Source organism: Acanthisitta chloris, unplaced genomic scaffold, assembly GCF_000695815.1.
Source record: "Acanthisitta chloris isolate BGI_N310 unplaced genomic scaffold, ASM69581v1 scaffold8575, whole genome shotgun sequence".
Classification (NCBI taxonomy): Eukaryota; Metazoa; Chordata; class Aves; order Passeriformes; family Acanthisittidae; genus Acanthisitta; species Acanthisitta chloris.
In genome coordinates, this window is record NW_008673172.1 from 1 (window position 1) to 63,171 (window position 63,171).

The 63,171-nt window shown below is 37.6% G+C and overlaps 1 protein-coding gene across 1 annotated transcript; it reads right to left on the minus strand.

The window, feature by feature from the left end:
* Positions 1 to 10,782: 10,782 nt before the first annotated feature.
* On the minus strand, positions 10,783 to 34,376 carry LOC103802367 (plexin domain-containing protein 2-like). The gene is made up of 6 exons (XM_009074831.1): positions 33,879 to 34,376; positions 32,490 to 32,655; positions 29,588 to 29,706; positions 20,666 to 20,765; positions 11,775 to 11,870; positions 10,783 to 10,868 (listed from the first exon to the last, which is right to left on the minus strand). Exons 1-6 carry the CDS (start codon positions 34,374 to 34,376, stop codon positions 10,783 to 10,785), a joined length of 1,065 nt encoding a protein of 354 aa, XP_009073079.1.
* Between the last annotated feature and the right edge of the window lie 28,795 nt (positions 34,377 to 63,171).

The window sequence follows — 63,171 nt, forward strand, 5'->3', positions numbered from 1 at the left end:
TAAATAATGCTGGAAGCCTTGAACTTTGTGTCTGCCCAACTGAAATATAACCCAAATCACAGAGTGATTTTTGGAAGAAAAAATGGTTTATCTTTGTGCTTGGTTCGGTTTTGCTTCGCTGTACCATTGAACAGGCTCCAATTTGGTTCCTTCATCCTTCAAGTATCACTTTCTTGTCACACTGTGCTGGGAAAAGACTGTATTTTCCACCCTGTGTTATTTTCCACTTTCAAATGTGGAACTTTATCAGATCTCAAAGCACTTGTGAAGCTCATGTGAAGTGTACTGTGAGTGACTGTGGGATTCATTTGTAAGGTATTCAAATGGTGTTTGTGCTTATCATGGAGCTCAATACATCCAATCATACATCTGAATTCAATCATAAATGTGTCTCTGTATTTATCCTTTGCTTAAACGTTGCTTAATTTAACTGTCCTTCAGAAGAGGATGACTATTTGATTAGTCAGAAGAGGATTTGCTCCCACCTTGCTGTTGTAGGGTAAGAATAACTAAGATGACTTGCTTAATACAAGAATTTTAAACATATGGCACTACAAACAGCCCATACTGTTCTGATGTTTAGGAAAAATTCTAATATAATTACTAAGGCATAGTTAATACTTGCTGCAGTGTAACTGTCTGCAGCACTGAATTCCATCACTGTCTTAACATTATGTGCTTCTCAAAATTTAAAACATTCAGCTGCTAAGCAGTATCAGTGTGGCATAAATTTCAACAGGCAATTTTCAACCTGATGATGCTTACATAATTTAATGGGATGGAAATTTTGGAAAAATACAGCTACATGTTCTGCTAAGTACTCCTGTGATATCATGTGAACAGAGAAGTGAAAGATGTTAAAAAACAAGCTGTTATTTCAGAGAAAAATACTGAACATAAGCCTCAATATTTGTGACTCTGACACTATATATGAATCGGTAGTAGGAAATGAGGACTCCCATGGGGAATTCTTTCTGTTGAAAGAGACTAAGAATAAAAGTGGGCTAAAAGAAGTAAGTTTTATTTCCAATTCAACTAGAAAGAAAGGACAAAACTGTGTTAAAGTGAGACTTGGCAGAGTTCTGATCAAAGAAGAATAGGAGGGTATTTTCTGTAATCTTAATGTGAGTTATAACATTAAAGGAAACATGCTGAAAAGCAGGAAAAGAATAATAAAAAAAAGCTTTTGCTAAAGGCTCTGCTTTGAATAGCTAGAAGGAACAAGAAAGTTTAAGAGGTGGGCCCAAGAGTCAAATTTCTGATATTATGGTATCAGGATTTCCAACAGAATCAGCAGAAAATAATAACAATCAAATGTGTTCCCTGGGAAGGAGCCACACTGAGAATAGTCTCTGATACCAGATTACATTCTCCACTGCCTTTGTGCATTTGTACCTGCACAAAGTGGCTATAAAGAGCTAACAGCCGCAGAAGTTAGCAGAGAATTCTGATCTGTTGGCACTGCAACCTGTTTTACACACAAGCATTTTCTTAGAGGCCAAGGCAAATAGCTCTGAAGCACAACTGGGTATACTTCACACTCTGGTTAGTAATATTAACTAGCACAACTAACCCCTCCTTTCTTACTTTTATATGATTGTCTGAACTATTTTCTGTCTTTGAATATCCTCCTGACACTGACAACCTTGGAAGTACAGTTAGTGTCACATACAAGTTGCTTTTGTCCCATTTAAAAAATAAAAATAAGAAGGTCACCTTTGGAGAAAAATGTTTTCTTTTCTATGTTAGAGATGAGGAAACAGACTGAGAAAATACATATATTATAAAGAAACAGTAGACTACATTGTGAAATGGAACAGTTTGCCTTAGTAGGACTTCATTTCAGATAATCTAAAATTTATGAAGAAACAAGAATTTCAGATTTGTTGAAATACAAATTTCTGGCAATATTACATAGGAATACGTGTATAACAATATGTAAAATTTAAAATATGCTAACATAAAGGAACTTTTGATTTATGGCCTTCCTTAAAGAGTGATATTTAGGAGACTATGAAGCAAATGTGATTTCAATGACCCTCAAGCAATATTGAGGAATACAGCCATAAGAGGTTAGTACTTCTGCAAAGCAGTTAAGACTATTGTGATCATTCTGTCTATCCTAGCACAATAAACATGCCCAGAAATGTTCTTTGGCACTGAAGACTGCTGGCACAAAATGGCCAATGCCTGAACAAGCAAACTCTCCCAACCTTGAAAAGAAGGAGCTCCACATGAATTGCCAGCTGGGAATAATCCCTGGAACAGTTCAACTCCTGCACTGTGCTGGGAACTGCTCTGGGCTGTGCTCCTGGGCATGGACTGAAACCACACCAGGAAACATCCTAACTTTTTTAATGGCACAGACAATTATTTTACGATGCCCAGGAAGCTTCCCAGGCTGTGTTTAATTTGCAGTACTATGCTGAAAGATATTTGGTATGGGAAGATGAACTACAGCTGTGCAAGTGACTGGTCTGTATGACTGCTGAACTGACCATTAAACAAATCTGACCCATGGCACCATTCTATATTATATTCCAATGAAATAGAAAAAGTAGAGAAAAAGAAAATTTGATAAGGAGCAAAACCTTTCCACTAAAAAGTTAACCCCATCTGATTCCATTAAAATTATTCCAGTTTTTCTATTAAACCCCACAAATTTCAGAGGTGTGAAAAAGAGGTAAGCTGGGACTTGACACACACAAGAAGGCTTTTTTCATCAAACAATACCATCACTGGGCCCATTCTGGTTTGAGAAAATGCTTTGTTCATTAAACACTTTTGTGCCACTTTCTTTTCTTGCTTTACTCCCATCAGGCTTGCCATGCATACAAAATTCTCAATTATTGAATGCTAATTTCCTAACAGTTTCTTGCAGTCCATGAGTGCAAATTGGCTTGTCAAATTAAGAGCAAGCAGCTTGGGAAGGATTTGAAGAAGCTGGTGTGGAGCAATTTTCTGCTCAATAAGGTGTAGATCAAGGTATTGTATTGCTCCTATCAGTAATGTATCAGGGCTGACAAACTTACACATTCATTCCTGATCCATTTGTTGCACTTGATTAGAAAGATCAATTGCTGTCTCAACTCAACTTTTAAAACAGAAGAAAAATACACTGCACCTTAATCAGAGCAAAGTCTAACAAAAGGCCATAATTTCTAATTCTCAGGTTTGCAATATAATTTCCTCATAATTGGCAAAGAAACAGTATAGAGGTTAGAAAAACAGTACTGACAAAACTTTTCATTTATCACAGGGTAAATTTGACCTAATTTAACAATCTGATTGTGAAGATCCAGGTCTTAGGACTCAGCCATGTTTTCACATAAATCCACTCCAGCATAAGGAACTGCTGTAATGGAACACAGACAGGCAAACTCAGCCTGTTTGCTTTGCCTGAAGCAGCAGTAGGATCAGCAAATTCATGAAGTAAGACACATTGACAGAACAGAATGTATTTTATTGAATGCACTATATTTGAAACCTCTAGCCCTTCTGAAACATTTAAAATGAGATTTTCCTTGTCATTTGTATATGAAACTATTAAATTGATTGGATTATATATGCTCCCTCTGGTGGTTTCCTTAATCCATACAAATGCCTCATCTGTTTTTTCAGTTTGTAATTCAATGGCTAAGATACTGTGGCCAATTTTGTGATCGTGCACTACTGTCACTTAAATAGTGTTTGGAGAAAAAAAGTCTGAATATAAATCAGTGAGTCTTCCTCTCATTTTTAAATCGGAACTGAACTATGAAATACCTCTAAAGCAATCAAAGAAAGATAATTAAAACCTCAACTAGTTAAAATGAGGAAGTCTTTAAAAGTGAGCATTTTGAATCAACCTAGTGGCCTTCTATGCTGGAGTGATAACATTGGTGGCAAGGGAAGGTCTATGGATGTCACCTGTCTGGAATTCTGTAAGACCTCTGAAACAGTCCCCATAGCATCCTTCACTCCACATTGGAGAGATGTACATTGGGTGGGTGGTTTATACAATGAGGAATTTGTTAGATATTTGTATCTGTAATGGTCCAAGGATCAATGTCACGATGGACATCGGTGACGAGTGGTGACCCTCAGGGGTCATTATTAGGACAAGTGCTGTTTAATATCTTCATCAATGACACTGACAGTGGGGCTGGGTGGATTGAGTGCACCCTCAGCAAGTTCACAGGTGACACCAAGCTGAATGTTGTGGTTTGCCACATCACTGCCCTTCCCTGCTCTCTGGTGAAATCTACAACTTTCATTGTGTTGTCAAAGAAAAGATGGGGGAAATGTAGACGCTAAACAGTAAGCAATGTGTGGAGCAGGATCCTCTGTGTTTCTTCTTTGGATTTAAATATTTTCTTTTGTAAATCAGGAGGTTTATGTAGTCAGATAGAAAGATATTTATTTTTGTGTGCTTTTGTTTGTGATTCTGCATGGATGGTGCTTTGCTCAGCTGATAAATATTTGATATTATATAAGACTGCTACTTATACTACAATATTGAGTCAACATAGTTTTTATGAAAATAGGTCTTGTCATCTGGGACATACAGAACAACAAACAAAAACCCCTAACCCTTTTCTTTTTCCTGATATTAAAAGTTTCCAGACATAAACTCATATTTGAAAGTTAACATGTTTCCAATTTCCTTCTAAAGGAAGAATAAACAAACAAAACAGTTCAAACTTGCCTAGAAGTTCAGAAGACAAGTAATAGGCATTCATTTTTTATCTCAATAACCATAAAGGGACCATGGAAAACTGTCAGTTTATATTTCAACTGTAACATTTTTTAAAAAAACTGCAGGTGCCTAAAGATTCACTCTTCCCTGCTCTCCAGCTAATCAGCATGGTATGCAAAAACACTTGTTTCTTTATTACCTGCTCAGATAGTGAATATCATAATAAAATATTTGAAGTATCAAAACTCACGGTACATTATTGCCACTATTACCAGACACATTTCTGGCTTTACACTTTGCTCAGAATACATTCCACAAACCCCAAACATAACCTTTTCATGTACACAACTAATGCTGTTGTTGGCCCATGGGATTAAGTATTGAAATGAAATGTATCACAAATGGGATTATTAAATTTTATTTTTTTTAGCTCAGGATTGCTCTAAGAGTATAAGAAGCTTTGGGAGCTGTGCACACCCACATGGGCAGGATGACTCTGCCTAGAGTGCAGGGAGTGTCCTGGCTCATCACTACACATAGAAAGTCTAGGAATTTGTACAGTGTTTCAGGGCACTTTTCAAACTGGGGGTTTGCACTCTGTGGGTCAATACCACAAACCTGTATGATTTCAAACCAGATTATTCAATGCATACTCTGGAACACAGTGACTCTTAAGGATAAGAGTGCCTTTAAACACTTAACATGAGCAAGATCTTCTTGTGAACTGGGACTCACAAAGCCAAATCTCACTTGCCTTGTAGATCCAGGAAACCCCCAGCAGGGCTGCCTGGACAGCACTGCCAGGAGCTAACCCCCTGTCTCCAGACAGCCAGTGCTGAGGGGAGCAGAGCTGAGCTGAGCTGAAGTTTCAGTGCTCAGGCTTAAGCACCTCCACAACCAGTGGGCCATTCTTCAGAGGGGAGTTGTTTTGGTGAAGAGATCCTTTTAGTACTGCCCTCCTATTCTGCATAACTTCCCTTGAAAGCCTAAGTGCATCTGCCTGCAAAACACCCTTCTGGATCTAGCTGTTAGGATTTTGGGTGCTCTTGGCATACAGCAGTGAGTTCTGAGGATTAAAAATTTGAATTTATGTATCAACAGTAATAGCTGAATAAAACTATTATCTAAACTGTTTGCAGCTCTTTGCCTTAGCACTCCAGTTCCCTGTCTTCAGTGATGGCTTGATGATACTACACTAAAACTGAGTGATCTTGTGAGGATCAGGAGATGCTTTTGTCCTGTATTAATGAAGTATGAGATATTCAAAACCTGAGTTCCCAGATACACAGACTGCAAGAGTGTGTTCTTTGCTTATTTCTGAACACTCTGAAATATGAGTTTCATTTCAATGCCCAAATCTGAGACTTTCCTGAAGTTCAGCAAAATAAAACCATGAATATCTAGAGAATCTTTACTTATTGGACAATTAACTTCAAATATTTCTGAGGGAACTCAGTATTTCAGTATATGCAAGCAAATTCTACAAATTGACCCTATCATATAACAGCAAGGTTGTCTTAAAGCCTCCAAAAACTTTCCTAGAAAATGACATCTATAACATGCAAACTATACCAAGTGCCTGGAGCATATAAACATTTTCAGAAGGATAAAAAGATGATATAAACAAATCTAACAGTAATGAATTCGCCCAATTTTTACACATCAGGAAGTCAGAGATAATGAAGAGCAAATGAGCCAAGTTTCAGCCACAGGTGACTACTATGGGACAGACACTAAAGTGTTTCTGTCATTTTTTAGACATAGATCCTTGTGTTGGAGAATGTTATCTTACACATTTATAGTTAATCTCTTTTTGAACAATTTTACTTATGAAACAGTTATGAAATATACATAGTTCTATAAAACATTAGCTCCTAGGGGGATCCTCCATCTGCTGATGCCAAAAGAAAGTGATATGCCTTTGCTTCAGTCATGATAAAATTGTATGACACACATCATATTGGATTTCAGAGTGGGTAGTTTGATGACCCCTTATGAAAAGGCTAACTGTGATTTAAGGTTGTAAAGAGTGCAAGAATGGAGGATTTTGCCCAGAATCATGACCAGATGAACCTGCCCCTCCAACCATTGCAGGGTTTGCACAGCAGCTGGGCTGAAGGGACATTTCTGAAACAATCCCCTCCTGTAGAATAAAGCCATTTTCACTGCAACACAGATTACCCACATGGGGGAGTACAGTTATTTGGCAGTGGTTCTGCTGGTCAATTTTCCATGTGCAGTTACAGGTCTTCTATAAAGTTTTTTACCAAAAACTGTACTTTGTTGTGTGAATGATTTAATACGTAGATTAAATTTTATGCAAGAAAAAAATCCCAATAAAATGGTGTTCCTGGTAGTAATGCTACTCTGGCTAAATGGGGAAATAAGCTCCTGAGAAAAACATATTTGTAGAATTGGTATAGAGTTTTGTTTCCCAATGGATATGTATTTACTTGCTACCCACATGAAGGTCTGTCTGCTCTGGGACATCTCACTTTAGAGCACCAAAGTCCTAGTGTGGCACCACAGAAGGAGCATCACTGAGTGTTCCAGCCATGTCTGACCTTCATTACTGCGTGACAGCAGCCTCAGCAGCAAACAGGCATTCACCCTCTGCAGAAATCAGAGTGCTAGATCAGTCAGTAGATTATTGCTAAACTGAAAACAAGTCACTGTCAGCTCAAAGCCTTCTTCAGGCTTTAGCATCAAAGGCTAATTGGCTTGCCCACCCTGGTCTTGCCTACAGTAAGAGAGAGAGCTTTTGGTTCCTCACTTTCTGGACCACTGTTTCCAGTCAGCTTTGCAACTGAGAAATATTTTTCCAGGCATTACTCCTAAGTATTATTCCTACTTCAAAAACCCCTATGAGCACTCATTTGAAAGTGAACTGTAAATTTTTAATTTTCTTTGTACTCTAGGCACTTCACAAATGTCTAAGTTGATGTTTCATGTAATGCTTTGCCCTCGTTTTTTCAAGATTTTATTCTACTGTAGCAGAGCAATGTATATCATAATAGGAGATAAAAGTCTCCATTGATTTACAAAGCTTGTGACTGAAGAGCAGTGACACACAGAAAACGATGGAGCGCTGTGATGAAGGAATTCACAGTTCTCAATCCTTTGTGATTTTTAACCAGGACATTAGATTTTCTTGTTGAGCAATTGCTTCTTTATCACATGCAAAAAGAACATTTTAACACAGAAAATTTATTTTTGAGGGGAACAAAGTCACAATGTGGTACTGAAATACATGATTCTGAATACTCTCCTGTAACCCAGCATCTCCACTGAGAATGGAATGAGATTTTTATTTTGTATCTCCCTAACATGAATATACATGCTGAGGAACAGCAAGGTAAAAGAAGAGAGGCACTAGACTAGAAGACCAGAGAGAGTATCCAGAACTGGTAGGGAGCAGAAAATTTCCAAAGCTGAGACAGGAATGAGCCCTCATCACAGTGATCCTGCAATGTAACTAAATAAATGTTCAATCTTCACAGTTTGGAAAGCAAGTTCCCTCTTTTCAAGAAATATGTATCCACTTATTATTTCAGATCTGTTTCTCTGTACAGCTGAAATAGTTGAAAGAAACTGCTCGTTTCAGAAGTTGTAGGAAAGTGGCCAAGAAAGGTAATGAGGCCTGAGGCAGATACCACCACCAAAGCCAAGTTTCTGGAGAAAATAACAAGTTAAAATATAAGGTGTAATATCTTGTATAAGATTAAGATGTTCTGGAGACTGGACCACAGCCTCAGCGGACAAGTTCCAGATGAATAAAGACACAAAAAACCCGGTCTGATCTCACAGCTGGCCCTGCTTTGAGCAGGAGGTTAGTCTAGATGACCTTTAGAAAATCCTCCCATTCAGAACTATTTTATGACATTACACACAATTCTCCATTTGCTAAAACCTGACTGAATATTCTTCATCTTAACACATGCAAATTGGATGGTTCCCATTCAGAATTTTTTTATGACATACACACAATTCTCCATTTGCTAAAATCTGACTGAATATTGTTCATCTTAACACATGCAAATTGGATGGTATGACTCTTCTTAAACTACTGAAATTCCCACGTAGAGGCATATTCTTAGTTTGTTTTTCTGGAATCATCCTTTTTTTTTAAGGAATCCTCCCCAGTTCCTGCTTTAGCTGGTAGTCAAAAAATGTCCAAAGACAGCCTGTATGAAATGATGATCATTGACTGTCTGTAATGGGCCAACTGGTAACAATAAAACTGTCCAGTCTATCTGCTGTAGCTTGTCAAAGGCATGACCACGTTGCAGTGTGGAGCCAGACAGTTTTGGGAAACAGTGCAGGACTGCCTCACAAGTAGGTTCATCTTTGATTGCAGTGTGATCTTCACAGGCAAAACAAAAAGCAAGCTTTTCTTCATTCAAAATTTAATAGAACAGAAATAGATGTGTTAAGACTGGGTATTTTTTCGGCAGTAAATCATACCTTGCCAGTTGTGAGGTGGTGGCCACAAATTCCCCTAAATACATGGAAGGAAACACAGTGCAACTACATGCCTGGTGTTACTCCTGGTAAAGGTGAAGGATAAAACTTAGCTCTTCAAAGTGAATTTGTGCCTCAGTAAGCGAAACAGATTTTCCAGCAATACCATAGCTCAGGAAACTCAGTTCTTCAGAAACTACAGAAAACCACTAAGGATTTCAAGGTTTGCCTGTTCCTCATAAGAGGCCTGAACTTTACAGTGTAATTGAGAACGTTGGCCACAAAGCAACTGACCTTGCTCAACCCAAAGCTAACAGAAACTCAGTGCTATGACATTTTTTGATAGAAGGAGAATCAAGCAATGCTGAAAGCAAAGAATCAGCTACAGCAACCAAGAACTCTTCATGCTTGCTTGGAACAGTTTTCTAGAAGTATTCTTATTCTTGAAGATGTTTGATATGTTATCTGTTACTTGACTTCACTTTGCTCTAATTCCACTAAAAAGTTTTTGCAAGACCAATGGGGAACAGAGCTACTTTTCAAGTGACTTACTACCAGAGAGATCAATGGGGAACAGATCTACTTTTCAAGTGACTTACTACCAGAGTTGAAACTTAAGAAAACATTATAAAAGTGACCCCAGGTTCCTAATTCTACACCATGTTCATCAGCCATTTATCAGTTCTTCAACATGGTGTCAAATTATTGCACTATTTTAGAATGTGAATAGCCTTTTCTCATTTTGTTATGCATCCATTTTTACATAATTTCTGAACCTAAACACTAGGTTTGAAAAGCACAACAATAAATATCAATTATGATACCGTATTTTGTTTAAGAGAACCAGTCTTAAATAAATTCTTGCTAAGAAGGCAAATGAAGGTCAGCGAGTGAAGAACTTTTTGAAAGCTACAGCTGCAGAGTTTCCATTTTGTTGGCTGTGCTCCAGCTGTTCCACAGAGTCTAAACCATTCCTATGGACCTGACTCTCCTCATCAATGGGGCAGTGAGAAGCTGAGGAGACCCAACCAATGTATCCAACTAAGTATAATGACAGGTTACAAGAGAAGATCATAGAATCAACTGGGTTGGAAGAGACCTCAAAGATCACTGAGTCCAACCCTACTGTGGTTACTAGACCATGGCACTAAGTGCCACATCCAGTCTCATCTCTGACTCTTTAGATGTGTTGGTCTCCCTACTGTTAAGAGAACAAATATGTCTTTATAGTTACATTTCTACCCTGCATCTCCATGTGGTTAAATTATTTTTAATGAAGCCAGGTATATAGGGGGAAAATATGGATTTTATTATGATTTTTGCTAGCTATTCTTCAAAAGTATTTAAAAGTATGACTGATGAAATAGGAACAAGAGCTTAACTCCTGAAACAACTGACTATTCTCACCTAACTGCTCAAGTGAAATGGGACAGTGATGTGTTGCCAGTGATAGCAATTGAGGTTTCTGTTCATGTGAATGCATATATGTGACCCAAATGTAACAACTTATAATGCTGAATAACCTATAGGCAATGTTTATGGATATCCTTAGAGCACAGCTGCATAACCAACCAAACAAAACCCCAAAAACCCCCAACCCCAAACAACAACAAAACCTAGCAAACCAAAAAACCCAAACTCCTTTACCTTTGGAGTTTATTGCACCAGCTGCAGTTGAAACCAATCTGGGCAGTGACACAGGGACCACAGCTGGTAAACTGGAGACAAGCTGGGATGTAGATAAACAAATACAAATTATCACATTAGTCTCACAAACAGTTCACATAGAAAGAACAAAAGAAAAATACATCTTCTGACAATATATGTTTAGGGACTCAAGAGGTTCACACATGTCCAAGTAAGACCCTGAACCCAGGCTGTTACAATGCATTGCAGAGCTATTGCACAAATCTGTCAGATTACATTTCTAAATGTATTGCCACTTCCACATTTGTTCATTTAACTTCAGTGCTAAAATGTTATCTTTTTTTCACTCAATATTAAGTATTTCCTTAAATCTCTTTGTTCCCTGGCTCCTGTTTCTTGGTGGTGGTAACATTCTGACATAAGCAGATAATAAGACTGGCATGAAAGTGTGCAAGAACTATAAATGGATTAAAAAAAAAAGACAAATAGATGTTTCTATTCCTTTCACAGTAGTACAGCTGGTATTTTAAACCCAGAGATTTCTAAACAATGTAGTTTTACCTTGGACAAAAGAGGCAGATAAACTGCAAAATACGTTTGCGGATATTCCTTTGTGATATGATGCACAGTACACAGCAGAATTTATGTTTGTCTTGCAAGCATGAAAACTGTTCCCTTTTTTTTCTTGAAGAAACAAATTTAAAGGCAATATAATCATTCTTCTGAAAAAATGATTTGGCACAAATTTCATTCAAAACCTACTGGGAACTATATACCTATAAACTAACTGGATATACATGAGGATGTAGTGGGTAATGCATCATCCATAAGGGAATCTGAGAGAGGATAAATGAATCTGTTCATGCTTCTAAGTCCACAGATGAAACAATATATTTAAACAAAATATTTAAAACTGCATACACGTTGCTGGGAGGGAGAGGGAAGGGCTTCCTAGATCTGGCTCCTGCTTATGTTATGCTTTACTTACTTGGAAGAGGTATCATTTCAACAGCTGAGAGATTGGTAATCTTTGACATCTGTAGCTCCACCCTGTGGTATTCATAAATTGTTCTTCTACGGACATCTATCAGGAAAGAAAAAAGTAAAAATTACTAATTTGCAATCTGTATATTGTGAAAAATAGTGGATGTAATGACTGCACACTGTTACTTAGGTGCACACATGCTACCAATTTTCCTCAAGAATATATTTTTAACTTTAGATATCATGAAAGAATATGTAAAGATTGAGAGTTTTTCACTGGAGAAACTCTCAGAGCTGACAGAACAGGTACCTATTCCAGGCAAAGAATTATGCAATGCTGAGTGTGATTTCAAGCATCTTAGTCACTGATTTAGGCAGAAATTCTAGAGAGTACACTGTCAGATATATCAGGGTGTATTACAGATGCTTGCTTTCCTAAGACATTTCTCAGCTTACAGACTTGAGAGAAATGCTTTATATGCTCACTTTGTCAGTTCTTGCCAACACGTGCAAACAAAACCCATTTCATTGCTTAATCAAATTTGTTAGCTACAAGCTGGCTCACATCTAAATGCACTAGAATATTTTTTCCTATTATAACATTGTAGTAAAGAAGACAAGTCTTCCTAAACAGATAGTGTTATGCATAATCTTTGCACAAGCTGACTGCACCTGAGTTTCTCAAAGCAGAAATTCAATATAGTCAATGCAGGGTTCTCATGGGCTTTGAACTCACAGGTGACTGTAAGCCCCAAGCACAAGATAAATGTGAAAAAATCACATATCGTTTCCCAGATCAATATCCTAGCATCAGTTCTGAATATTCCAGATTTTCAGTGCAGAGTTGCAATGCAGACTGACGAGCTCACGTATCTTCAGATTAAAAGTATATTCTATATACCACCAATCTGACACAATAATGACAATTTTCTGGTGCATTTGATTCAAATTGTGTCCTTTTTGAAGGTCTCCTAAACTAATTGAAATCAAAGCTAAATACAATCACTGACCCTGTGGAAGCAAACCAGAGAGGAATAAAGGCTTACATACAAAGGATTAACAGGTTGCTCTGGTCACTGTCTACATGCAAGAGAAGAAAAGGGACTTCTAGACTACCACAAACTCAGGTAGCCTTTTGTGCTACCAGTCCTGTATGGATTAGGGCACACCTTGCTGCTTGGGGAAGAAGTTTCTCTGCCCACTCTTATGACATTAGCTCCCATGCAGTGTCCAGCTTTCAGACAAGAATTTCTCCAAATCAGCACCTTTTCCAAGCACTTCCTCTTGCAATTTATTCGGAGTTTTACTATGACTTGACCCCTCATGATAGCAGATTTCTCACTCAGTGTGAAATTAACCTATAACTGGCCTAGTTTTATGTTTTACCTACAAAATCATTCTGACTAGTTAAAAGACCAGATTGAAGACATGAACATGTGCCAAAGTTTACCCCAATAAATGCCTTAGTGATGTCTTGCAAGCTCACTGGATGGGAAGTGCTTTCAAACCAAAGATAATCGTGTGCTGGGGTAGGGAGAATCTCTTGCCAGCAGCAGGAGGTTTATGCTCACAGGATGGTCAGTCACATGAAAGCACCCACCAATTCAGAGTGATCAGAAAAATGGCTTTGAAATGAGCTCCTGCCAATGCTGAAGGCTGCAATTTGTTTCCACAGAAATCTTTATCCTTCTGTCCAATAAATAAGCAAGTGAATACACACATTCAAATGGTGAGTGCTGACACTTTAATTGAACTCCATCCCATCAGTAGTGGTACAGACTGGTATGCTATAATCCTATTAATACTGAATCTTTCCTAACAGACTCCTCACAGGGCTTACAAGAAATAAGGAGCTTCTGGCTTTGCAAAACCTCAGTAAGAATCAGTGACTCAGGGCACAGGCACTTTTACCTCAGTGCATGAAATTTCTGAAAAACACTGCTTTTAAGAGTATTAAGTGTGTTATAAAAAAAAATCAAATTCTAATCATGCATATTTCAGCATGACTGTTGATCCCATTAAATCTCACTCCCTGGCAGACTCGAGTTTGATGGTTTTCTTCAGAAAGGTGGTTGTGCCAAGCACAGGTGGTGAGTTTGCACAGGAGGAATCTAGCTGCTGTAAGAAGCACAGAGAGGTATTTCCATAGCCACCTTCTAACAGCTTTGTATATACTTGCAGGTAGGTGGTTAGAAATGTGAGCATTCAAATTTACCTGCCTGGCCAGGCTGTAAAAACATGCAGGTACAGATCCTTTTGAAAGTCTGACTTAAACACACCATGTTTAGCTCCTCAAAATGCACTTTTCTCTCACTATTTAGAGTTCTGAGTCTGTATTCCCCTAACAAAACAAGCTAAAAATGCTAAACTCAACAGGCTAACCAGCAAAATGAATACTCTCCCCTCTCCCTCGATGCTTTTCCCCTCAACCTCTTCACACAATCCTGTTGCAACTCAGGGCACACATTGCCTTTCACTCAGGTGGAACTTGTTCTTTGTCTTATGCTATTTAGCTCTTTCACAAACAAGTACAAGTGCAGAATCACAAAGAGCTTATGAGCCCACGTACCTCAGTACACACCCCAACGACACAAGAACTAGGGAAAAAATTTGATGCAGAAACAGCTAAATATTTATGTATCATGTGCAGGTATTTTGCTGTAAAGATTTGTTACATCAAGTCTAGCAGGGAAGGGAGGAAAGGAAAAGGACTTTTTGCATGTATTTATATTTTAAAGTACCATTCCTAGTTCTGAATTTCAGAAAATATGTATCTATTCTCCTAGTCATGAAAATATTTTACATTTCTGTAAGTGTGAATTTCTCAGATATGCTTTTTAACTGAATCGTACAACTTGCAATATATTTTTCAATAACAGATTGGGGATTTTTTTTTTTTTTTTGTTTTGTTTCTTCTTTTTTACATTTGGTTTAATTTATAGCATGGCTCAAATTGTTCTTTGGTTTGTTTCTGTGGCATGTACATGTGCTGTCTTAGAACACAAGGTGACCAAAGGTACAGTCCCAGCTGAAAAACCTGAAAAAAACCCCAGCTACGTGAGGTAAGAACATTCCTCAGTGACCCAGAGAGATAACGTGGTGGGTCAGAAGGCCAACTGAAAGAATCCTTTCAAGGGATTAAGCAAGGGATCAGTAAATTGTAGATGTGGAAGATTCTGGTGTGACAAAACATTTTATAGATTAAGCAAGGGATCAGTAAATTGTTGATGTGCAAGATTCTGGTGTGACAAAACATTTTATCACATTATAATGGCATATAAGAATTCTATGGAACAGAACTGCTAGAGTTGACTTAATGTACTAGACAGGGAGAGTGCTCTGGAGATGGAGCAGGGCCAGGAGAGCACCAATTACTTCTTAACATATCTGGAGGGTCAATAGCTTGTAACAAACCATTCCAAATATGTGCCTGACAGATGCAGAATCCCTCTGTATCTTTTCTGTTACATGAACATTTTCCTCAAACACCATTCCTCAGCTAAAACCTGCAATGCAGTGAAATATGAAAACACCAGAGAAGTCATTTTGAGTTTTTAAATACTGTGTTCACACCAATAAAAGCCTTGGTCATTGAAAGATTTCTAGGGAATTGGGATTGGCCATATACACAGCAAAAACTGCTAAACCAGGCCATATGTGTTCACACAGCCACACTTCCACTTTTAAGCCTTGCTGATAGAGGAAACACAAATGGTAAGAAGGCACATTTGATGATGCAGAAGTCAACTTGAAGTAAACAATTTATGATACATATCCAGCTTACACTGCAAGCAATTTGTGAAAAATAAAATGCATACAGAGGGGTGGGCAGAGCTGCTGTGCTATGCAGCCACTGACTTTGCTTGACAGGGACCTTGATCAGCATCTCCAGCTGAATAAAACCTTCAGGCAAGTATATATTTTGCCAGCCTGGTATGTCTGGTTGCCATCATGAAAAAAAGGTAAGGCAATCAGAATGTCAAAGCAATCTGTCCTTTGTTTTTAACAGCTTCGTATTGCTAAACTTATCAATATTAACTAATTAATTTTGGGACTGTAATCCAACAACTACCACAACTGCTCTTGATCGCTGACTATGACACATCTGAATCTAAATAAAAATTAAGATTCCCTAATTGTATTAATTTTATCATTCTCTTAAAAGTTAGCTAAAAATGCTTTTAAACCTGTAAACTGCACTCCAAAGACATATAATCTGTGAAGAAGTAGGCTCAGAAAATACCTTCTTTATGAGCAATATAGAAAAACAGTTCTGCCCCAAACCTCTATTGCCTAACACGTCATTTACTGTGAAACTCTCTACATCCTTTCATATCTACCCCAATTCCTGATCCAGCTGAGCAGCTCTTAGTGCAGGACCTAGATGGGAAAAACTTGCTTTATTCCCTTAACCCACCACACTCCAAACTGCCTCATCCTGAGGCTGGTCTGTGGACAGTTCTGAGAACATTTTAAACTTTGAACACCTTGTACCAGTCCCTGAAGTGCTGTTATACCACCAAAGATCAGCAGCATGCCCATTTCTTTCCTTCACTGCTTCCAAATCTGAGATCTCGTGCAAGGAACCAGCTGCTCAGCTAAGCCTTTTCAGATCAAGAGACAATTATGCAGGGCTGGAGGAGCTGGTACTCTGTGGGATTAGTTACACTAGTGAAAAGCAGGAATAAATACTGTGAATTTAGAGTGGTAACTTTGAGGCTCACTTTGCACAGAGGTAAAGCACAACATTGCCAGTAAGGCAGCAGCAAATTAAACTTTGCAATTTCCCAAGTGGTGCTGCACCTTACTATAATAAATGTCACAACAAAAATGGCTAGTTGTCTTTTACCCTTCAGGAAGTTAATGCTAAGGTTCTTTCAGGAGCCTCACTGCTGTAAACAAACTGGAGAGACATCTTCAGCAAACAGTTATAACATGCAGAGTTGTCAATTATATGCTTGAGTTATGCTACACATTGAGTGACATTAATTGCACTGAAACTGGAATATTCCTAACACATAGCTCAGCTATAGTTTCATTTCTGTACACAGCATCGTCGAATAACTTCAGGGTGATTAAACATTGAGTTGTCAAGGTATGGATTTCCTAAAAGTGCTGTACCTAAAACTGTAGAGGGCAAGATCACAGAGAAGTGTGTCTCATTGTGGAGAAAAAGCTACGAGACATTATTTCTAAGTGCAAGACTTGTAATTCACTGTGTAGATCCCCTGAATCTGACACTCATTTTACCAGTGTGTTTCATGCTTTTGTGGAAAACAAAGCACAGTTTGGTAAGGCCCACTGGTGGGGTCATTTATTGCTAAAATACAAAAGTGAGTTGCAGAAAATGCTTTTTCATTTCTTCTTCTTGCACAACAAAGAGCTAATTGAAAGACAATAGGGAAGAGAGCACTGAAACAAATGAGAGAAATGTAGGCACTGTGAAGGAAAGGAAAAATAGTGGGGAAGATGGCCATGGAATTAGAGAGGACTTGGGAGTCCACAGAAGGGAGAGCAAAGGACACCACAGGTTGCTGGAAGAAGAGTAAGAACAAAATGTCAAAGATGGTTGAGAAAAAAAACGAGAAATGAAAGGGAATAGGGAAGAGAAGGTGGCTGCAATGGGAATGGGACAAGGCTCCTGAAATAGTGAATGTGTTGGAAAAAGGATGGTTGAGAAAAAAAAACGAGAAATGAAAGGGAACAGGGAAGAGAAGGTGATTGCAATGGGAATGGGACAAGGTTCCTGAAATAGTGAATGTGTTGGAAAAATGCGAGGAGAGAAGACAGACATATGCATACCTATATCTATATATAAAATATAAAATAGTGGCCAAGCGAGGAGAGAAGACAGGCACATGCATACCTATACCTATATATAAAATATAAAATAGTGGCCAATCTGCATCAATATAAGAGTGTCACATATAGGCTTGAAAATAAAGACATTGTCTATATTCAAGCAGTTGTGCCAGATCAAGGAAAAAAATGAAACAGAAAACAGGCAGAAAGCTGCCTGCCAAAAATCTCCTGTCTCCATACACTAACTCTTAAAAGGTAAGGCAAAAAAATGTAGGTGCCTTATTCTTTTAGGGGCAGATGAAAGGGGTATTACTGCAAAGCCTTTATGTGTAGGAATATATTAACTAAAATAGGTATGAAATACTCAAGGTCCTCCATTAAAAAAAGGTCAGGAAATCCTTCCTTTTTGCTCTTGTCACTTTAAGAGGATCCTTTTCAGCACTCATTAAAATGCAATTTTGAAATTAAATGGCTGATCAAAAAGCATGTTTTTTTCTCCTCAGAGTGAAATAGGTTTGCCTGGCTTTAGAACTCACCTTTCAGAAGTATTAAAGAAGCTATTACCAATGTTTCAGACAGTACATCAGAAAAACATTTGATAAATAGTTATAAATCTTCTGAAATTACTTCAGCAAAACTAGGAGTGTTATACTGAAATTTTAGTAGGCTGAGCATTCAGAAGACATGAAAGACATTCAGCATTTTTGAAAACTGAGAGGATGTTTTTGTTCAAATAGGCTTGTGTTGCACTTGTGTCTCTTTTCAAATACACAATACATACAAAAATAACTGTCAAAGCTCAAACATGAAGCAGTAGAGTTTGGGATTTTTTTGCATCTGCTTTTTTGGCTTTTTTGTTGCTGTTTGTTGGTTTTTGGTTTTTTTATAACTAGCCATGAACATAAAGGGAGACTGGGTTCTTTTGGTGGAAAAATCTTTGCTGAAGTGGTAAGCTAGAAGTAGTAGCTATATTTCTTTGCCTTCTTTTGGGACAAACAAACAGCAATTTGTATTTTTCCTTGTCTTAAGGAGCTACCAAATAAAGCAAAACAACAATTCTATTATATCACTTTTTCAGTAATTGCCCAGAGCCATGGTTGATTTAACACCTCTGAAAAAATGAGAATCCAAGAACATGCATATTTTAAGAGCAGCTGATACTACAGGCTAACATTATTTACCAGTTCTATCAGGGTGCTATTATATTGCCTGTATGGATCAGTATAGACCTGTTTCACTGAAAACAGAATTCAGCTTCAGGAAAATAGACTGTGAAATGATGGTTTCCTTGATTAATATGAGCTCTAGTGTAAGCTACAAACTAGCAAAAATAATCATGAATCATTACCATACCCAGAACCAGAACTTAGGGAGAAAAGCAATGCATTGCAAGCAGTAATACATTAAAAGTGCTATCCAAACTGTTGCAGCAGTGGCACGTTTTATACTCTTTACCCACATTATATTCTCACTTCACTTAGCAGAAAGTGCCATCTGACAAAAAAAACCCCAACTTTACAGGCATCCTAAAACCAGACAACCAGTAAGTAATTCTGTATTCATCAAACCCAACATGTTCTAGTGGTAATAAAGCAAGGTGCATGTCTGAAATGCTGTTACAGAAACACCCAGTCTAGAATAAAGACTCAGGTATATCATATATTTTCCATATAAAATATGTAAATCTAAAATAAGTCCTTTGTTGCTGTTTGATTATGGAGGTCTGATGCCAAAAGATCTGCATGCTGCTTGCATCTCTGACATTGAATTTCTCTGTGACTATTCTCAAAACCATTTGCACAAGTCAATCAACCTAATTTCCACCTGAATCCATTTTTTTGGAGCTCTTACAAGCTGAAGACTGACATAAATATTCAGAATATTCAGTTGCAAACATCACTCACATTGCTGAAATCAGTTGCCTAGATTCATTAGTTCTTAAACACTCAAAAGCAATCCATGTGACCATAGGAACATTACGACTACCTATCATACTTCATAAACAAATTTCTGATCTCTTAAGTGAAATCTGGGCATGCCAACCTTTTTCACACTACTCTGAGCTCACAACAAGTAACAGATGGTACTGTAATTTCCCATATTCCCTGTGGAGGACATGTAAGACATACGATTAAGCTACCTCCTATCAAAGACTGATTCTATGTTTCTATGTGATGAGGGGATGGGATGAGCTGAGAGGCAGCAGCACTTGTGACTTCACTGTCAGCCCCATTTGCAGCCTCTCTTAAAGATGGGCTGGATTGGGTCAGTTCTCATGAGCTCCATCTGTGCCACAGCTCTATCAGCATTCACTTCAGGACAATATGCCTGAACTCAGCCCTAGGAGGTTGGTTGAAGCACAGCCCCTTCTATCCATGCCATGCTATTAGGGGATTGTCAAAAACTGAACTTGGTAAATTTTCTCCAAATACGTAAATAAAACCAGCAGACTTGGAAATTATGTATTATCTAATGGCTAAACAGCCTCAAAGTGTTCTGCACACAGTATGTCTAAACAAAGCACTGAGGAAATGACACTTGATTTCCTGCTATTCAGTTTCAGTTGAGCCATACAAAGCAAAATTAAAGCCAGAGAGAACTAAATGTCACCTGCAATACTGTTGCTGTGACTATGAGCCCAAGATCTTATCTAATAACTATATCTCCTCTTCTTTCCTCTCACTAAAATGTATATAGGAACTTGAAGTTCAGAATGTAAAATATCAAGAATTAACAATCTGGATATTTTTGGATACAGCTGTTTTTTTCTGAACAGACTGCTTCTTCCTTACTATGGATATGGAGAGTTATTCCCAATAAAGTATCTTATGGAATACCAAATTGTGCTGCTTGACAGTTTAATTTGACATTATTTGACTGGCCATTTACTTTTATTTACTTAATTTATCAGCTCAAAAGAAACAATGACAGGAAAAAGCCATATTGGGAATTATCAAGCAAATAAAATTACACTTGAATTAACAAGCTGAAATTAGCTAAGTGATTTGTTGTGCAGCTAATCATCCTTGATGAAATCAGCTTATACTAATTTCTCAGCCTCTAAATCATTAGCACCACTACAATTCTACATACTGGGAATTTGCTGGATCCTGTGCACGACCACAAATGCATCTGAAAGTCCTACTTTCACTGGATGGTTGGTTGAACTGATCTGTGTCACTGCCACAGGAATCTGTAAGACAAAATAGAAAGATATGCATGAAATATTGAACTTTGATAAGAATTACGATAGCAATGATGGGATTTAATTTGTGTTTTATCCCAGTTTGCTTTACTTCTTATGGAACAGTGTTCACATCAACACTTAGAGGTAAAAAAAAAATTAATGAAAAAGAAGAAAAAGGGTAAAAATTTCCAGTAATTTATTTCCCTCAGTGGAAGAAAAAGTGGGATGACGTGCTAGTAAAACACAAACAAGATGAGGCAATACCTCTTGTCTACTATAAAACACACAAACTCTGAAAGTTCATCTAGAAATGAGCATTTTAAAAACTTTGGGCTTAGTTAACTTGCACTGAAAACTGTGTGAAGAGCTATCTGTAGAGAATCTGGACCAGTGATATTAATATTTAATATGCCTTGAAATAGCAGAAAAACTACGGAAAATTTCAGATACTCACTTGCCCATAACTAGAAGAAGAAATAAAAAGATATAGATAGTCATAGACCAGTCCAGCTTTACATAACAGAGATATTGATGCTGGGCAGCACAGTTGCATGAGAACAGCTGTCAAGTTTGATTCCATTCTTGGGGCAAGATTGCAGCTTTGGATGATACTTGTATGAATCTAATCGGTTTAGAATTTTGTAAGATGTTTGATATAGTTACATGTAGCATTTATGCAATATTCATATAATTAACTAGACTGATCAAAACCAGCAGCCATCTCTAAAGAAGTAGCTCAGACTGACCAGATGTCTTTACAGCATATCTTGCTTCTCCAGAGATCAGACCTAATATTTAAAAGTTCTGCCAAAGACTAAGAAGGAAAAATGAATTTACTGCTTAGCAGTTTTCCACATGGCTCTGGCAGAGCAAAAATAAAGAAATGCCTTGATCAAGTAACAAGGTTAGACCTTGCAAAAATTGCAAAGATATAACACAGAAAAAAAGAGAGTGCAAGAGAGAGGTCTGGGGCCCATGGTCTAGAAAGCAGCAGTTCTGGAAGGAATCTCAGTCCTGCAGTGAATGAGTAGCTCCAGCAGTCAGAAGGGAAACTGCAGCAAGGAAACAGAATTGATGTGATATTTGGTTGCACACTGAAATATAGCCTAGGTGTGGAGTGACCATTTCACTTGCACCTGAACATTGGCTCATTAATGATACATTACACAGACACTTTTTCAGTTCTCAAATGCCATTACCAGAAGGGCTGAACAGGTCTATCCCTTTGACTTCTTAATGGGATAATGGAAAGTTGGCTAGATTCCATAAACAAGTATTGCCATGGGCAGAAATTAATCAGAAGCTAATGAGTATTTTAGCCTAGCACGGAAAGATATAACCAGAAGTTGGAAACTTCTGGTAAGTACCTTTGGAGTGGAATAAGCCACAGGTGTCTATGAATGAATGTTATCAACCACTGGAACAAACAACCAAGAGCAATTATGATTCTCTACCCATTGCTTCTCTCAGATCATAGTTGGGTATCTTATTTTTCAAAGTTGGCCATCAGTTAACCAGAAATTACTAGGCTGAAGACAGACAAAAATGGATCTAGAGTAAGAAACCGAGGCACAAGGTGTTAGTTCAGCTAAAAAGCCTTTTCTGACTTTACCTGTGTCAAAATTTACCTGTTACCAAAATTATACTGCTGGCCAGTCTTTCTCACAGAGCCCAAAGATGCCAAAGTAAAGAGCTGCCTACACACCCAGTGAATGAGGATTCAGTTCTGTCTACATTTCAGTTATTGGCATGACTAAGCACCAGTAGTTCTCCTTGTTTCCAAAATACCATTTACCTAGGCATTTTTCCTGATTACATTGGTAACTGTTCAGTAAAAGCTAAATTTGAGAATGGTAACATAAAAGGTAAGTTCTGGTGAATTAAACAGTGTCATAAATTTCCACTTCTGGTACTTAATTTAGTGACTGGTTTAGCTGGTTTATTTAGGGATTCTTGCATACATGATCTGCTGTGGTATAAAAAAGGCATGTGGCAAGTTGTTAAACCAACATGAAAAGCAGAATTGCCCTGGAAATACTCCTAGCAATAAATCAATTTAAATTTGGCTTATTTCAGCTTGGCTCTGATGCAGTTGTTTGAGAATATAACAGAAGGCAGCTGAAAACCATATTTTCAAATTCTTTAAAATAAAAGACTCATTAAGTTCAGAACTAAGTCTGTAAATTTTCTCCAGCATGAAAGTATAAACAAAGTAAGAAAATTATTCGCAGTCTCAGAACACTGGAAAGAAAAGTCTGTATTAACTATCAAATAAACTGTCTTAAAGGATTTTGAGGAGGATACTCTAGAGAAGCTATAGAAAATTAAGTTAGAAAAAGCACTGATAAGAAGGATGCAATGACTATTGCTCTTCCAAGTCATAGAGGAAACAGCAGCTGAAGAAAGGAATCACAGTTCTATGGACACAAAATGCTGTTGGAATCAGTGTTACAAGTAGGTGTGTGACAAAATATGCTGGCAAAATTGGCAGTGTGAGTGTAAATCAAGAGAAATTGCATAAGCTTCCTTTGTTTTAAGTCTAGTGCCTTATCACATGGTAACTGTGAATTTGTGAATTGAACAATTTGCATTTTTTCCTCAAAAATTATGAAAACAGCAAACTAATTTATCCTTTGTTTATTTATTTTGTTTTTTGCACCCTAGGAAGGAGCAATGAGTTCTTGCACAAGTGAGTTTGTTTTGTTTTGTTTTTTAAAATAAATTTATTTTCATTACAACTTGGACCTTGAAAGTTAATAAAATTATGAATGACTCAGTGACATGTGGTGCTAAAATAGGATGCAGTAGCCAAGTTGAACAGAAAATACAGGAGAAGCTAGAAAAATTTGGAGCAGAAATAACTCAGTAATTTTCCTGCAGTAATTTTCCAAAATTCCTGCAGGTGTCCACACTCTTGTGTTGGGCATTCTAGTGAGAGGAAGTAACTTGCAGAATCATTTTCTAAAACAAATAAGGAAGCCATAGTAGGGTTCAGACTTACAGAAGAAGCAGCCAAAAGTTTGGATATATGTTTAGAAAGAGGGTTTAGAAACTAGTGCTTTTGTAAGGTGAAAAAAAAGATAAAATAAAATTAGTAGAGCCAGCTCTTCAAACTGGAGGGCAGCCTGTGTCAAACAGTGACACAGACAGAAATGAGTCAAAGTAGAAGGGAATCCATAACACAGGAACACTCTTTATTCTCCTGAAAAACTACAGTGTCATTAAAGCTGTATTTGCAAAAACATATGTTTATTTTTAAGGTGAGGAAAAAGAAAACAGTGATGAGTGCACTGAATGCCATATTGTAGGTGAAATCTATTGCATGAGATGTCAAGATAAAATGGGTGTTTACCATACACTGGCCTATCAGGAAACATGCCCTTTTGATAGAGAGCTTGTAGTAGATATTAAAATAATTTATTGACAATTACAGCTAAACACAGGTAGCAAGTGAATAGCTGCTGCTATGAATTCCCCACCTGAATGGCAAGATATGCCATAACAGGATGATGTATAAAACATTTAAACAGCAAGCTAGGAATGTGCAAGTAGTTGCTAATGGGTGGCAGTGGTTTTAGGACATTACCTTCAGAGAATGGCTTTAGCTAGAAAATTGCCAAAGCATATCTCAGCTTTACCACAGACAATATGAATCTCATATTGTACAAGTCACCAGTTTATGAATAAACTTCTCAAATGCACACTAACACTGAGGCCATTAAAGTCTGTATTTTGGATTATATACTTCAACAGTAGGGTGAAACGCACTGAGAATTCATGCTGAATTCCATCTATAATTGGGATCAGAAATCTAGTCAGTATTTTTCATTAGGCTTCTCGAGTTTTATTCTTTTCAACTTTGAGGTCATTCCAGAATTTTATCCTCCAAGAAAAAAGAAAACAATGACCTCTGACCTTATTCTGAAGGAGATGGCAAGCAGGGTGCAATGAGTGCCCCACTTCAAAACTGAGTCAAACATGAGAGCCACAGTATGTTGCAAAACAATAATTAGCAACACAATAATAGTCCTTATATAGGGCTTTCATTGCCAGTTTCCTCAATAGCTATTAATTACTCTACAAGTCAAACTGCATGAAACAATCAGGAATTCCAAGTTGCATCAACTGCTCACTTCAAAAATCAAAGGTCTTGTTTCCATTTTAATATTTTGATAATAATAAAAGAGTCAAAGAAATGCCAGGCATGTATAATGAAGGCAGAATATCCATGAAGACATTTTATCTATCTATCTATCTATCTATCTATCTATCTATCTATCTATCTATCTATCTACCTATCTATGTATCTATCTATCTATCTAGTTAGTTAGATAGTTAGTTTTCAGGAAACAATAACAAGGTTTGGATTCTTGTTACTGAAAACAGAGTATTTGCCATCACACATAGCAGGGGGATCAATTTTATCTAAATGCTAGCACTTCATCAGTTCAATTAAATTTATCTCCTTTCACAACAGAAAGAAATTCTACTACAAGTCTCTTTTAGAATTATTTTCCAACTTCACATATTGGGCAGTTTGAACAAGCATTTCAACTTTAATAATGGTTTCTGGATGACTACATAAACAGGGAGTCATTACTATTTAAATGAACAAAGAAAGCCTTCAAGCCAATGAAATTAAGAAAAATATCCTAAACGATTAATAAGGCCTATGGTGCTTTTGCCTAATTTGTCCTGTATTAATCAAGGACAGAAAAAGAAACCAAATGTTACACTAAGGAACATTAGCTCTAAGCACTAATGGGAATAGACTATGTAGAATAGTTATTTTGTTTAATAAGAAGTAAAACTCTTGAGAATTGAATTTCAGTGAAATTTAGAACATAAGAAATGAATATTCATTACTAACACATAAAAACTATGTTGTTGCAGAAATTTTTCTTTATTACTGTGTTCTGTTGGCTAGTTTGCCCTGCAATATATTTCATATGCAGTAGAGGTGCAACAATAAAATTTTCATGCCAGCTAATGTTTCCTGACATATCAACCATTTGCCAGAATACTAACAGTTGGTATAAGCAAAGTGATATTTAAAATGGAAGGTGCATGCATTATAAAAAAAGTAAATTGCTCAAGAAATAAATATTTTACTTGCTATAGGACCTTGCTGTGTCTCAAACTGCTGTTGTGTTCTGAAAATTTGACTGTACAACTCCTTCTCCTACCAATTAACTTCTCTGAAAGATGTTCTAATGTCTTCATATTTCCCTGTCCTGGTGGTTCAGCTCCTTTTCTAAATGCTTATTTTTTCATAATCCAATCTGGACTTTGGATAACAATTGTGAATTTCAGATTCTTTCCTATTGGGAAAACAACAGAATGCAGAAGATTGGGCTGAAGAACTCCCTTGGTACTCAGTGATCCTGTCTTGGTGGTCAACACCAGGTTTATGAGGTAGCAAACCTAATGTAGGAGCAGGAAGGATGTGAAAAATGGAATCTCATATGGTTTGAATAAGTAAGAGATAACAGGTAAATTTTATCTAAAGTGCTTTCAACATAAAAGTCTCTAGTTGTACCTACCTTAAAGGTAAAATCATAGTTATTTTAAAGGTAGATTCTCCAAGATAGATGCCTGTATCAGTAGTACAGAGCCTGTGTGGATGCTTTACTAAGTTACTAGCAACCTACCTGTTGCATTTCTTACACAGCTCTTCAGCTTGGAGACTTTCAATGACAATGCCATGAAGATCTCACAGATTTGCCATATATCACTGCAACTTTTTATGAACTGGGGTGCTAAAATAAAATGGCACCAAAAAGACAATAGAAATCTTCTCGTGCAACTTTTAGTCATACTAGTGAGCAGTTACACAGGTAATCTTAGTGGACTTAATGGGACTTCAGACAACACGACTCATCAGGAAGGAAAATGGTTCCAGAAGAAAGGACTTTCACAGAAAGCAAAGGATTCAGCACTGGAAAGTAAATAAATTCCAAGCCAGACTTGTAAGCACTTAGAATCAAGTTTAAATTTATAGGTGTCTTGTGTGTTGTTTTCAGACGACCTGTGTATGATTAGGGATTGTCAATTTTATTCAATTTTCTTCATGCAGGTAAAAAGTTGTGGTAGTTTTAACAGAGTAAAATCTGCAAATAAAGAGTGCAGTCTTCTGGAAATCTCAGTCTTCAAAACCATTCCACAAGTAATTCCCTTGGAACACACTAGTTTAAATATTCAAAATTTTTACAAACATCTTCTGTCAAAAGATTTACAGATAATTAGTATCTTAAAAAGTCTCTTTCCTTAACTAAGTGCAATAGCTCTAAAGCAATATTTAGTAATTCCATTCAGGACAAGAATAACTCATGACAGGGTTTGAGTTCAAAGATCCAGCAGTAGAAAAAAAGGATATTATTTCAATCGTAAATTCCAGTTGTATATCAAGATTATTGCAAAGAATATTCATAACTTCTTACCACAGAATCATTGTGGTTCTGGAGGAAGCTTTTGGTAGTGAAATGAGAGCAAACAGCCTGAACCATTGCAGCACAGAAATTGTTTATCCATGGATCAAACAATGTACTCGCCTGCAATTCTGGGGAATCACTTTTGATAAAAGCACATTTGCTCCTGTCTTCCCATATCAATGGCTGCTCAACACTGCATCATCCTGTACTTTTATGCAAAATGAATGCAAGATACTATCAAGGGCAGCAACTTCTATCACCTGTATTAGATTCATTTTGCACAGTGCTGGACAGTAACAGACAGGGCAGAGCATCTTATAACCAAAATCTCCTGAAAATGTGACCATTTTAATTTCAGAATCCATGTATAGTTCTCGTCAAATTTATCTTAAAATTACAAATTGCAGTAATGTCTCTCCCCACCTCTCTAGCAGGAAATTTTCTGCAGTATGTAAAAAGTTTTTGCTTTTCCTTAAAAAGGTTTCAACAAGAGATAAACAAAATTTTGGTGCACACTCCTTTGATCAATATGCTCCATTGCACTAAGCAGAGTAAAACTGCCATGAAGTTGGATTCAAAATACACATAAACTGCATTTTCATAGATGATGACTCTAAAATTCACAAAAAGAACATAAGCAGACCTTGCTTCAGTGTGTCTTTTATAAGATGAAGAAAACCAGGTACCAGGGCATGCCAGAAGTTTCTTGTTTCTACAAAACTGATGCAGTAAGAGCATCCTGCAGCAATCCTGCTCACAAGGTGCAAAGACATCTATCATAAGTGAAGACATGACTGCTGCTAGGAGAATAACCCAGATCCTCATCAGATTTCAAGTGAAGGGGAGAGGAGTGAGATTATTTCTGCTGCATTCAGGTACATGGCTACAACACAGGCAGTAAAAATGAGCCTGAAGGCTCACAAGTGTTTTATAGCAGAGAGAGAAGAGACCCCAGATTTCTCAAAGTCTGGACAATTAGTTGTATCACTGATTAATTTTTTTTTACCACAAGGAGGATAACAGAGGCTTGAAGAGAAAGTCACAGTTTGCATGCCAAATGGAGATTAAAGTAACAAGGAAAGAAAGGAAAGGAAAGAAAGGAAGAAAGGAAAGAAGGAAAGGAAGGAAAGAAAGGAAGGAAGGAAAGAAAGGAAGGAAAGGAAGGGAAGGAAGGAAAGGAAGGAAGGAAGGAAAGGAAGGGAGAGAGAGAGAGAGAGAGAGAGAGAGAGAGAGAGAGAGAGAGAGAGAGAGAGAGAGAGAGAGAGAGAGAGAGAGAGAGAGAGAGAGAGAGAGAGAGAGAGAGAGAGAGAGAGAGAGAGAGAGAGAGAGAGAGAGAGAGAGAGAGAGAGAGAGAGAGAGAGAGAGAGAGAGAGAGAGAGAGAGAGAGAGAGAGAGAGAGAGAGAGAGAGAGAGAGAGAGAGAGAGAGAGAGAGAGAGAGAGAGAGAGAGAGAGAGAGAGAGAGAGAGAGAGAGAGAGAGAGAGAGAGAGAGAGAGAGAGAGAGAGAGAGAGAGAGAGAGAGAGAGAGAGAGAGAGAGAGAGAGAGAGAGAGAGAGAGAGAGAGAGAGAGAGAGAGAGAGAGAGAGATTGTTCTTTGCCCCTAAAGATCCAAGTTTATCTATTTTCTGCTTCTTATTTGCATGAATCATGGAATACCAGGCTGAAACGGGACCTCAAGGATCATCTGTTTCAACCTTTCCTGGCAAAACCACTGAAATTCAACTAGGCTAGAGCCTCCAGAAGTCTAGCAACTCTAGCAAATTTAAAAAAAATCACCTAAAGCAACAACCACAGCTCTGAAACACTTGGAGAAATCAGAAGAGCCCATCCAGGACAACGTATTGGTGTGATGAAGGCAAGCCAAATGGCTTCAATCAAAGAGGTTTTATCACCAAATAGAGGGAAAACCTCATGGAGTTGGATTTCTTATTTGAGATATATGAACTCTAAAATATGTGAGTTGACAAGAAATGGCAACTGGAGGAAAAAGGTGATCTTTTACTACTAACCATTGATTCTTGACTATCTTCAAACAGGCCAAAATTGGGTGAACTATTTGAGCAAATTAGATCCTACCTTTCAAAAGCCCAGAGGAATTTACTAAAACCCCAAGAATTTACTAAACATTCAACACTTAGAACCACCCAAAAAAGTCCAGTTGAACTCCAGGAGAAGCACCTTTGAGTCATGTTGATGCTTTTTAAGTCCATCACATGAACATCACTTTTACAATAAAACATAATTTTCAGCAAAATAGTGATTTTAAAATCAATGTAAGGAAATGATCTTATATAGCTGATATTTCAAATATCCTCCCCCCACAAAAAAAGGTAGGGAAATTCTTGGCAGATATAAAGTAATTTGTCCACTTAAATGACAATTTTCAGACCCAACTTACTTCTTTGTAGCCGAAAATGATACGCCCATCATTGAGAAGGGTGGCCTGAAAAGTGAAACTGCCCAGGTTGTAATTATCCTGCAGATGTACATGGTCCCACTGGACAACTAGTGCTGTGCCTGTGAACCCCAGAGTGGGGGTAGAGAGGCAAAAAGAAGAAAAAAAATGTGAGAAAAAATTAACTGACTGTAGGAAAAGTACTTAACTGTAGTTTCTCAAAACAAGAACAGTGATTTTTCTCTTTTCAGCAACTTTCAGCTCCCTGCCTTGAAATACCAAAGATATTACAAACATAAACTGTAATTGAAATCCTCTTAAATGCAGACACCACAGTGTCACACATAAGCATCTCAACCAGTGCTAAAGAAAGAGTGGTCGAGTATCTTGTTTGGAATTGCACAAGGAATCTACAATTCCTAAAGGTAGAACCAGCACTCAGAGTTCAGGTGTGCTGCCACAGTTCTGCAGTGGCTTTTTTTACACTATATACATATACCCTTATGACTTTGAAATGTGAAGTGCTAATAGCATTTCCTGTTTAGTAAAAGTTATTATTTGATTAATTCAGATTCTTCCATTAACTATGCATTAATCAAATAGCATTATTTTTTTTCTGCATAGTGCAAGCCCTTGCTGAGGTTCTGCAAGTTGAAAAAAAATTAGGTGCTGGCAATAAATAAATGCAGTTTAAATCAAATCCACTAAGAATTCATGGATGGGGTAAATACTGAGTCTGGTGTGCAGAGATTTAGTTTCAAGAGGCTTCTTAGTATTCATGGGAGTTCACTGCCTGAATATCCACTTATCACACTAAAAATGTACCCCAAGCAACTTGCCTACCCTGTGAGCATGTTTTACAGATGTTGAGGGTTATATTCAAGCAGCTTGACTGAAAGACACTTATCACTAAAACTGTGTTTACTGAAACAGACATTTCATCTTTATATGCTTTCCTCAACAACTCCTCTCTTTGGCACTAATGGGAGTTATGTGCTTTGATTCACAACACTTTGATTTCCTTTCTCCCTGGAGTGTTCATGATGGGTCAGCATCCAGCTCAATATATTTTTGATACATCCTTGAAGTATCTTTTGTCACAGATGTTCAGTGCTCTAACTCTCTTGGCAGGGGTGTCATGAAACTATGTGCATGTAAATTTTGGGTGCACTCTGCACTATGTTCACCACATAATAATGTGTCCCCTATGTCTTTCATAAGTGTAGTACATACTCAACAATTGTGCACAAAGTAGATTTTTTCCTTTGTGACCACATCGTCCTTTCTGAATATTAATTTGTTTATATTAAATTTCACTTTAAATGTAAAGAGACATGTAAAATTATTGAAGTTAAATTAGCCAGATTTTCTTATAGTCAGTCTTTGAGTACTTCAGAACTCCAAGCTAAAATGGAAACCAGATACCACCAAAATAGTCATCTCATTTTCGGGACTTTTATGTTGATTTTTGTTGACTTCTACGTTGATTTGTGTGTAGATGTGTTCCTTGCAGTTAGCTCTATTAGTGCATTGCATTACTCTGTGCTTGTCATGTGCACAAAACATGGATGAAAAAGAAAGAAGGTACTGAAGATACAATTGGCTTATTTCCTTTTTTTTGGTGCTAAGATAGCAAATTCTTTGTCCCAAAGCACATGGGATTGCCTTACATATGAAGAGGGATCCAAACCAGCTCAACCTTGTCATGAGAGCCACGTGATACAGCCTGACACACCTGGTATGAAGACTGGAAGTCAGGAATGCAATGAGAATTAGCAATGTCCTTCCCAGAATCCTCAAGAGTCTTTAAGCAAAGATCACAAATCTCAGGCCGCAATGTTAAATCATTTATGAAATGAAAATGGCATTTTTTTCTCTTTCAGAATTATTCATGCAAGGAGTAGGATTTTCTCATGTAAGTATTTTATTGGATTTTTAACAAATAAGTGTTGCAGTTACTAGATTGTAAGGTAAGGTTTATGACTAGGTGCAAAAGTCATAGGATATATTTTGATGACTGATCTGAAGAATAAAAATAAACACACCTGGCTGGAAAGATACGATATGTTTTTGAACATGATGTTAATTTGTGCCTAAATTTACTCTAAATAAACATAGAATGGCACAGGTGTATCCAGGAAGATTTAAAAGTCATGGATCTCATGACGTTAAGTCATGACACTAAACTCTCCAAGGTTTAAATTCAGCCAGTGCCACTGTATTTGATCACTAAAGGCCTGAGGTAAGGCACCAGCTGCCTTTTAATCACATAGGTTATGTTTCTAAAATATTGATTGTAACTGACTTCAAGAGACAAATATCCACACATTCAAGGCCTTTGAAATATCTCAGAGTTTTGAGTATAACACTGCAGTTCACCTTTACTCTTTCAATCTTTTTTACAAGGAAGTGTTGAGAACTCGTGATGTAGATGAGTGTATTGGATTCCAATTCTGGGACTCCATGAACACTTAGTCATTGACAGGTTTATTAACCTTATATCTGCCCTGCCTCTGTGTATACTTTCTATTGCATTCCACAAGTGCTGTTTTCATTTAAGCTGGTGGGTAGATGGTATCTACTATATGTATTTTGAAGTAACAGGAACTTACACTTTTATACAAGACAGGTTTTTCCTTTTAAAACTGATAAAATGCATTGCTAGTTTGAGTTTATGTACTTCAACATCCAGAAAATAACTGTTTGATAAGGAAAAAGCATTCATAACTCTTTAAGTGTGCTCTAAATTAAGAACTGCTTATGGGTGTCTAGCCACATGCTTTATACAGCCTGTGAGTTAGAAAAAACCCCAAACCTTCAATGTTTCCTTCAAAAATTGTTATTTAGGAAAGTATGAAGAGCCAAGGGACACAGACACATTCATTTATGAAGAACTACTACATACCATTATCAAAGTATCTGACTGTTGAATTTCTTGACACACTGGGGTCAAAATTTGCCATTAAGGGTGCAATATATTGGGTAGCTGTTAGCATTCGATGCACAACTTCTCCAGTATATATGAAACCTACAATAAAAAAAAATAAAAATTGAGACCATTTCACTAAATTCTGAAAAGATTTAATAAAATGGCATGTTGAACTAGGCATTGCCAGAGAATTAAAGGACCATCTGAGAGAAATTAATCCCACCACAAATTTTATAGTGAATTAAGTGAGAGGTAAAATTTCAGGAAAACACCTAAGATGACTGCAAGAAGAAGATCTAAAATGAACAATGGAACAACTAGTTCAAGAAGGAAGTTTTTGTACAGAAATAAAAATAAAACTCTTGGAAGAATAACTTCAGTTATGGACAAAATGCAAGTATGTGGCATCACCAAAATGAGCCATTTATCCCCATGCATATTCTATAGGGCTTCTTTCTATGCATTCCAAATTCTGCAGTTTGTTTTGGTTTTAAAATTTGTGACCTCTTCAAAAGTTAGTCTAAACCTTTTTCATGTTTCTCGAGACACAAAGTAAGGGACTATTTCAGACAAGAAAAGGTGACAACCTTAAAAAAAATCGTATGAAATGTGGAACAGATAGAACTCTTTCATGATTAAAAACCATGCAGCACTTCTAGTGTATTCTCTGCAGTGTCAGGTCTCACTAGTTTATCCTATTCATCCCTAAATTGACAGCATTCCTCAGATCAATACTGGGCTTCTTTCATCAGAAGTGCTCACCAAAAAACCTCCTACTGGTTTGGAACTGGAGTCTTTCCTTCAATAAAGAACAGTCATCTACAGGGACTACATTAATGTTGCAGTGTTCTTCACAGCAAAAATGTGTGTATTTTAGTGGCAAAAAAAGCTCTTCTATTTAAAAAAATAGATGGTCTACAAATAAACAACAGTATCTCCATCCTAACCACTGTGAGATGAGATGGGTTTGTTAAAAGGGATTATTTGATATGGCATAGGAAACACTTCTGGAGTGCTTTAGGCATCCTTCTACCTCTGTCCTCTTCTGAAATATGCAGTTAAATGCTTGATAACTGTTCACAGAACTAGTTCCAGAAGTCATAAGATGCTATAAACAAACAAACAAACAAGGTGGTTCTCTGGAATAATTCTGCATGGCTGCCAGTAGGGTAGATCAAGTTCCATGAAGTCAACTCATGTAGAGGTGATAGACTTTTCTTTTTTTTTAAAAAGCCAGGTGTGGAGAAAATACAACAAAAGATTCAGTTTCAAATATTTGGCATCAGACAAAGGGGTGAGCTCGGAACTCTGGTTACCAGGGTAATCCTTCCTGCCCTTTTTGAAAATCAGGACAACATTAGCCACCTTCCAGACCAGCAGGACCTCTCCAGATTCCCAAGACTGTTGAAAAATCATTGAGAGAGGCCCTGCAATGACATCAGCCAACTCCTTAAGCATCCTAGGATGAATCCCATCATCTATCTGCTCCAGCTGGAGGAGCAGAACCCCCACAGCACCAGAGTCAGCTGGGAGTGTAATGGTCTTGCAGTTATCATCCTCCAGCTCAGAGCACTGGGTCCCATTTGGCCTGCCATCAGTGTTGAAGACAGAGGAAAAGGAAGCACTAAACAACTCTGCCTTTTCTACATCCCTGTTTATGAAGTGACCATCTTCATCCTGTAATGGGCTGATGTAATTTCTACATTCCCTTTTGCTATTAATGTACTTAAAGAATTTATTCTTATTGCCCACCACAGTATTGGCAGCTTCAGCCCCAATTGAGCTTTGGCCACATGGATTTCCTCCCTGCAGTGGTGAGCTGCATCTCTGTATGTCTCCCAGGCCACGTGGCCCTGCTTCCATTCAGTACACACCATCCTTTTATGTCTCACCTCCAAAAGAAGATTCTTAGTCAGCAAAGCTGGCCTCCTGCCTCATCTGCTGGGCTTCTGACATTTTAAATACATGCTATATCATAGAATATTTGTGGTGCTTCTCATCCCTCTAGTCATGTGCACACATATCTTAACACAACTGTGGGTGGGTCTATAACCTTGAAACCATTCCTCAAAAATATTTTGAAGACAATGTAAACAAAACCTCTCAATACATATTCATATATTAAAATTAGCCTTAACAGTTCAGCATATATTCATCCCTTGCACAATGGTCCTATCCTTACACACAGTTTCCTTTTCATGCTTTCATCCCATTTACAGTATAAATGTCACCATTATAACTAATAATGAGGCAGATACAATAGGAAAAGAAAGGTCTTAATTGTGCTGGAACACAAAACTAAGTAACTCAGCCCAGGTAATTAGTAACCACAGAGCGTATTGCCAAGTGTTTGCCGGATGCAGCTTTACTAGAGACAAAAATGAAAAGCAGGAGGTGGATGATAGCTGGGAAACAGGCAGGCCTTGCATGGAGATCATTCTAATGAGAACTCCAGTCATGCACTGGAACAACTTGAAAAGAAACACAAAGTCATTTCAAATCATCACAGAGATTCAAAGGCTGAAGCCACGGCGAAGCATGAACATTTTATCATTGCCACTACAACTTATAGGAGCCAGCAAATGTAAAATTAACTTATTCCTGAATGGAATTCCACAGAAAATTGGCTTACACTATCTGTGACCTAATTTTCTGACAGTGGTAAATGCTCATGGTTGATTCATTTAGTCAAGGAAGAATTTTTCAGACCTGCAATTTCCTGAACCACTTAATCTCTCCTTTGTGGGAGGCGTTGGTAGAGCTCTTTTCCAAAACTCACACAAGTACCATACCTAGAAGCATAATATGCTCCTAAGCAGCAGATTGAAGACAAATAGGAAACAGCAGCCAGCATTTTGTGAGTTTAATATGTACATATAAATTTAACTAAAACTAAGGCCGAACTAATACTAAAATCACTTGTAAATCAAGAAGGGTATATTTCTACCCCTCATAGCGCAAAAATTTACACTCACACAAACAGGTTGGGGAAAATAAATATAACCACTTAAATGCAAAAGCATTTGATTTAAAAATGTGTTTTACATCAGAATTTATCCATTCCAAAATATGCTCCTTATCTGCTGCATATTAACATATTGGGTTTTCAAAAAGCTTTAATATACAAGATTACAACTTTCTGCACATAAGATTTCTGTGGGGTTTTTTTATGTTTTTATGTTAATATTATTTTTATGAACCACAAAGGCTGGTGTGTTTTAAAGGTTATCAACTGATCCAGTTCCACATTGGTTGACTTCATCTGAAGTCTGCTGAGGAGTTCCCAGAGAAGGCTTTTTCTGCCATAAATATGGTGACCCATAGGGAATCAGAAGATGCATGATGCATACTTTTGTTGAGACACCTTAATTAATTCCAGATCACAGAAGTGAAAAGGTAATATTTGGAATTTAAGACCAAATGAAAAGGTATGCATTTACAAAGCCTCAAACAACCAAGTAACTGGAGCTCCAAACAGAACAAATCTAACCACCTCATAGAAAATATTCAATGTAGAAAGAAATAAGACTGCTTTTGGATAAAAAAAAGTTCATTTTCTTATCAGGTAGGTAATGTTAAATAAAACCATATGTGAAAACCCTTAGCAATACAACAAGCTGTGGTTCCTGAGCTAGAAAAGGAATGGCCTGGCAGCAGTGGCTGAACTGTGAAAGGTTTCACACGACAGACTGTCCTGGGCAAAGGCAGTGCTGCCATTCCAGGGTGGCTTTACTCAAGCACCTTTGCAGCATAGAAACTAGAGGAGAAACAGCAGAGCAACTTCCAAAAAAAGGAACCAGAGGAAAGTGGATTTCCTGAGAGGACAGGCCTCAACACAGATCACTCAAGCAAAAGCCTTGATTTCAGCTTGTATATTCACATATGCAACAAGGTTTGTAGAGGTGTAACAACACGCTCTCACACACCCCACAAAATCTCTTATTGCATAGAGAAATCATTGCTTTCATTTCTCCCTGCTCATTCTCTTACTTTAGCAGGGTGAAAGTACATGGCTTCTGCTGCTCGTTTTCCTGCAAAACACTCTGAAAACTGCTTGTGCAGCCAAGAGAGAAAACTGCAGAGGAACTGGCAGGCACTTCCCAACTGTCTGGCTGCTTTTCTTTTGGTCTCAGAAAAATCAAATCCTTCTGAGAGGATCTGTCCTGGGACATTTAGTGGTATTTCATATGAGTCTAAAGCTACCTCAATGGGAAGCAGAGCTTCTACTCTGTATTTACCATCTTAGACCCAGTGCACAACCCATTTTTTCATGGAAAGCAGAGTCAGCACAAGTACAGTACTGTACAGATCAAGAGTTACCATAATTTTCACAACTTTACCCCCAATCTAAGAATTATACAGTTGAAAGACTGTCATAAAACAGGCTGTTATCTACCTAATTTGTTGATTTACTTCCCCTTCTCTCATGAAGAGACTCACTTTGGGCTTATAATAACCAGCTATGGGGCAAAGAAGTGTTTAGTGCCTGATTTCTGTCAAACAGAGTTGGGCATCACCAACCAAGACAAAGATAAGCTGCTTGCAACTTAATAGGATGTAAAAAAAGTCAGACCCTAAAAGTGATTTCTATGCCATCTTGATGTCTCCAGCTGTCTGAGATACAGAGATAGAGCCTGAGAAGTAGGACATGAGAATTTATATAAACATCCTATAAGACTGACGTTCTAATAGCAATTTCAAAAATTAAAATAATACTCAGACTTAGCACATGCTGTGACAAATATTGTATTTAATTCTACCCAACAACATCTCCACCCATCTGCATGACATTAACCTTAAAGACCATTTCAGCAATTTCTGAATATTCCCATTTGTAAATAGAAAGCTGCAAGTAAGTTCAGTAGGGAAATCAGAGTATAGTTTGTTGCTACTTGTAGCTAGAAAGGCGAGATTTTGTGAAATAAAAGCTGGTGAAACATACCTGCACCCTCTGTAAAGATTGCTGGAGTATAGCAAGAGCTTTGCCAAGGGCAGGAGAGGAACTGCAGCCCCTGCCTTCAGGGCTGTGTGTGCTCTGTCTCATATTCCTCCTCCCTCAAATCCCTCCAACAGACTGGGACAGACCTACCAGTGAGCCCAATTCAGTGGTCCCAGCTCGCTGACATTCCATCTAGGATCTCTTTTATTTGTCATGCTAATATCTACCGACAAAAAAGAAACTCCCAAATCAAAATCAAATTATTAAAATCTTTCACTATGTGAACAGATGAACTTTTAATGCACTTTTTCTGCAGAAAGATGCTGGAGTATCCAGCTATCATTTGGGAAAGCTACAGCCCTGTCTGCCTGCAGCACAAACCACCAAGATTTCCACCGTAGGAAGGCTAGAATATTTTAGGTCTGTTATTACTTAGGAATATCTATCCATCAGCTGGGATCAATATAATATAGAGAACACCAGGATTTGTGTTTCCATAGTGTCAGAGATTTCCAAATTGTTTTACCACTGGAAAACGACACCTTAAAAGCCACTGGTTCTCACGCAGTCGCTCACTTCTAAAGGAATTTTGTAAGCACAGTTTTATTAAAAATCAGCACCTAATAAAATCTTGACATCCTTTTATTGATTAACCATTCAAGATAACTCATTTCAATTGCAGCACACAAACCAACTTACTTGCAAAAACCTCTGCACTGTTCAAACAAGAGAATAAATACCTTTTTTTTTTTTCTTTTCTTCTATGTGGTTGGGAAACATTCAGCCCTTTTGTTGCAGCTACTCTTCTTCAGGTGATAAAATGTTATTGCTTCAGATTCATCTTCTCATTAGGTTTGAAAAAATTTGTATAAACGTGTTCTTGAACTAGTTATTACCTCAATTTAATTCAACCCTTTCATTTAATTTACCTTGGTGAAATTATAACCAACATTAGAGAAATTAATTGAGAATAAGCAAACCAGCTCTCTAATCAGCTTTCTCTTTAGTTGAAAGCCCAGTGGGATGTAGGATATATTTTGTAATTGTTTTAATTTATGCTGCTGAGAATTTTGGCTTGCATTTTATTTTCAGGCTGTTTCTTGTTTTACATCTCACTGTTTCTGACATACCACATTGTCATCCTCTGTTCTTTTCTTCTCTTCAGCAGTAACAGTAAAAACCTGATAAATCTGTTCTTGTTTCTGGAATTAAATTACACAAGGACTCAAAAGATACACCTGCATTTGATGGAAAGATGGCAAGATGTGGGGAAATAAAACATATCAGGAACAGTTTGCTCACATATTTATTTGGTGAAACTAACAAGTACTACATAGATATATAAAGCATAGCCCACAAAACTCTGCATTGTATCTCTTTTAACTACGTAAAATGTGTTTTCCCTGTGCTTTTCCTGATATTTCTCCACTAACTATTTCATTAGGAAGCAAATTCAAGAATATGTTAAGCTATTAAGCCCCTAAAATATATTGGAATGCTGAATTCTAGAAACAGATAATGCAATTTGCTTTCATGCCTTGTCCTATATAGCCATATTAATTTTTCTTTGATACTTCATTCAAGTAAGCTTTAAGTAATGTCATTTATCCCCAGATGGCTAATTTATTGTTATGTCTGTGGAAGACTGTTATCATCACTGTAATTGCATGAAGATTACAGTGTAATTAAACAAAAGGATAACAGCAACTCCAGATCCCTCAGACAATCCATGAAAGTTAAATACCTTAATGAGCTTTCAAGATCAGTGTAAAATGAACCAATCTCTCATGCTATTTTATGATTTTTTCCCAGCCCTTTCGGAAAAATGAATTAGAGACAGATTATACATATTTTTTCTGCTTGCTTTTACTTGACTAGATTGAATGCCCAACCCATTTCTTCTATTGGCTATCTGAAAGCTAAACCCCAGAAGGCATAAGTATAACAGTGTTTCTTAATTGCATAACCTTACAAGGTCTTCTTGTGTGTCTGTGCTTAAGGGGAAAAAGAAAAGTTACCCACAATCCTCACACTCTTCTCTGTACTTCTGTGTTATCTTATGTAGATATTTAAAGGCCAGAAAATTAGTTTTTCACCATTATTTTTCCTGCTGCTTTGTTAATACTTAAAGCAAGCATTATCTGGGAAATTTGAGAACGTGCAATGTATGACATTGAGTAAATGTCAGCAAGTTTTCCAGCTTCCTGTAGCTTCCCTGCTGCTCGTGATCTTGTTAAAAATATATGATCTGGTGAAATATAACCCATTCTGATTAATAGTCTACTGAACTCAGAAAAGGGATTTAGGGATAATGGATGATGAAACTCTTGCAGTAGAGGTTTTCTTCTGACATGCCACAAGACATGCCTTGTCAGGAGGTTGTTAGATACCATTAGAATGAGCATGGGAACAAGAGAAACACTTTTAAGTAAGGACACTGAGATGGACTGCAAAGAACTTGCAAGTTTAATTGTAACTGAAGTATCTATTCACCTACTTCTCATGACCAAATCGCAAATGCTCTCAACCTCAAGAGAAAGAAACCCAAAAGTTATTTAGAGTCTTATGAATAGTATCAGTTCCTCTCTGATCATGCATATATTCCTTAGAGAAAATTCTTGGACAGAGACATGCAGTACAGTATCCACTTGGTGAGATACCTCCCAAGTGCCTCTTAGCTTTAGTCAAACAAAGATCAATATGGTTCCTAGACAGGCTGGAACCAGAGAAAAGAGAGGCAAGAGGATTATCTCACTTGGGACAAATATCTTAGCAGCTGTGTCATTGCAGTAACTTTGGCACTGCTGAATTCTTGGATGAGGCTTGAATACAGCTGGTGGAGGGAAATCTAATTTTGCAGTCTATTTCTGATAGAAGTGTCTCTTCCAGTGGTTGGGTAAAATATCTTCATGCCTGAACAGCTCTTGTCATCAATAAAAAAGTTTGGATGGAACTGAGGAAAAGGGTCTTTTAATGTCTGAAAACATTTAATATAAAGGGGTTCATCTTCAAATCAAACTGCTGTAATATCAATACAGATCTCTTTTTTTTCTTTGCTGCTATGTCTCTCTCCTCCTATATTGCTGTAGAGTCTGAAAATAACAACTATCATAAGCTTTTCTGCTTGCCTTGCTTATTCTCCTCCTTCTTCCTTCTAACTTTTAAAGCTAGTTCTTAGCTTCATAAATCACAGAAAATTTGAATCACATGAAGCACAGGAATTCATGAAAAATGAAAGACTTTCAGGTTATGATGAAATAATTATTCCTCAATGTTCCAAAAATTCAGTAAGGAAAAGAACAATAGCTTTTAGAAAAATGCTGAGTGCCATCAAACTGGGTTGCCATTAATTCTCTAGAAGTTTGTAGCAACAAGGTTGTAGAAGACTAAAAGAAAAAGTCTGTTTAAAAGTTATGCATAACAGAAAAATACTTTGAACAGTGTCTGGATTTCTACTGTAATAAAGCAATGTTATTTGAAATATAATTTGGGGATTGTTAGGTGGAAATCAATTCCACACCCATTATATAATGCTACTGCATTACTTCTAATCCTTCACAAACTACTAAAGAAACAAGAACTGGATACACCACTCATCAAACTTCACCAGACACTTTATTTCCTCTCTAAGTGAACTACTGGCATGTAATGCTTTGGATGAGGAATCTTTACCTTGAGTCAAAGGTAAGAAAACCCCAAACCAAACCTTTTTGATTAAGATCAATTTGCTGGTCTATCCCTTCCTGCACTGGACAGAGGTTGTGCAGGTGGGGAGGGTGGCAGGCTGGTGTCATGAGGAATGGACAGCAAGTAGGGAAAACAATACTCAACCAGAACTGCAACAGACACACTGGATCCTGAAGTTCAAGCCAGTTTTGGTCTTGTTCTTTCTTTGCCTCCTTTGTCCATTTGCTACCTCACTATCATTTTGGGCTATGCTTTTCAGTTGTGGAGTGAACCTATGAAAACATTTGACTTGAAGAACAAGGGCAGAACAAAAGAGGGAACAGGCAAACACCTAAGTGGGGAAAAACAAGAATATATGTCTCAGTGTTTAGAGTCTGGGAATTCAGTCACGTTAGATTTTGTATCATCAGTAATTTCCTTGTGTTTCCTCTCTTTTGCTGCATTACTTTACATTAAAATAAATTACAGTACATGAAAGCACTGTATTCATCTGTAATTAGAAGAACACAAACAAAACTTCTTCAAACAGGTAGGGAAATGTACCAATTTCCTTTCCATAAAGATAAATATTGCCTGGATAAAGCGTTCCTTTATGATGTTTAAGTTTTTATAGAATCTGCCTGGATAAAGTGTTTCTTTATGATGTTTAAGTTTTTATAGAATTTCAGTACTAAAGAGCATCATGGGGAAATATGGATATTCATACACAACTTTTGAATACAGGAGGATATTAATCCAAATCCAAAAAGATGAAGCCTTCTCTGTAGGAAAGTGCCACAATTGTGTCGGGAAAATCTGCAGTGTCAAACTGGGTAACTACACTCTCTATTCAAGTTAATTCTTTCAATTAGAGAAAAAACTTTCCCTTCTCTTCCTAATAGAAAAGGATCTGTGCTGTATTACAGTTCCAAGTCCAAGGCTTTAATAATCTGACCACAAAGAATGAATGACCAAAAAAAGAATTCAATACTAGTTTAAACTAGATGATTACAAATTTCTGCCATGGGGAGCACACTAGCCTCAACTTTGAACACAAAGACTGCAGTAGAAGTAATAGCTGTATGGTTGCAACTTTCAACTAGTGTTTGCAAGTATGAAGTGCTCTAAAAGGAAGATTTAAATTATTTCTCTTATGATCATAAAAATAAAGAAGAGAAATATTTGGTACCATTTCAAGTCATGTTTTAAAAAAGTTGGGGACTCTTTTAAGAAAAGGAACCTTGGCAGGGGTGAGCCTCCATTGGAGTGGTGCATGCAGAGGTTTAGGAGCACAAGGGAATTAATCCTTCCCTCTGAAGACCTCAGACCTGTAATAACCCATCTGTACCATCCAGTCAGAGCATGGAAATAGGCCATGACTGGGCAGTGGGTGGCACGTAGCTGTGCTGTCCGGAGTTCAACTTGTCATAGGCATAAAAAGCCATCAGAAGGAAGCTGATTTGCCAGCAATCTCTCCAATCCCCTCTAGTAACTGTAGTTCTGCCAAGTCTCACAGCTGTTTGTTAATAAATTTTTAGTAGGTTGAAGTGTAGCCATCAATGGAATGCACATGCTGTGATGGGATTCCTGGACACTTTATTGTGCACCAGCATTAGCCCAGCTAGGCAGATGTCTTGTAGCATAAGGGAGCATGTGCTAACAGAAATATGAAATTGGATTTATGTTTCTGTGCATCAGCAATATGAGAGCACATAGTCCATGCCTTTCAGACATTTGTAAAAGGCTGGAACTCTCATCTTTCATAAATTTAGTATGCATTAGTACATGAACTGCATGAAACTCCAAATGACTGACTCAGACTGAAAATGTTTTGTGTAAGTCTTCAATCACCTGATGAGTTTAAATATGACTATTGGAGGAAGAGGCTTAAGAACTCAAGTAAATGCCTCTAGACTAAAATAGACCAAACATTAAATCCAAAAAAGCTGAGAACTTTAGTTAAAATATCTTCTGTGATATAGAAGACATATCATACAATGCACACTTTACTTTAAATCATATGGTAAGTTACAAGCAGCAGTGAAATATCTTCTGTGATGTAGAAGACATATTATACAATGCACACTTTACTTTTAATCATATGGTAAGTTACAAGCAGCAGTAGGATATCTGTGGTACATACCATGTAATCACAGGGTACACAAACAACGATCCCTGTCTCCTAAACCAAAGTGAAGGTTACAACATAATTATGTTGAGACTTGCTAAGAGTAATCATCACATGTGGCTGGATTGTATTTGCCAAGAAAAAGCCATTTAGGATCTGCCCAAAGAAAACATGTTCATTCCTTTCAACATTGGGAGCTGGTGAAGCACAACTGTAGCCCATGACTCATCACCCATCCAAAAGACAAAAGTTATAGCAGGAAGGTTAGAAGACTACTCTTAATGTAGAAAGCCTTAGACAGACATTAGCTGTAATGAGGATCAGTCTGTTTCATCATGCTGTGGTGGGAAATGATTGCATGCTGCATAAGGCACAATAGGCTGCTCTTCACATCAGATGACAGCCATAGAAGAGTGGTGACAGTTTTTCCCATGAGCATTTTACCCACTTCCTTTTGAATGAGTAACAAAATGGAGAGTATAGTTTAAACCATCAAGACGCAAGAAGAAATTCTTGCCTCCCATGAAATCTCCGAAGGCAAAATATAGTCTTGTTCACATTCTGTTGTGTTTTTTTTTAAATAAAGTTCCTGAAAGATTAAATTCAGGAAGCATGCACAGGCAGATGCATGAATAAAACTGCTTTCAGCTACCACCTGCATTCATAGCTGTTTTCATTGTTGCAGGTCATGAATGGCAGCAGAAGAAAAATGGAGAATCTATGAATTTCTTTTACTTCATTCAGTTCGTACAAAATAATGCAGGTTCTATTTATTTCCCTTGAGAGGGTGTAGACATATGGCTTGGCATCCTTCTGTCCTCTGTCACGGCTCCATTAGGGAACTCATTATTACTTTTACTCTTGTGCAAACTTTATACCCCAGAAGCTGCTACGTTCACAAGTTGCCATCAGTATGGCAACTCACATTCCTTTGAGGAACACAATCATTTGCTCAGAGTACATGAGCTGATTAGGTGAGGTGCATATACTGTTATTTCTTAATAGAGGAAAAGTAAAAAGTATTTTTTCACCATAGGACTTGATGTCCTTTGTTGAGAAATTAAGGACAAGGCAGCGAGGAAAGATTTCAAATGTCCACCCTAAGTATACACTTTGAGGTACTTAGCACAGAAATTTTTCAAAAGTGAACGTCAGTATTATTTATTCTTTGACAACCTGCTCACACAACTGTGTGTCCATCCCCTCTGGTTTGGGCACTCTGTTGCAATGGGCAGTCCTCAGTGATGGCTACACTTTTTAAAAATTCATCATGAATAGGCAGATACATAAAAATGATCATAATTAGTTCTGACCAGAAATACGTGTTACAAATGTAAACAAGGAGGAACAAGCTTGTGCCCTCCATTACTAATTACACTATGAGTATGTGTAGTGCAAGTTATAGATAGCAGTAACCAAGATTTTGTTACTGAGTCTACATAAAGGCCCCTGGAGATTTGATTCATTTGGGACATTACTACAAACAGTAGTGCAATCCCTTCAATCATGCAAGCATTCTATGACACCAGATATACAGGATCCTGGTAAGGGGTCAGACCCAGCTTCATCTGCATGGTGCTGACATAGGCAAATCATTACATCATTGTAGTGATTCCTGGCACTTTCTGGCTGCTGGTGAGGAAGGCTACATGGCAAATGACCAAGAGCAGCACAGTGACTTAGCTGATATTAACAGACCTACCATCACGTGCATCCTGACTTCTATTTACAGTATCATTCAGGAAGGAGTTGTGAAAGATAAGGATGCCATGCAACTTCCTACATCAATCAAAGTGACAGAAGGGAAACTTTGAGTGTGATATACACTGGCAGAAAACGTGACAGAATAATATGTTTTCTTGATGAAGAAGATAGTGGTTGGGATACGTCTGATCAACAGGACTGTCACACTGAGAAAGCAGTCAAGTCAAATCCTGTATGACCATCCTTATGTCTATTACTTAGTGCTAATACTGGACTAGAGAACTGAGGGATATCATCTCCTGAACTACACTGGTGCTTGTTGCCTCTTTTGTGCTAAGCTGTCTGGCTCAGAGAAGGTCCAAATGGTCACATCAACTTTTATCTTGTCACCTAAAACACTGCATAAGAGGCAAGTTCAACAGGGATTTTAAAAAACATTCATATTTCTGTCCCTAAATTCTCTATTTACTGCCTATCTTCCTCTATTTGGAGATGAACTTGCTGCTTACTCTGCCCATGAACTCAGTCATTACACAGAATGGGCAACACCTAAACAAAAGTCACTGCTGAGGATTTTTACCAATGTGAGTGATGTGACTTACTCTGATTCTATCTGCATGTGCTCAGCCAAATAATGTAAGATGACAATTTAGACGAGTAAAGCACTCAACACAATAAAGTGTGGTACAGGTATACCATGGGATGAGTACAACTATGTACAGATTCAAGTTGCTACTGTTGGCCCAAGAAAAAGTTGGAAACAGGACTGCTCTGGTAATGCCCAAACCTGAGTAGCACTCACCAGAAAACCAGGTCCAGTTGCTTTCTCTCAAGCTGTTTGTTAAAATGATGGCTAGTATTAGAAGTGAAAGTTTTCCCCTTCCTACCTTTTCTGGGGAAACTGCCTTGAAATCTCCATCACAGAACAGGATTGCCTTCCCTTTATGCACACTACAGATGGCTGGCACCAAAGTAAAAGCCCACTCTGTGTTTACAGTCTTGAAAAGGGTCTTCACCAATCTGCCACTAATGATCTTCAAGCCACCACTAATGATCTTCAAGCCACCACTAATGATGTTCAAGCCAGTCTTTTTGCATCCAAGAGTAAACTAACACTGCCATTGAAATTCAACTCCTCGGTTTTCAGCTTGTTTAATGAACACACCAAGGTGATGTAAACTCACATCCTCATCCAGTGTCCTGTCCCCAACCACTTTATCTGCTTTCACATCCTTCCTGCCAAGGGACAGAAAACTAAGCCAGTAAAAACACCAAAAGAAAAGCTTCATCACTCCACTTCACTGCAGCACAAGCACTTCTGCTATCCCAAGGACAGTGCACTAAAGGCAGCAGGTATGGTCAGCAGGGAGTGAAACTGGTTCTTCTCTTGGCTGGGAAGGCTTATGCCAGTCCAAACTCTTCATGACTGAAACTGTTTCTTCTCTTGGCTATGAAGGCTTATGCCAGTCCAAACTCTTCATGCACTTCCAGCCTTACAGAAGTTGGTATGCTAAATGTTGCTTTGAAAATCTCCTGAGCCTTCAATATTGGTATGATAAACGATGCTTTGAAAATCTCCTGAGCCTTCAATTTCCACTTGAGACTCATAGTGGGCTAATCTACTCCCTTTCCACCTTCTAAAATTTTTAGCATAAATCGTATATAACAAAAAATTATACTTTTGCACGTGGAAAGTAGGTGCAAACCTGATAGATATATATAACAAAAAATTCTACTTTTGCATGTGGAAAGTAGGTGCAAACCTGATAGATGTCACTTTTTTCATCATTTCTAGGATGGAGATGACTGTAGGTCTGAGACAGCTGCTATCAGAAGCATCTCTCAGTCAACAGTGACTGAAAGAGGATTCTGAGAGTAGGAGAGACATGTCCTAGAGAGATTTTCTTCTCATTTGCAAGTACACAGATTCAGTGACGAGGCACAAGGAGGAAATCACATGATATGAAAATTCTGAAATTTATCATTCAAAATCATTCAAGATCAACATTCATGATCAGCTTCAAAATAACCCAGTAAAAATATTTAAAATATTATTATAACAAGATACTTAAATACACTCAATCAGTAAACTTAGGAAACATCATAAATCTCTCTTTCATTAGATACATTTCTCTGTGGCAGAAAACACATTGGCCCTTAGGAAACCATAGCTCCATGCTTTATTTCAGCTTTTGAAAACTCATTAAGCCCTGCCAGGTTGAAACCAATGGCATATAAATTTGATTTAAATGAATGCCAAGCCATTTCTCACTAGAAAAAAAGCAGGCATGCCTCTTTAATTCTAGTCACTTACATAAACTATAGAAACAGTAGAAGGACCAAATGCTATTTAAAAAACCCTATTGAAATAAGACTGATGAATTCACAAGACAGAATCACAAAAAGTGAACTCAGCTATTCAATTTATGTTAAATATCAAAACTAAATTTTAATGCAGTTTTAAATATACTCAGGAAAATAATGTTTCATTAAATAAACACACATTATTTACAGTGAAACCTATAAGAAATCCATGCATTTTATGACTATATGTAATGCTTCAGTTATTCTGCAAAGGCTGGTAACATAATCAAATGAAAAGCCCTAGAGGGCTGAATATTCTACCAGTTGCAGAGATGGCTTTTCCCATTTAGCAAATTATAGAAGTATTTAAGGGCCTGTGCCTGCAAAGGCTCAAAGGACCATCAGTACCTATTGAATTCAGACAATATTTAGAGTTCTCACAGTGTACAGAAAGGCTAATGGTGTTGACATGAAGTCTGGTTTTCCATTTACTCATTTTTTTTCTGACAAAAGGTAATGCCTATCACTACAACTCCTACCAATAGTACCACAGTGCTCAAGAAAATTCTCAGCTTAATTCTACACACTTAAGTTACTACCTTAAAGTACAGTGTAGATCTCTTGGGAACAGCAGGTCAGGATGGCTCCCCAGCCCAAATGAGATTCTCACACAGTCCTCTTGGCAGCCAAACATCTCCTGCAGCACAAGTGGCTCAATGCCATGGACAGTGTTTCACATTTTGTTGAAAAGCCTCATAGAAATGTAGAATCCAGCCATGCCTAGGGCTCAGCCTCAGGCTGCTTCCAGGCCTTCCATCCAACCACGAGAAAAAAACTTGTATTTACACCTCTGACAGATGGAAATCATATATTCACTTAAGCTCAGGAGAGGAAATCCTTGCACACTTGGCACTGGCTGTTCTCACAGCACCTTTCCAGACTGCAGAGGTGGAAGGGGCTTGTCTGAAGAGGGAATCCTACTGCAGAGACTAATAGGGATCTACCCAAGAAGGCTAAGTTAGGTGCCCTGAATTACCTCTTCTACTTCATTAACTACATAAGTAAATATGTCTTAACCGAAAGTGTGTTCCATCTCTCCTGCCACGTCTCCAGTTCCATCTTTGCTTTCAGCTTTAGAGAGAAGGAGAGCTTTATCTGCACAGAGGCTGTTGTTCCTTTAAAAATCACAATAACAAAATTCATCTTTTCTCCACTATATTTAATTAAGGATTTATAAAGCTCAGATCACATAGCTACATTTTAGGTAGAAAAGACATCTTGTAAAAACTTCTTTTCTATCATGTATATACTATTGCTAGCTAGACAACAACTCTACTGGCAACTCTACTGGCACTTTTTTTCTGTCTTAGTATTTATTGAAATGAGCAAGCAGAAAGCATATTTAAAAGAATCAATACAGAAAAGCCAATAAAGGTGGCAGGCTAGTTTGGGCAGAGGGATGGTGTTTTCTCTCTTTCTAGAATTAAAGATGACAAATGTTTTTTCCTTATTTCATCTCACTTAAGTTGGCTTTTTTTTTGCACAGACTGCACTTGTCAATCTATATGTGGGTTTTACAGGTTCATACATTTACTTCTATTACCATTGCTTTGTTTTCTACTTCTATTTCTCTCTTGTGAATTGTTTTCAAACATGGGTGATTTTTGTGAAGATGAGAATATTGGAAGTCTACATGGACACTAAACAGTGGAGTGCCATTTCTACTGAAACATCACTTAGTTGCACATTTTCTCTTCAGTACAATATAACTCACTTTTAAAGAGATGTGCAAACACATTTCTGTAGTGAAAATTTGCTTTCAACTGCACTTAACCTTTTATTTGGGAATATGTCATTTGCTTGGGTTTGAACATTTCGTTTTCTTATAAGATGTGCAAGTTGTGCCCTTTCACTTGATCTACAAATTAATAAGCTAGGAAACATCATACACTGTAGAACAAGTACCAGTATCAGCTAGTAAGAGCTCTTCTTGGGTGAAGTCCAAATTAAACTGCTGTGTGAGAACTTTTTTTTTTGAGAAGTGCAGAGGACACAATGAAACCACAATGTAACATGAATCAAACTCAGCAAACAACTTTTGACCTGATGGATATGACCTTTAGAAAAGCATCTGTCTCAACAGCTGCCACTGTCCTAGGCCACTGGTTGTAGGTGGCCCTGCTTGGGTAGTGGGGTGAGACTCAATGACCTCGATAGGTCCCTTCCAACCTCAGCTCCTCTGTAGTCTGTGATTCTTTTAGGTTTAAAAATTACCTTCTCTATGATTGACTAAAGGCAAATGCATGGAAGGGTACTACACATATATTTTGTGACATATCAATTCATTTCCAGACCAGTAAGAAAAAAGCTTTTTCTGCCTCAAAAAGCATAAATGAGCATTTCATTAATTTTATTTCCAATCTTAGCGATTTAATGAGATCAAACTGATATATGAGGAAACAGAATATTTAACAGAGATCAAAGTCATTAAAACACTTGCAGACTTGCTAAACTAATCCAGTTATGATCCTTTGTACTCACTGCTTGGCTATTGAAGCTGTTATTACCTGCCCCATGGGGCACAACAATTTAATTCTTAAATTGTACTGTTGAGAAACTACAGTTACAGAATAGGGCAGTCTTACAGGATGAAGTTAGAGCCATCCATGAATAAAATCAAGTGGCCACCAGAATGATATAAACTATCTGCAGCTTGCTGATAACCGTACTGTCTTCATACTGCTTCAAACTCTACCTGCAGCTGAGACACTGTTTAGATCACACTACAACTCTTTTATCGATTTTCTGCCGTGTTACCATGGAAACTTTTCCCACAAAATAATGCACATCTCATTACAAATTCATACATACACAGTGCTCATTTTGTTGATGGGTTAAAGGAGGGGCCAAATCTTAATGCTCCTCATTTTAATCATCCAGTTAACTGATAACAGTGCACTGGGTTCTAGTCAGTAATTTTTCTTATGGCTATTTATTTTCTCAACCTTCTTGCAGGTTGAGAAGATTTACATGGATAACAGTTAGCTCTTATAAATGAGATTCTTCTACTCAATGTCTCCTTAAAGTTTCTCCACTCACTCATTACAGAGATGACCTTTTATTTGTTTCTTCCTTGGATTTATTGCTGTGAAACCACTGAGCTGGAACCTGCTTAACGGATTGGGACAAAAAATGGGGGTTTAGGCCAATGCTTTTAAATCATTCATTTTCTTGATCAGGTGAAAGGAAAAATGGTTTATGCATGTTTGCTTTCATGAAGTCAATCAGGGAAGCAGTCAGGCTTTAGATCTTTATATGGTTAAGGACCAGTTAACATATACTCAGAATAACTTCAACAAATGGCAGAACTTAGTTTTGTTTCTTTTAAGAAGAGTAAAAAAGATCACCTAAAAATTCCTGTGTTTATGAAAACAGCTTCATACAGCTGTCCTCAGGTCTGTTATTTTATCCAAGGATCATGTAACATCTGATTAACATGAAAATAGTGAATTAGGCTAATAACATGAAGATGACTTTAACAGTTAAAGAAGTTCCTGCAACTGCACAGAAATTAAGTGGAACAAAGAGTAACAGGAATGTAATGGGTCCTTGTCTCCCATGACCCTGATCTGTCTCACTTCAATGAACCTACAAGGGCTTTTACCCTCTGACTACAGCTGAACCAGAAGGTCAGATGAATATTTATGAAGCAGGGATGCCTACAGGCAGCCCATGGTTTGCTGAATTCACATTGCAAAATTATTTTTCACATATTTCATGTGAAATGTGAAATTTCCAGGAGATATTCAAGAACTGTCTGGACACAATCCTGTGCCATGTGCTCTAGGATGGCCCTGCTTGAGCAAGGAGGTTGGACCAGATGACCCACTGTGGTCCTTTCCAACTTGATTGATTCTGTGATTCTGTGATATCAGTGGAACTGACATACTAGTGAGTTTTCCTTGGTCCCTACTTTAAGCACATTCTGTGGTTCTACCTCCCTAATATTACTGGAAATGCTTAAACGTTATGTACATAATGCCAAATTTTATTGCAACTCATATTGATTTTGGTATCTATCCACCTATGTATCCAGTAATTTATTAATTCCCTGCTTGGAGCATAGGGTTGGATGCAGTGATCTCTGAAGCTCCTTGTCTATCTGAGGTGCCCAATATTTCTATGAATTTTTATATGGCTGTCTTATGCAAAGTTCACAATGAGAGGTCTAGTCTTCTTTTTCAGAAGCATGCCATAAACAGAACTGCCCCATCATCCAGCAGCTTTCCATCTCAATGAATGAGGAGATACAACAGGATGATGAAGCTGAACTGCATCACAGACTTATTCCTACTCTTGCAGAAGTAACAAATCTCCTAAGGATTTTGATGGCATAGTGTTGAGATTTCAACTAAAAGGTTCTGTTTCAACCACTGAAGTTTGAGAATATGCTGAAATATAGGCAAAAAGGGGCTCCCAAATGGGAGCATTATTACATAAAAACAGTATGCCAAAATAACAGCAAGGAGACAACAAAGTCACTAGGACAGGAAGACAAGAGAGGAATCAGGTTGAAGCTCCGAGGCTATCAACAGTAAAAGAAGAGTTGAAGACCCTTCCGGAGAAAGACTCATCCAGAGAAAAATGTAATAAGATCAAGAATGTATTCACTGATTCATCTGTCTGAAATTTAAATTTAATGTTGCACATCATGAAAAAATAAAGGATAGGAAGCAAGTAGAAGCCTGACATATGTCAAAACCAACAGTTTTTGCAAATTGATGCCCTTTGGTCCCACTTCCAAACAGAAAAAAACCACTAAATATCCATGATCATGCAGAAGAAAATCTCCAACACAGGTATCCCACTTCCAAAGAGAAAAAAAACACTAAATATCCATGACCATGCAGAAGAAAATCTCCAACACAGGTCACCAAAGAACACAAACAAACTTACAAGTGCAATCAAAATTCAGTATTTTTATTGGAAATGGAATAGAAAACAAAATCATGTTTCAATAGAAAGCTCAAAAAATTGTCATCATAGTTTTATGACATATAGCAATCTGGTAGCATGACTTTTTTATGTCTAGTCACACATTGACAATTATAAAGCTTTTAAGGATGGATTTATACTGCTGACTACCATGACTTTACAACAATTTAAACGAGCAATTTGCATTTTTCTTAATTCCAACATCACGTAAACAGATACATACAAAGATATGCATGATCAGATGCATTTCCCCACATTCCTAGAAATGGCTCTGATGTGGGTTTTTTTCTTTTTCTTTCCCTCTGGCAAAAAAAATAAACAAATCAATAAAATTATTTGTGAATTTATAACCTTACTGTGGCCACATAAGGGACACATTTCAATGCTATGTGGAATACATATAAATTCCTATAATCTGTCTGGACACAGGCTATCTGTATGAACCAGCTGTTGCCTCTTTCCACAGAAAAGTATGGTCACTCAACATTGAGGCCAAGCAGATGTTTCTGGACACACTGAACCCTCATAGGTCATTACCCTTAGGAATTGTGAAAGTACCTACATTTTTTTTTTTTTTGCACCAACACATGAGATGCTACCTGAACTACCTGGGTTTTTTGTACTGGCCTGCCCATGAGGATGGGGTTCCACAAAGTTGTAAGTTTGTGCAACTTTCTGTCATGCCAGGACTCATCTCATTACTCCAAAACATGAGACCAAAGATGGTGTGGTAATACTGGAATGCACAGACAGATGCTAATTAAAAATACTTGTCTTTTGATTGACCTCAAGTCATCAATAAAAATCCCATTATTAAGCATATAGATACAGTTATTTGGAAGCTAGGGACATTAGCTTAAAGAAAGACAGTCCCCCTCCACCCTCTCCCCCCAAAACATAGAACTGCCAAACATACTGAAGGAATGATATTAGATTATTTGAAGTCAAAATGTTAATAGCAATGCTAGTCTGCCATAGGAAATAGTGATGAGATGACAAGATCTCTGGGAACCTATTCAAAATGAGCTCTCCTTTCTGCTGCTCCTTACATTTTCCTTTGGCTGAAGCTTCTCCTGGTGCATTGTTATCTTTTGAGCCCACCTGCTTCACATTGCTGTCCAATAAATTTACTTTCAGTGCCTGCAGGCTTAAAGGACAAGTTGACTGCCTGATGAACAGAATCTTTTTTCACACTGTCCCAATTTTACATTCATATACTGAGGTGACAAAGTTACTTGCCATATTATCAAAATGCATAGGTTAATTGTCGCGACACAACCATCATTCTCCTCCAGAACAGCTGCTCTGCTGCCACACAATTCCTGGGCACATCAGACAGTTATGCAGTACTGAAAATGCACCAATAAACTGCCTGCCAACATTGTGCTGGTGTTTGCTCTTGCAGTAGTTAAGCTTCTGACTTGTCCAGGGAAGCCAACTGACTGCTGGGGGCAATGATAAAGCAGTGTTTAAGAACATGAGAAGTCAGTATGCTCCCAATAAAACATCACACATAGAGCCCTCTGACCATCCAACCACCTGTCATACAGAGGGAATCATCAACAGGGAGAACTCATTTCAGAAGTTTCTCAAAGCTGAATGATGCCTTGTTAATGCTAGGCCTCTGGTAGTACAGGACAGTAGCTCTGCATTTTGAAGCTGGAGGATTGGAGTTTTCAGTCCTTGCTTTTGCATCTAAAAAACTGCACTAGTTTTTCTGAAAAAAATACCCACCCCATTTTTGGTTTGTGTAAAAGAAGAACAGTTTTAATATAGCTCATAATCATCTATGGTTATTGGCTTTGCAAGACCCAGAAGTATCTCTATTAGATGACAAATTTCATGTGACCATGTCAACAAGACCAAACCTCCCAAGCAACAAAGGGTCAAAAGCTACCACAGATTCTCATTTTAGGTGACTCTTCATCTAAAGCAAGGCTGAAAAGGCCTTTCTCAGGGAACCCTTTTCTATTAGATGCAAACACCCCAGAGCCTGAGTAACTCAAGAGGAGCTGCAAATTTATAATGGTGCTTACACTCCATTTCACAGGACAACATACAGAAATAGAACCAGAAATAAACTACCTGATTGTGGCATCCTGAGAACACAGCTATAAGGTAAAAATCCCAAACCATATGTGTATCGTAAAAAAACCCAGACATCTAAATGGGAACCACTGAATAAAAAACATGCCTTGATTAGTTTTCAAATATTTGATAAGTTTAAAGGGCTTTCATGAGTGGAGTTGACCTTTAATATCTATAACACTGACTGCCAGAATGACTACATTTAAAAGAAAACAAAATGCCAACAGTGCTATACTTCAAAACAACTATATTTCAAACTCAGAAACATTTAAGAATCTTCTTGACTGCCCAGCCAGTACTGCATTTTTGCCTGGAAGATAAGTACTTTTAACACCTGTGAAAGGAAAACATGTCATATGAGATTCTTGAAAATTCAGATCCTTCCCTCTCCCTAGCCTTAACAAGTATATGCAATCGAAATAGGTTAAATTTCTGAACATATACATGAAACCCTGTCTCTGAACTACAAAGTACCCCTTACATAGATTTTTAATTTAATTTTTTTTATGGATAAGGGTCACTACACAAGTATTTCTCTACCTTTTTTTTTAAAAAAATTATTATTTCACCTTAAAACAAACATATCATTTACAACAGAAAATCCACATCTTACCACTCTTTTCTGGTCCACTGAAGATGCAATTAGACCAAGTGGAATAATTGATAATGGTACTGGCAGTGTCTCTCTTTCAAGATGTACATTCATAGATGGATATTATTTGTGCCCCATTTGTGTTTTCAGCAAAATTGTGTTTTCTCAATAAACACCAATGATGATAGAATATACCAAACAGGGCTAGCAGTGAAAAGAGTCTCAAGCAATGAGATGACCCTAACTACACCTACACATCTGTTCCATTCCCTGCCCCTGCAATGGAAATAGATGAAAAACGTATTTAAAATACTTGGAATAAATGTACTTTGCCACTGGAGATCTAGGGCTAGATTTTAAAGCACTCTGAGTTCTGAGGAATACCAGAGAATCCAAGCTGCTCCACCAAATTTGTCACTATTTGTTGAGTGAATACATGTGAAGTAATGTCAAATATTATTCCTTGGACATTTTCACAGTTGAATGCACAACTTTATCATCTCTGTGTTATCGGAAGTCCATGTTCATACCAGAAATTGGAATTAACAAATAAAATCATCATACAAGCTACAGCTGAAGAAGCATGAAAAAAAGCATTTGTTAAAGAGAAATGTTTATGTACCTATTCAATCTGCTGGTTGGCTGTTTTTTGGGCTGTGCAAGCATGTCTTCTCCAAAGTAAAAAAAAAAAAAAAAGGTTTATCTTTCGCATCACTATTGAGAACAAGCCTATTAGCTAATACAGGATGACTAAGAAAGAAACTTCTGTCAAAAAAGGCATGAAGATTTTTTTTTTCCCCTGAAAATGGGGACATGCATTTTTATAACTGAGGTAAGCAATGCCATTGCTGCCCTAACCCTGCTCTGACACTGGAAAACACGTACAGCTCAGAGCAGTTAAGGTGGAAGAGAAGCAACATCAGGCACAAGTAGGGGTGTAATATTTGGACAGGAAGGCAGGTTTAAAGTTCACAAAATAATTCCTCTGATCATTAAGGAGGTCCAAAAGGCTCCAGGTCATCAAATAAAAACAACAATTCTGCCCTTAAAATACTGGTTCTGATGCCTTTGGTGAGAGAGGTAGAAATTAGGGGATAGGAGTCAGAAAATAAAATTCACTCATATCTATAATGTCTCTTAATCACACGTCATAGAAATCTACTTAAAAGAAGGACAATCTTTATTTTAGTGTATAGGATTGAGATAGCTGGAGTTTAAGACTCTTAGTCAATGCTCCACAGATATTTTTATTCCTTTATATTTCACATCTCCTCCATGTAAGGCAAGGAATGAAAGCAGAACATAAACTGCAGTAAAAGAGAGTGGGTTTATGACTTTTAGTGCACTGTTAAGTCATTGCCAAATAACACCTTGTTTCACTTGGCTTCACTTCCACCTAACCAATGAGATATATGAAATCACACACCTACTGCCACTCAGCTCAGGGGACAACAATGATGAAGCTGGCTTACTTCAATTAATAAATTCTTAAATTAATAAGCATTTATTTCTTTGAATAAACAATAGGATAATACTACAGTAACATTTAGCAAGCCAATTAAGCCCTTTGCTTCTTGAAACAGTCACCATTCCAGTTGTTTTAACAGTCTCTGCTCTCAGATGTGCAGGCACACATCAGACTGCTGCGAGCAGCAGCTTGGAATCACATCACCATTTCTACTTGAGCAATCAGACTGCAGCTTGAAATCACATCACCATTTCTACTTGAGCAAATAGCTACAAAAGATTTTTCAAGGTAAGTAGCCACAAGCATGATTTGCCATGATGCAGGTTACAAGGTCTGGCTTTCTTTTTTTCATGTTGGTTAAAAGCAGAATTACAGGCTACACTTCAGCCTGAACAGATTCTGCAGTACAGTCATGGGTTAAGTTAAAACAAGCTTGAAATCACATCACCATTTCTACTTGAGCAAATAGCTACAAAAGATTTTTCAAGGTAAGTAGCCACAAGCATGATTTGCCATGATGCAGGTTACAAGGTCTGGCTTTCTTTTTTTCATGTTGGTTAAAAGCAGAATTACAGGCTACACTTCAGCCTGAACAGATTCTGCAGTACAGTCATGGGTTAAGTTAAAACACTTTAACATCAGTTGCAGGGCAGACTCTGACTGACAAGTGATACCAATGTTGTCTCTGGCAACAGGAGGCAGATTTGAACCCACTAACACTTGAGAATCCACATGTGCACTAATGGCTTAACCCTTTAGCTATTCATTCCCTACTTCTTAAGAGTCAAGACCAGGACTGGTGAGAGAGGCAGAATAAGAACACCAAGCTAGTGATTCTGGGCACTTTATCATTTCCTGGAAACACACTTGAAAGACACATCAATAAGCTGCTTTTCCAGGCTGACGTGGCAGCCTATTTGAGCATCATTAACAAAATGACACACATAATACATGAAATTATTACTATATTATGGGCTGCTGGTAGCAGTTCTAAAATAAAAGCCCTGTCTAGAACAGTCACTGCAAGGGGCTGTGACATGAAGAAGCTGCTCAAAGTAGATGGAACCAAGACACATGAAAACAGCAAAAGCTGTTTTTAACTTGTTCGGTTTGACATGACACATCATTTAATCAATGCTTTATGGCAATATTATCAGTTCAAGACATGGCAAGGTAAACAACCCCACAAACCTCTGGTGAATTCTTTCCTAAGGTTTTAGAAGAAATTTAATCCTAAATGCTTGTTTCCACTGCTTCCACACCTGGAACCACCTCCCCAGGAACAGAGATATGCATGAAAAACCTGAGGATTTGGAATGTCACATGCAAATGACAACACAGACAGGAGGAAGGGGAAAAGAAGCGAATAGAGCCAAGGTTAGATTGCAAAGAGTGGAAAGCGAGTGAGGAAATTTAAGTCCCAATTCAAAACTGACAAAGATCCCTGGGAATCTGTTTATTTCAATGGTTTTGGTTTCAGAAAACAGACTGATATCAATCTGAACAATTTGCAAGGGTAATGAATTTAACAAGGACTGGCTTGAGACAGGGTTGTTGCCAAGGAAGGAATGATATAATGAAGAAGCTGGCAACGGGCAAGTGATTTTTCATAATGTGAGTCAGACAACAGTTGCACACATTCTGTTTTCCAATGGTTGATCATGCAAACCACGTAGCAGCATTTGCTTTTCTTAAGACTCTCCAGGAGTTGGGGGGGAGAAGGGGGAACGGACATGGAGAGTCATCACATTCACACTGCAGCTCAGTGAAGATATTAAGAAAATCTGTACTCCCTGTACTGTCTGTTAGAGATGCTAATGAAATTCCATGTACAGACATTTCCTTTGACATTGACAGATCCCAAGTAGGGAAATCAGAATACTTTATCTGAAGTAATGAACATAAAAAGTCTTACATAGTTTGATTCATGTACTTTTCATACTATCTAGCAGTCTTTCTTCATACATACAGATAGGAAATGGAAATTATGGGTGATTAGTAGCTTTGGATACAACAAAGCAGATACTCCTAATAGTAAGAAGAAAAACAAGTATTTTTTTTTTACAAAATAATTCTGCTAGTAACATGCAAAACAAAGTGACTAAACAGCCTCCTCTTAATGTGAGTCTGTGACATAAGTAGGATGGTTCCAGTAGAACAGTATTTTGTTTTTTGTTACTGCCTTCTTAGAACTCCCACGAAATATTTCCTACTTCCTCATAGTGAGGACTGGCACTGGGCCTCTATGGGCTGATCTGGAGCCATTTTAGGATGCAATTTACTTTGTTAATGATATTTCTTCAGCAATAATTTCAGTGTTCACTTTTAAATCCTTCATTGATTTTAATTAATCCTGTGTAAGCTTCCAAACTTTTCTTTTAGATAACAACAAGCTGCTTACAGCACAACCACCAGAAATTGCACACTTACTAATGCAGCTGGAAATCAAACATGCTGTCACTTGCTAAAATTGCTTTGGATATACTGCCAATGGCCCAACAAATTGGTATGTCTGAAGGAAAACAGAAGGGTAAAAAATATTCTTCTTTTTCAAGGCATTAAAAGTTACAAACTAGTACATTGTTTCAATACTTTATATTTCTATTTTCCTTGCAATTTGTTTTTGTTATTAATCACCTCTTCAGATGATGGCTCTATACCATGCATCATGTTAGAGACACTAAAGCTAATGTAATGCTGATTCAGTTATAAAGGCAATAGAGCATAAATGTTTAACTGTTGTACTAACACAGTGCTAGCTTAAATACATCACCACGTGAGCTGTTGGAGTACTGCTTTAGGGAATAAAAATGCACAGCATAAAACTGGAGAAAGAACTCTTCACTGATAGAACAAAAATATATTGACTGGATAGGACTCTTACCTAACCATAGCTTTAAAAATGTCATTAGTTGAATTGACATTGCAGTTGATGAGTACTTCCAAATAGAATATTTCTAATTTATTTTTCTTTCAGAATTAAAGGTACTTCATCTATACACATGCAAGATCCTTGCTCATGTTACTCTCTTCTTGTACCTAATGCTACCCATGTAAGTGGAAAAAAACTGCAGCTACACAAACTATGAGACTTTACCCTTTGACTGATGCTCTGCTGCAATCTGCAAATTTACTCTGTTATTTCAGAGAAGATCAGGGCTGAGCCATCAGAGCTACCTGCCATTGCAGAATGTGGTTTTAACACAGCAGCTACCTTGGAGAGTTGCCCTGATGTGAAATACAGACAATTAGGGAGCATTCTGTGGCAACACAAGGAGCTTTTCAGCTTGCTTTGACAGCAATGGGATCAGCACATCATTTCTGTGAACAGTTATCTTAACAGTCATTTCCTAAGGAAGGCAAATGATCAGTCAATGCAGGTGTCTAGATTTCAGCAGAAACATGAAGAGCAATATGAATTTCCTATGTATTTTAGGAATAAGAGTATAAATTTATGACATTTAGAGATGTGGAGGACACAAAGTCTCAGTTTCCCTGGTGGTTACGAGTAACCAGCAATGGTACCTGGTGCTATGGTACCAAAGAGCACGAGCATTGCATAATGTACAAGATTCCACATCTAAAATTTCAAAACTTCATTTACAGCAGCCTGGTCTGAGACAGAAATGAGTTCTCTTAAAAGATGAAGGGAAAGGACCTTCATTAACATACACATTGGTCCCTAACTGACTGAAAAGATTTTAAAACCCCTTTGCATTAATATTGGTATTATTAAGAATTAAACACATTTTTAAAATGTGTTTAAAAAAACCCATAAAACACTGAAAAAACACTAGAAAAAACAAAACCAGGAAACAGAACTTTTGCCAAAGTTAGAAATCAACTTTGTCTAAAATGACAATTCTTGCTAATATTTGGAGAGAATTCAAACTAAGACCTACCTCTTACTAGAAATACCATAACTTATAGCAGTCCTTATGTTTAATAAATAATACTGACTCTGAGCTGACTTTTTAACACAATTCTGAGGCTGATTGGTCTCTAAATGCTCTGGGCTTTGAAAGACTTCATTTTTTGAAAACATTTTTAACGACTGCCATCATGTTTTTTATTTTAAATTTGTGAAACAGATAAATACTATTGCTATTTTACAAATCCTAGAACCTTTATGGACTGAAAACATTTCATTAGGTCCAGGACTTCCACATTAATGCATAATTTTTATGAAGTGCTTCCTTAGAGCATCAAAAGGCATATTTTCCACTCTTTATCAGGAATTTCTTCTTTTAATTAGAAACTGTAGGCAGAAATGGGTTGAAGTTTCTTTTGTAACTTAAAGGCATGCAGCAAAACAAATAAACACTATAATTTGAGGGAGGTGGAGAAAATAAAGACTTGTCATGCATTAAAAATCTGTACTATGGTGTAATAGCACAATATTACTGAAACTTTGCAGTGTTACTATAAAGTCTAAACATAAGATACATGTCTTTTGTAAAAATCTACAATAAAAACTGATGGATCTATTTTAGACACAGTCAACACCTAACAACTTCCCAGTGTTCAGCAAAGCAGTTCCTGGCTATCCTGAAGGCTCTTTGCCTTTACAGTAAGCTATTTAATTTATTATTAAGTGTCTTATCTGCAAAATTATTTAATTTTATTTAATGCTGATTTGGCATTACATGTGGGCAAATTCCTTGGCTAGTTATCTGTTATTGTATGAAACAGAATCTTACAGGAATACCAATGCAGTCATGTTAACTCCTATTACCACTCCAGTGCAACCGTAGTCATTTTAACTCCTATTACCACTCCAGTGCAACTACTGCCCATAATCCTCACAAAGTCAGCAAATACCTTCTTATATGAAGGTCAGAGTAATGTCAAGGCATATGGAATGCATCTTTTTTCCTAAAGCTTATAATTCTCTTTGCCCTAAGTGTTTCTGATGCAGTTTGAAAAGACAAAGCATAAGGATGGCAGCAGGAAGAGCTGTAAGAGTTCAGTGAGGGAAGCTGGAAAAGCAGAGTTAGAGGGGAAGGTTGGCAGAACAGGGTAAGGCCATCCCCTTACAGGGACAGGAGAGGCAGTTCCAGGGACACTTGACACAGAAGTGACAGGCAAAGGAAGTTTTACAGGAAGAATTTTTCTGAACAGCTGTATGGCTGTATACAATATCAGAAAGAGAGGAGGCAAATGAAGGCAGTTGTGTGACTGGTATTTGCTAGTCAACAGTCAGACCTTGGCAGTCCCTTCAGAATGAGCTGCCCACTGGTAATGACAAGTGTAATCCTCTGTACCAGACACAGGGTAGTCTCAGTCACTGATTTTGGCTAGAAACACTGTGCTTCACTTTGCTTTGTATCACCTTTGCCATTTAACAGATGTTGCCCATAGGGTGAATTTTGTTATCAAAGAGCTCTTCATTAAGTGATGAACACATGTCCTGCTGACTCCTGTGCTGAAGGATTCAGAGCAGCAGGAACAACCAGAAAAGCCTCACTGAGATTTCTGGCAGTCTCCAACAGATGCTCTACTCTGTACACTGGTACTTCGAAGAATCAGGCAAACTTCACTCTATGTATCCACTAGTTTAGACAGTTTGAGAAAATACATTTATGAGATGCGATGAAAATACACATAAGCATAATTGTTCCCTGAGGACTAGACATCTCCAGATATTTTTTCATTAGCATAGACTTACTGCAGGCTGCAAACACACAACCATCCTCACTGATAACAAGCTCAGAGCCTAACTGAGCTGATCTTTCTCCTCCCATAGCACCACCAGCTAGGTGGACAAATTTCCCTCCTGCTCAGGTGTATTACTCTGTGTGCCAGCACAGAAAGATGAGGCTCAAGCAGTGCAACATCAGGCTTTACTCCTTCCACACAGCATGCTCTCTCTTTCATTGATCCTCTTTCCTTGACAGTACTGCAAAGTATGATGCAAATTATACTAGAATTCTCTGCACTTCGGTAATTATTTTTCATAAGCCCTCTGCTATATTGAAAAGACTATAACTAAACAATAATCCTATATACACATTCAATGTCCAAAAGGAAATTCAAAATGCCTTTTCTCTGTCTAGAACTTCAACTTTTAAGCAGCAAACCAACTATCTTGCTAACCCAATATATTTTGCCTCTGTTACTTTTCCAGAAGCCATATGGTCATTACGAAAAAGTTTGATACTGAAATAAGCATGATTCTTTCCTGTGAGAATAAAAGATTACTTTGAATCTGTTGTCCTGACTGGTCAAGGTTCAGACACCACGCTCAGGTACCTCATGCTGCTCAGCAGCACAAGTTCCAATAACATCAGCTTTCAGCAGAAAACTTATTCCTGCACTTCCAATGCTTGTGATTTTATCTTGGAACAATAGGCTGTAGTTTTGATGAGAAGCTGGCATATGACCTGAACTTAGGAAGTAAAAATCACACATAATTCTTGATTTCAGCTTTAGAAAATTATCAACCTTGATTACAGTGGGATTTACTACTGGGATGCCTTTTTATTCTTTGTTTGGTACTCCTTCCATTATTGACAATGGCAGAAATGCTCAGGCAGCATCTCCATTATAAGAATTATTTCAAACAATTCCTTTATTTGGTGTCCAGGAATATTCCTCTACTGAAAGATAATTTACCAAACCACATGAAACCAGACTTTACTACAGTATTTACAAATTCAACTGCTTTCTTCAACTTCAGTAATTTTCTTTTAGACAGGGTAGGTGGAAGTTTTGGAGCCTTCTTCACACTAGCTGGCAAATTGTCTGAATAGTGTGCTGGTTTGAGCTGAAGTA

Excerpts from the sequence above, each read along its gene's own strand:
- LOC103802367 (XM_009074831.1), bottom strand. The coding sequence starts at position 34,376 with ATGGAAGCAGGGCCACGTGGCCTGGGAGACATACAGAGATGCAGCTCA. Across the intron at positions 32,656-33,878 it reads AGGTCCTGCTGGTCTGGAAG|AATTTAGTGAAATGGTCTCA; the intron begins GTGGCTAATGTT and ends AAATCTTTTCAG. Across the intron at positions 11,871-20,665 it reads CAGGATCCAGCAAATTCCCA|ATGTCCGTAGAAGAACAATT; the intron begins GTATGTAGAATT and ends CTTTCCTGATAG.